The 70,676-nt window shown below is 40.9% G+C and overlaps 9 protein-coding genes across 13 annotated transcripts; 4 read left to right on the top strand and 5 right to left on the bottom strand.

Annotated features, from left to right (window-relative positions):
• Positions 1–5,897: 5,897 nt before the first annotated feature.
• RB195_017962 (uncharacterized protein) lies at positions 5,898–6,251 on the top strand (the record flags this gene model as incomplete). The annotated part of the gene is made up of 1 exon (XM_064185174.1): positions 5,898–6,251. One exon carries the CDS (start codon positions 5,898–5,900, stop codon positions 6,249–6,251), a length of 354 nt encoding a protein of 117 aa, XP_064041055.1.
• A 36-nt stretch (positions 6,252–6,287) lies between these two features.
• On the top strand, positions 6,288–6,614 carry RB195_017961 (uncharacterized protein; the record flags this gene model as incomplete). The annotated part of the gene is made up of 1 exon (XM_064185173.1): positions 6,288–6,614. One exon carries the CDS (start codon positions 6,288–6,290, stop codon positions 6,612–6,614), a length of 327 nt encoding a protein of 108 aa, XP_064041054.1.
• Positions 6,615–7,955: 1,341 nt separating this feature from the next.
• On the top strand, positions 7,956–9,236 carry RB195_017960 (uncharacterized protein; the record flags this gene model as incomplete). The annotated part of the gene is made up of 2 exons (XM_064185172.1): positions 7,956–8,052; positions 9,076–9,236. 2 exons carry the CDS (start codon positions 7,956–7,958, stop codon positions 9,234–9,236), a joined length of 258 nt encoding a protein of 85 aa, XP_064041053.1.
• Positions 9,237–12,805: 3,569 nt separating this feature from the next.
• On the bottom strand, positions 12,806–22,246 carry RB195_017959 (uncharacterized protein; the record flags this gene model as incomplete). The annotated part of the gene is made up of 9 exons (XM_064185171.1): positions 12,806–12,934; positions 13,004–13,146; positions 13,500–13,633; positions 13,708–13,834; positions 13,899–13,946; positions 21,054–21,138; positions 21,324–21,394; positions 21,874–21,952; positions 22,184–22,246. The coding sequence occupies 9 exons, from the start codon at positions 22,244–22,246 to the stop codon at positions 12,806–12,808; spliced, it is 879 nt and encodes a 292-aa protein (XP_064041052.1).
• Positions 22,247–29,418: 7,172 nt separating this feature from the next.
• On the bottom strand, positions 29,419–45,724 carry RB195_017958 (uncharacterized protein; the record flags this gene model as incomplete). Of its 3 annotated transcripts, XM_064185170.1 has the most annotated exons (20): positions 29,419–29,528; positions 30,115–30,247; positions 30,529–30,606; positions 30,772–30,872; positions 31,663–31,817; positions 32,807–32,901; positions 32,964–33,022; positions 33,111–33,244; positions 33,298–33,424; positions 34,083–34,142; positions 34,247–34,406; positions 34,717–34,883; positions 34,974–35,103; positions 35,466–35,543; positions 37,091–37,201; positions 37,269–37,367; positions 39,358–39,481; positions 44,395–44,409; positions 45,475–45,569; positions 45,629–45,724. In XM_064185170.1, 20 exons carry the CDS (start codon positions 45,722–45,724, stop codon positions 29,419–29,421), a joined length of 2,127 nt encoding a protein of 708 aa, XP_064041049.1. The 3 variants fall into 3 exon arrangements, with proteins under 3 accessions (XP_064041049.1, XP_064041050.1, XP_064041051.1); XM_064185169.1 differs by lacking the exon at positions 35,466–35,543; XM_064185168.1 differs by lacking the exons at positions 35,466–35,543; positions 44,395–44,409.
• A 4,183-nt stretch (positions 45,725–49,907) lies between these two features.
• On the top strand, positions 49,908–50,326 carry RB195_017957 (uncharacterized protein; the record flags this gene model as incomplete). The annotated part of the gene is made up of 3 exons (XM_064185167.1): positions 49,908–50,111; positions 50,225–50,251; positions 50,312–50,326. The coding sequence occupies 3 exons, from the start codon at positions 49,908–49,910 to the stop codon at positions 50,324–50,326; spliced, it is 246 nt and encodes an 81-aa protein (XP_064041048.1).
• A 602-nt stretch (positions 50,327–50,928) lies between these two features.
• On the bottom strand, positions 50,929–59,574 carry RB195_017956 (uncharacterized protein; the record flags this gene model as incomplete). 3 transcript variants are annotated; one of them, XM_064185164.1, is made up of 19 exons in its annotated part: positions 50,929–51,093; positions 51,366–51,467; positions 51,673–51,777; positions 51,833–51,998; positions 52,056–52,174; positions 53,226–53,326; positions 53,430–53,522; positions 54,635–54,778; positions 55,136–55,331; positions 55,426–55,524; positions 55,834–55,992; positions 56,125–56,197; positions 56,544–56,671; positions 56,769–56,849; positions 57,121–57,242; positions 57,293–57,399; positions 57,467–57,628; positions 57,690–57,864; positions 59,475–59,574. In XM_064185164.1, the coding sequence occupies 19 exons, from the start codon at positions 59,572–59,574 to the stop codon at positions 50,929–50,931; spliced, it is 2,397 nt and encodes a 798-aa protein (XP_064041045.1). The 3 variants fall into 3 exon arrangements, with proteins under 3 accessions (XP_064041045.1, XP_064041047.1, XP_064041046.1); XM_064185165.1 differs by lacking the exons at positions 50,929–51,093; positions 51,366–51,467; positions 51,673–51,777; positions 51,833–51,998; positions 52,056–52,174 and adding exons at positions 53,029–53,151; positions 53,879–53,985; positions 54,329–54,473 and having other exon boundaries at positions 59,475–59,550; XM_064185166.1 differs by lacking the exons at positions 53,226–53,326; positions 53,430–53,522; positions 54,635–54,778; ... (9 more) ...; positions 57,690–57,864; positions 59,475–59,574 and adding exons at positions 51,169–51,315; positions 52,899–52,979.
• A 1,375-nt stretch (positions 59,575–60,949) lies between these two features.
• RB195_017955 (uncharacterized protein) lies at positions 60,950–68,429 on the bottom strand (the record flags this gene model as incomplete). The annotated part of the gene is made up of 14 exons (XM_013448475.2): positions 60,950–61,054; positions 61,299–61,415; positions 61,520–61,906; positions 61,980–62,063; positions 62,477–62,606; positions 62,675–62,811; positions 62,864–63,100; positions 67,015–67,162; positions 67,286–67,369; positions 67,434–67,540; positions 67,624–67,707; positions 67,774–67,959; positions 68,210–68,323; positions 68,388–68,429. 14 exons carry the CDS (start codon positions 68,427–68,429, stop codon positions 60,950–60,952), a joined length of 1,962 nt encoding a protein of 653 aa, XP_013303929.2.
• Positions 68,430–68,731: 302 nt separating this feature from the next.
• RB195_017954 (uncharacterized protein) lies at positions 68,732–70,322 on the bottom strand (the record flags this gene model as incomplete). The annotated part of the gene is made up of 6 exons (XM_064185163.1): positions 68,732–68,792; positions 69,305–69,438; positions 69,529–69,639; positions 69,692–69,808; positions 70,048–70,150; positions 70,210–70,322. The coding sequence occupies 6 exons, from the start codon at positions 70,320–70,322 to the stop codon at positions 68,732–68,734; spliced, it is 639 nt and encodes a 212-aa protein (XP_064041044.1).
• Between the last annotated feature and the right edge of the window lie 354 nt (positions 70,323–70,676).

Below are 70,676 nucleotides of genomic sequence, written 5' to 3'. Positions count from 1 at the left end.
GGCTAGTAACAAAATGTTCTTGCAACTTTCTTTACGATACCACTTTACTCTAATAATGCCATTTGAGGCACTTATTTGTGTGTTCAGGTAAGAAAGCCATCCTTCTTTTGGGGTTTCTCGTGTGAGTCTTATATATTGCGATTGTTGGTTGAGTGTTCGGAAACACTCGTCCATTTCGGACTGTGTTGATGTTGTGATGCAACAGTCGTCAATATATCTGTAATACATTATTGGTCTACGCGAAAGCAGTGGTTCTTCGATTCTGCTCATGAAGCAGATCGCCAGTACTGGCGCTAATCGCTGACCCATTGCCAGTCCTCTCGGTTGTGCGAAATAATTTCCTGACCACCTGAAGAGATTACAATTTAGGCATTCCTTGATAAGTGTTATTATGAGAGGCTGACTAAGGCCATATGTTTCCAGGTTGTTACCATGTAAATATATCATCTCAGAGAGAGCCTGCAGCGCCTCACTGTTTTTTACATTTGTGTAGAGGTCACATCAAAGGACTCTATTACGCAGTTTTCAATTCAACTTTCGCATTGCGTAATCGTTCAAGGAAATGGTGCGTGTTCGACAAATGAGATGGTAGTTTAGGCAAAATTTGACTCACAATTTTATTAAGGAACCACGAAATTTGATCCGTTGGTCCTCTTACTCAACTTATTATTGGTCCGATTTCGAAAGTTGCCACTAATGTTGAGTTCATCTCATCGGGTTTTAGCTTATGCGTTTTGATGAGGCTATAGAACACAGGCCAGGTATGTTTGTCAAGCTTGAGGTGGCTTACAAATCGTTCGTCAAGACTAGCAGATTTACCAATGGACATCCATACACGATTCAAGCGTTTGCACTGCACAAGGGATTCTTCCTCTGTTACGCGGCGATAGATCGTTTCATCTTGGAAGTGAAGATTTGTTATTTCCCGATCAAGAGCCTGTGACATGACTACGAATCCCCACCCTTATCGGTAACTGAAAGGCGCATATTCCCTTTAGTAGTCATTTTGCGGATTTCTGTGAAACCCTGCCATTGTTCGCGCGTGAGATTGTTAAGGGTGAATCGCCTATGATAATTAGAAGCGAACAACACCCCAAACAGTAGAATCCAAAATTTTGGGACTGTTTCGCGAGATGGTTCGAGTTCTTCATAGAAGTTGCGCGAAAATGGTGTTGAGGGTAACGCTCTTCTGCTCATAATTGCAGCTTGTTGATGGTTACTTTCATTCCCTGCCCTGACTCGAAGCTGGTCCCGAAGCTTGTGGAGGCCTACTGTGACTTTACGGAATGTTGTCCCATCGATTCGATGTGAAATTGAAAATTATTGCCCAATTCTCAGAAAGTCAACTGCATTATCGGACAAATGAATGTTGTCAAGTACCGTAACTCTTGCCCCTTGATTATTAACAACATTTTGAGCTGTTGGGTTAGTTGCTCGGTAGAGTCTACGTGGACTACTTCCATTGTTGGGATGGTTTCCATTCTCCTTACCCAATAGTCTATCGTACTTTACACGCAGGGTCGAGCTGACACTAGACCAAATAGAATCACAGATCGCTCTGGGTCCACTCTCAATCCTCCTCCATACTTGTTCTGGTAGAAGACGACAACAGGCCTGTTCTTTCCAGATACATTTCAACAATGATGAGTACAGAACATGTTGTTTTTCCTCAATTACAATTCCCAAGATGAATCGATAAGTACTACGGATCTTAAGATGATTCTCAGGAAGATCGCACAAAGTGCCTATTTTCTTATTTGAAACGAACTTAGGAATCAACCTATTCGTCTTGCATCTCTTGAGAAAAATCACGGATTGACGTGTGGTTACTACTTTTGGCGTAGCCGTAATGCTTCGCGTACGAGAAAAAACATATTCGGCGGTACTTCACGTAGTAGCTCGAAGGCACACTATCACAAAACATAAACAGAATATGCCGAGGTTTCAAGACAAGAGAACATTCGAACTATTGAATTCTAAGATCTGTTCTGTGAAATCTTGCAAATCCAACTAAATTTCGTATCACAAGCTAAGTTATTGAACTTTGATCGAATTCACACACATTTTGACCCCGAGCCACGTATCCGAATTTCCGTTTTTTTCTTTGTTGTCCGACTTCGGCAGAGCGATTGAAAAACACGATGCCATATATTCATAGAGCATAGAAAACCATTGAATGCGAATTTTGATATCCGTAGGTGTTCTAATTCTTTCGAAAGGTAGTTGGGAAAAACTCAGAAATAGAAGGGATCACTCACATTTTTCTTGACTGGATTTCAAATAAGCTAGAGAAGTAAGAAACACCAAGAACTTTGCTACAATATGGACGAAATCTGCTTCTGCAACAGTTCACTGAAGCGGAACGCGCAGGCGCGTCCCAGAGAGACTTATCACGTCCTGTGTCGTTATTCTTGTTGGCAAGCCTTAATTTTCAACCCACTGTCATAAAACGTGGAGACGGTTCACATAATGTTTGACTCTGGAGCAGAGTAGCTTATCAGTGATAAACTGGCTCGTCGACTACGTCTGTCAGAAATGAGAATACTGATCTCATAATCAACAAATTTATTCTACAACACTTATGAAGAAGAAATGCAGTTTAACGACAATCATCGCAAAAGGGATCGCAAAAGAATTATATATAGCTACTCCGTTGCCTTAGTGGAGATCCTCATGGAACCAGTCTTTCAGAGGACTCCTACTTCTAAAGACTTGAAGTTTCTTTAAGACAAAAACATCACTCTCTCATTCAGTTCCAAGGACAACTGAAATTCGAACGGGTATGTGACTAGGAGTTGTGGGACTGTTTGCTTTACTAGAGAAAGACATCGAACAACAGCGATCGTAGTCTTCTATTCTGAAGGTTCTCCAATCCAAGTTAAGAAAACTCGTCACTGGAAGGAAAGGACCTGTACCAGGCCAGGATAAAGCTGGATTCAACCATGTAAGGAGGTCGAGCAACAAAGAATAAAAGACGGATTCAAACAACCCCCTTCTTCGCGTTGAACCAATCGGGCTCATTTTGATCTGGGCGACTGTTTGCGCGCTTGATTTGGAGCCGAATACATTTACTTCAAGAGGACAGATGGAAAGATTCACCAAAACTCCGTAATAGAAAAAATAAAATTGTCGTTTAGAAGCATTCAGGAAAATTATAATGACGAAGAGGAGAATTTTTCTCCGTAAGAAATCATACGCCGTCGCACATGTTGACAAACAGAGAAAACCTGACAGAGCAGCCGCAAACACACGAAACAATTCCGTGCAATGTTAACCGGGAGTATCTTACCAGTTTACGAAAAAAAAAAACATGAACCCAGTCCACGAAGTAGAAAAAGGAACAAACACACTTTTAAAGCTGGCGATGGTGTTTCACAGATGGATCAGTTTCTTACCCGGAGTCCGCGGAAGCTGGAACGTATTTAAAGCTAAGGGGCTCAAGCGATGGCGAAATCCGACAGGAAGAAGTCAAAATATTAAGCGGTGATCCAACGGAAAGCCCCAGACGGCTAAAGACAAAGGAAGAGTAGGGAACCCATGAGACGTAAGTTACGTTTCGATAGAAACAGAATATCAGAATTCGTCAAACCGCCGAATAAAGGATGATGCTACAATCGGCGTCCTAGAATTCACACCACCTCAGAAAATCAAACTTCTTGGGCTGATATTCAATCAATTTGCATATCACGCCCAATATTCGCACTCACTATTGCACTACCCACAGCGGAAAGAAAGATTCTGCATTTTTAGTCCTGAATGCTCACCTCAGTCAGCAACTGCCGTATCAGCAATCCTTCTGTACTTTCTGATATACCTAGTATTTACACTTTGTTACGTACCACTCACCGCAGGGAAGTCACGTCAGTTGTCGTTAATCAACTTGTGGACGGCTGCGTTCACGGTCATCCGACCACAAAAAATACAGCATAAGAACAATTATTTGAAGGGGACAGCGACTGAACACATGTCAGGACGTAGAAAGACTTCTGCAGATACCTACATATAAGCAGCTAAAACAATGACACCGACAATATTTACAACATTTACATTTATAGAAATATTTACAGGAAGCCAGAACGTCGACCTCTTCACACAACCGACAACAGTGTGCTCCCTTTCTCTTTTGAAGGAAAAAAAGATGCGAGTTTCAGAAACTACGGAAGCCTTGAATCAATAGTTACCACCGAGAAGCATGCATTTGTCTACTAAGTAATAACTTTGTTCTGAGGGAGTCCAGATCACCTGGAATGCTTTCCATATCATATACAAAAAGCAAGCCTGACTATTCACGAGAGACTCTAAAGAGAGAGTCAAAAATTGAAGAGGTGTTTGCATTTCGTCTCCGGCGCAGGTAGAAAGTACGAAGAGATCAATTCGACATTCTGATTCCCAGAGTTCGATGAAAGCAATCATTATTATTCAGGAATAAAACCGCTTATGCAAGTCTGATTGTTTCCTGCTCGTGATGGTCCTCCTTTTACTAAAGGCAATCACGCATTTGAGTATACCCTTTGAAGCATAGGAGCTATATAACTTGCAGTGTTACTTGGCGCAAGTTTCAACATTCAACAACAACAGTTTCAACAAATACTGCAAAGAGTGCTGCAGTCCAGCATACTGCCAGAGTCAATACTCTCACAGCTCAAATGCCCACAGAGGACATGGAATCTTTGAACGCAAATATCCGCGTCGAATCGCTGAACTGCCTATCGCTGCCAAGTAAACTCAAACAAGCCGCTCGGTTCAGACTGTTGTAAGCGCCCTTTGCTAGACTACAGGAAACGCGCATCGGAACACGTCCCATCATCAGCATAAAAAACTACGCCACATAGTGCGGAGCTATTGATGAGAAGAGAGTAGAAGCTGCACGTTAGATGCGAGGAACGACTACAAAAATCTGGAAGAGTTTGGCTCAACGTCGTCAAAAAGCGCATGTACGACTGCGGGATTGCAGGGAGCATAAACTATGGATCGTGAGTGGAAATAAACACTTGAAAACCGCTGGAGACTATCACAATGACCCTTTTAATGATGAATTCAATATATTGATATCCAAGACACCCAGCCAGCAAGCGATTATTGTCGGAATTGATGCGAACGCAAGGATTTACCTTGAACAACAGTCCGATGTGCTTACAAATTGGTATTCTCTTGCGAAGCAAACGTCGAACAGTAGTAGTCGTTTGTTAGACCTCTGTTGTTAGACCATCAGCTTATGCCAAGATCACCGCTTTAACAGCAGGACAACAGCGCAAGCGGAAAATGACAACTCTTGAAATATAGCTTGAATACGTATTAACAAAGAACATTTCTTTGTAGGATATCCGAAAATCTAGAGCAGTGCGGGACGCCACACTCCATTCCAACCACCGCTAAATTCTTGTCAGCTTGATTGAAATGAAATTCCAAAAAAGAAGTCAAAGAATCCAACCTCAACCGAAGATCGACATAGAAAGTCTTAAATACGAGGGATGCAGAAGGAAATTCCGCCAACGGGTGTCGATAAATATTGGAGTGCGAAACAAGAGGAACCTCAAAGGCATCACCCTACGAATCTGAGGTGGTGCAGATTTTAGGTGGGATATTCTTATAAGGGATAGTAGATTACGAAGAGGAGAGTGATTCCGTCCAGTTTTTCCTAATTCTCGTTTAAAAAAACGGCTCGGAAGATGCGGCGCCGCACAAGGCTGGCGCGCTCCAGTCGAACTCCTTGTAGAAAATAGTGCGCCAGAACGCCCAAAGCAGTATCTTGACTCTCCGTATCTTCAATGGCCGTTTTTTAAGTAAGTTTTTTAAGTTTAAGTATTTAGGAAGAAGCCTTTGCATCGGCGGAGACTAGCTTCAAGATATGGTTCCACAAGAGAAACCGAGGAGTTCTTCTTCAACCGAAAATCGACATGGCAGGTCTTAAAGACAAAGAATGCAGAACGAAATTCCGCCAACGTGTGCCTATTCACGTTGGAGTACGGACCACGAAGAAGTTTAGTGATGCGGATTCCTTCACAATGTGCATCCAGGACACTGCAAGGGAAACACTCCCGCTTCTATTGCCGCGGAAGAAGTTTGCCTTTGCATCTACGGAAGCAAAATCCACGTACAATTCTGTACGTGTCGCGCGCAACCCTGGTGAGTTCAACCAGGAAAAGCGTCTCAGAAGGAAGCTACGTCGTCAACTGCAAGAAGACCGCGAGAACGAACGGAAGTCAAGAGTGAAGGAGTTTGATAGAGTGTGCGAGGACAAGAATGCGTAGAAAACACTTGCTCCACTAAGACAGTATAGCGGCAAAATGAAGGGATGCTCATCTGCCCTCAACATTGCCAACATACGCAGTCGACGAAGCAACCGAACCCGTCTGGAGGAAACATTTCAACAGTTTCCTCAGCCGACAAGCCCCATCACTGAACCCGAGCATGCCCAAAGAACAATGAACACCGTGGTCAGCGAAAAACCACCGACCGAATCGGACATTCTGGCCTGTATTCAAAAAATTTTAAAAAATGGAAAACCTGATGGATATGATGGAATATGTGCAGGAACGCTAAAATCATTTCCTTCATCTGCGATCCGACAGATGGCAAAGATCATCCGTTATAACCGAGGAATACCTGACTAGTGGCGATACACAATCATAATTCCCCTCCACAAGAATTTATCAGTTACCGAACCCGAGAACTATCGCGGAATCTCATTTCTGCGTGTAATGTACAAGGCTTTGGAACGTATCATAACGGATCGGGCAATCAAAGATGGCAAAGAAACCACCAGTAGAGAAAAAGCTGGCTTTCGTCCTAGTCGATCTACGATTGGTCAAGTGTTAATTGTTAGGAGATTGATTGAAGTGTGGCACCGGCACTCGAAGGCTATGCACTTAGACTTTCTAGACTTCAAAGTCGCTTTCGCCTCGCCTCACCGAAGCCATATTTTTATTATTATTTTTAATTTTTATTTTTTAATTTTTATTCTTAAGGTGTTTCGCACCAATGGTATTCCAGGAGAGCTCATTCATCGTTCGAAGTGGAAATTGGAGTGGAGAGGGCAAGGGGTTATCGCGGAAACTTTCTTGTTCAACTTTACCGTTGATGATATCATGAGAAGAACAATTGAAAAATGTCCCACCTTTGTCGTTTTAGCGCCATCTACACGCCTCTTGGTTGATCTCGAGTACGCCGCTGATGTACTAATTTCGCTTCAATCAGCACGAAGTTGCAACACGTCGTCGACCTTTTAACCAAATAAGCTGCTGTCTTCTGTTGTTGTTTGTTTCCCTGATCAATGTAACCAAATGTGTGACCCTCGGTAGGAATCAGGGCGTGCGGACATTTAAATGAACTTGTAGACGAGTCCCGTTATTTGGGTTGCATGCAGAAAAACGATGAAAAAACATGACGGCAGCTAGGAGAGAGATATTAAGGAAAGATGCGCTAAATTCACTTCTGCATCCAACTCTTTAACCGAGTGCCTGTAGTTGACCACAATCGCCAACGAAGTCAGCCTGCGAGTCTACGTAATCCCAATTTCCCTATCACGATGTACGGATCAGAGACGAGGACAGCGCCGTCAACCGTTTACCGTCAAGCGCCGTTGTAGAAGCTGGAATGCGTCGGAACGAAGCTGTGTAGACGGATGTTTGGCTACTTTTGGTCAATGTACTATAACGAAAAACTTCACTCAGAAGTGAATATACTATCCCGGCGGATAACGTGAGGGAAACAACAACACCTTCCCCCGCCCTCTGAAGTATTCGCGGAAACTGTCTTCACTTTCTTGGCCACATTATAAGAAGACCATCGGATCGCTTTGTCCAAGCTGCCTTGAGATTATTCTCACACCCAGACTGGAGGAGGCCACTCGGACGTAAAAGAAAGTTTTGGACGGAAGAGGTGAAGGAAAACCTTGAGAAATTTGATATCGACAAGAGGTTCGTAAGGTTTCGCAGAGTATGGGACAGTGACAGATGGATATTGTCTCTGCGAGCTCTAGCAGAAGATCAAACAGAGTGGACTCAAGTGTGTTCAAGGACGGTTCACCTCATCGAAGATGGGATAAGCCCCGTAGGGCCATAATATCCGCCCGCCGTTGTAGTCACGTAAGTCAAATCAAGGAATAACGTATTGTATCGAGAGCGGTGGAGAACCTGGTTGTGAGTGCTTCTGAGTAGCGGTTGTGTTTTCTACAGAGACTAAAATGTGACGAAAAAGGATAAGGTATTTGAATTGTCCATTGAGGGATAAAGGAAGAAGGAGTATTAAGAAATAGCTCCGCTGCGATTGACAATTCGCATTATTACGCGAGTAAGAAACATGAAGATCACATTAAGCTCCATCACGATCTCTCCGATTCCTGGCTTGTTTTCCAAATTTGCTCCACAAAGATTTTTCACAAGTTTCTATAGCGCAACAATGTTTGGCAATAGAACGAAGGAGAAACGATTCCAACTCTTCGATTGGACTCACAACCGGCGGCACACTTTAACTCCTCAGTTGTAAACAGCGCCAATCTGCTGAAAACAACGTCAAATGCTGCTGTACAGACAACAGCATCATAGAAATCACAGAAATCTTCAAAAAATTAATTGAGGATTGATTTCCTATTCGAAAAAGGAATTGAGGGTTGATTTCCTATTTTTCCGTTGGCGACATTCACACAGGCAAAGAAGTATGCAACCTCAGTTACTGCTACAATCCGATGTGTCTACTGCTACAGAAATTCTGAATCATCTAATAGAAGAATCCGAAAGAACTGTCTTGCTGGTTTCTGAATACATCTGCAAAGTGGACCACTGGATCGCAACAGGATACATAACATTTGGTACCTCGTCAAGAAGAGAAAGCATGACTTCGTTAGAGACGACTCGCCCGTGACCGAAGATTATCGGCTCGACGAGTTCTCAGTGAAGATCAACGACGAATTCGACGCAGTAGAGATTCATGACGATTCACACCTACGATGTAGAAGATGAGCTGTGGATTTTTCGAGTAGTACCAGTATGAAAGTATGAACCTGGGTCATCTCAGTGATCGTTTTCGTGAAGCAACACCCCGCGATTGATTGGTGATGCCAAAGCGTTTATGCAGGAGATGATTGCCTTAGAGTACTAGAGGAAACATTCGAAGAAGACATCCGAGGAATCAACATGAACCGACAGCCGGAAGAATTGGACAAGAAACTAGGGTTGCCAGGGACACAGAAGTTTGCTTCTGCGCCTCTGGAATCCACTCTGGACGATGCCAGATAGCAGAGTAAGCGTGGGGACGGATCCACGATCATCAGGAAAATGATCGACGAGCGGATGAAGTAAAGAAAGTAGGAGAAGAAATCGCGGTACACTCGCAGACTATGGTCGCTTTTCATCACACCAAAAAAGCTTAGAGGAAAATCAACTCCAGTCTATCTGCAATCAGATGAGTCGATGAACTATCGAATATGAAGGAAAGAGTAGCGCCTAGTTTACATGGACAAATCCGATCTCTGTAGGAACCGGGGTCATCTCAATGATCAATTTCGTGAATGCTAAGAGCACAGCAGCGCTAGCGTCGGTCCCCGAAACCGAGCTCGTCTCAGTGCCAGCGCGAGGTACGGAGAACATAGCCTCTATTTTTTGATTGCAGTGGTCTCATTTTATCTCCAAGCAAATGATTTTCATGCTTTGGACTGGAAACGCTTACTATTCTGTGAAAAATGTTTTGAGGAGATACCTTTCTAATTTGATGAGAGAGCATATATAAAGCATGTAAAAAAGCCTCACTGCTTTCTTTTCTATCTATTTAATCCCCTTTTTGTTTTATGACTCAAGATCTAAGCTTAATTACTCAGGTTCGAAGTCGCTCCAATAAATCAGTGAAAGTCCTGCGTTGCTACTGCGAAGAACTCATAAGGTGCGTTGATCAATCATTTTGTGATGCACCTACTCGTTGGATTCTAATTCAGAATCGTTCGACGTTTACGAATGCGTCTCCAGCTTATACAACGTCTTACGATAGCCAGCCGACACATCAAGCCGGCTCTATTGTCCTCTTAGACAAGTCGGGTACCAATTTATCCGAACCCGAGGGATGCAGAAGTAGTTTGGCACGAGAGTGGTATCGAAACGCCGCTCGGGCAGAGCCTGTTACCAAAATGCGCTACATCCACACTTCGTTTCATGTGTCTGGTCATTAAGAGGGTTTCTTTCTACCGGAATCCAGAGTTATGCCTTTTGATCGAGAATCTATTTTATGAGGTACTGTGTTTTTCTTTGTTTCCTTGACAGTGTTCGTAAGTGCACCACAGAGTAAGTCTAACGGTGACTTTCGGCAGCTTAGGATCTGATACATCACGCTATCGATGTTCACGTAGTGCACAGCGCGAGTGTACGGCGAATCCCTAATGACTTCGTAAAATCCGTGAAGAACTTATATGAACAAAAAGAAGTAAACAAAATAATTTTACATCAGGGTAACTCCACATCAACGATGTCCTTCCAGGTACCACATGTCAAACGAACTGGAGCAATTAAAAAAATGAATACTTTGCCATAAACACCTTATTCCCTTCTTGTGTGTCGTTTGGGTAATAAAAGCTGCACAAATCCATCTGTAGGTGCATGACATTTCCTATAGATGTCTAGAAAGCAGCAGAATAGAAGGATAGAAGTCAAATAAAAGATGGATTGAATAATGTGTTTCTGCTGCTGCGTAGGACAAGCTCACGTGTCTAGGGTATTTAAAAACTCTTCTTTCTTCCGACTTCTGCTAATTTGAAGGTAGCTCATCAAAAAATGACAGAGATGAGAAACCTATGGGAAAATATAGAGTTCGAGATGCAGATTTCGAGTGTCAAGGTGGCCCCACTCAATTCCTTCTATCTTCCTGAAAAACGACGAAGAAACGGCGTTTGTTCCTGCCAGATAGATTAGAATGCGCCTCTTTGTACACGCTGCCCATTGGAAGCCTATTGGTTGGTTTTGATTGAAGGAGACCTCACTGATCTTCGACTCGTAGATGCGACGCGCGTGCACAAAAGTGGAGCAGGTTTTCCAACTACGTCAGTTTCGTGATACGCTGCCTTGAAAATGAACAACTCTAGTCAGTGACAAATGTGGAAGCTCACACAATATGTGTACTTTACTTCAGGCGTCACGTTTTGGAAGAAAGCAGTGGAGGGGGAAACAGAAAATTCACCAACATTAGGACATACTATCCTACTGTACTATACTACACTATACTACTACTACACTATACTATGTACTACTATACTACCACCATACTACTATACTATACTACTATAAATAAATAAATATGCTACAAGAAACTGGAAAACATTTGACTCTGTAGCTTTGTAGGGCGACAAAGACCGTTCAATTTAATGCGACCGTTCAATTTATTGCACTAAAAATGAATCCAAAGTTAAGATATATAGACATTCATTGAGTAAAAGGTAAAAGTGCGTTTCTTTGTGTGTGTGTGTGGTCCTGCATTCCTGCATGAGATGGGAGGTATGCCATGTCATCAATAATTTTTTTTGCGATACAGCTCCAGCTTTTCGTTGCCTCTCATTGAATGTTCCTGGAATCATTCTACCTATCGCATATCTGGTTCTGTCCAACGCGTACTATACGCAAACGCTTTTGAACCTATTTGGTGTTATGCAGTTGATATGGCGAGTTCCAACTCACATATGCACTTTCTTTGCTTCTTCTGTAGAAACTTTGATTCTCGTAGTTCCAGCGTAGCCAAAACCGTGATTTTTTCACGGAGATAGAAATCAACTACTACTGGAGCTTCGTTTACCCTTGGGTAGAAGTTTCGTCCTTTTGCAATATTCTCTCAACTTCAAGTGGCATTGCCGCGAAAGAGGTACACAATCTTCGTTTTGATGTCGTATTTACATTTCTTATCGTAAGAATGTCCTTTTGGTGATGAAATTAACTCTAAAGGCCAGATATTCTGCCGTTTGAGGCTAATTTCATCTATGGAGTGCCCGAAGGAGGCTTCTGCGGGTTGTACACAAAAGATTCGTCGAACGGTGCACCTCTAGAAGTGATCACCGTGTTCATGATGATTACCGATATTTTCGTCTATTCATTGTCACATATGTGTGTACGTGTTTCGAAAATCTTTTGATAAAGGCCCGTCGGAAAGTTTACAAGAACTGCCATTACTTTAGTGCAAGATGCACACATTCTATTTCTATTCCCAGTTTCAGTGAAAATCCACTTCTGCCTGCGTCGGACGGGGTTTTCTTGGAATAATTCCGGTATCGTTGTATGAATAAAACAGAAAACCCGGAAATTAGTTGAAGGGATAAGGTCGCTTAAAAACTTTTTTTTGTGAACAAGCAGCAAGATAAATCGATCGATGCTGATCTATCATACCAAAGCGCACTTAAAAACATAACAAGAAATACAGATGAAACCTTCCTAAATTGCTCATCTGCAACCATTAGTGGATCAGTTTTGCAGGAGACGAAAGAAAAGCCTTAGTATTTATTTCCGGTAATTCTCAACATTGAAAGAGCAACAAAGATGAGGTGAGAGTATGCATGCGGAAAGTGGAGACCTCAGTTAAGATCGATAATATAATAGCAATCTCACCCTTGTTCTCATTAGTACATATATACAAAAGATAGCGTTGTTTCCCGTCGTAGAGATCTAAGCTGTTTGACTAGTACAAACGATCGAGCAATTCGACAACACATCTGTTACAGTGAAATAATCTCCTCATTTCTCACGAATATATTGCAAATGGAAATCTAGCTTTTAGCGGATAACAATTAATGAGCTCAAGTATACGTTTTTTTGCATATATTCATATGGCAAAAATAAAATCACAAGCATTTTGAGTAGTTGGTCATGTTCGATCCGTAGATGGGAAAATTTCTTTGAAGCGCCGAGCTATTTCCACCCCCAAATCCGCCGTATCCCATCGTTGACGGATTGAAAAAGGCACCACTTGTCTGTAATCGCGGAGTTGTCAAGGAGAAATTCACCACTTCGAGCCTACAACTTCGTGTGAACTTCCTTACCTGTAAGCCGGTCGGGATCAACGATCTGTAGTTGGCGGACCACCCTCCCTGCATAAAATCCTGCTGCAACCGATTCACCGTTTGTGGAGACAGATAGTCAGAACTGGCACCTCCTGACTGCGGTTGCAATGCCTGAGCTATCCCTGAAATCCCCATTGTTTACTTTGTTAGCTTGCTCAAATATTTTTTAAATTCCCTCCTGAATGTGTTTTTCAGCAATAAATAAGGAGTTTGTGTGTGATTCTACTGTTTTTTATTTCTAATCCACAGCTCCATTTCTTCTAGTTCCGCTCTTCAGTGGAGCATTTTATATCCAAGTCATCTTAGTGGCAAGAAGTGTAGAGCAGTACACATATCCATCTGGACGGAAAGAACATGTCTTTTCTCTTTTCCGTTTGTTTTCGTTTATTAAGAGCCATGAAAAAGTTATCTTAAGCCTTTCTTTTCACATTGAAACCTCGAGAAATTCTAGAAATTCTATATGGAAACTAATCACCTTGGAAATCGAACTTGTATGCATATCTTTTGCCATGCACCTTGCACATAATATTCTTGTCGTAGTAGTAGCGAAGTGCACGTGACATCTTGTCGTAATTCATGTTCGGTTTCGATTTCCGTTCACCCCACTTCCTGAAAGAAATTTTAAAGTTTGATTATCAGCAGTAACCTTGGCTTTTTCAAGGGTATAATTTCACAGAGCCCACCTTGCCACTTCATCCGGGTCCACCAGTTTGAACTCTCCCTGAGTGCCCTCCCAAGTAATGACATCGTCATATCGTTTGTCAGCCAGCAACTCAAGCAGAAACTGCCACAGTTGGGTCTGCCCACTTCCTGAAAAGAAACCCACTCAGTAGAAATTTATAAACATTTTTGAAGTCAGTCGTCTCTGACTCACCAGAGTGCGCGAGGCGACTGCAAGTTGGACCAAGGATTTGGTATGGATCTGAAGTAATCGGCTTCTTTGTTTTTATTAGAAAATTACAAAAAAAAATTAGAGCAATGTTAACGGGTAGAATTGTTTATGTAGTCATTTTTTGACAATTAAATCTATAATTTTACCAACGATATCAGAGAGAACATCTTGAGTGAAAGAGCTAATGACATACATACTCTCTATCTTTCTTATATTTTCTTGCTACGCAAGAACGACGACGGCGGATTTTCAAACTGAAGCCCATGATAGTTTCGGAAAGTTTCTAAGAGGTAACTAAACTGCACAACTCTGGAACTTGGCAGCGAAGAGTGGGCCAGGGATAAGACGGCTACACGGACAACTATCTACCAGGACCTTGGTGATCCACTCTGTTAGAGCACAGGCAGAACTTCTAAAACACAGGTCGGCAAGCACGAAGTTGCTGAAGTTATTTTTTCTTGACAGAAAATCAAGGGAAAAATCCTACACTATGCTTTTGTAAATTCTCAAGGAGCAACAGCAGAAATTGAAGGAACAACATGATGAATACTCAGTGTTCTTTGACAAAAATGAGGTGAAAATGTTTCTGCCACATATTAAAAAGTCCTAAATCATGCTGTGACCGCAAGCTAGCCCGTGGCTTTAGTTTTAAAACAATCACTCCTGAGTTTCGCTCACTTCGCAAGGTTCCATTGAGGCATTTATTGTTTGGGTTTAAGCTACCCCACTCCACTAGCGGTTGCGCGAACTTAGATAAGGAATGTTCATCTAACGTTTGCAGCGATAACTATTTTCCTCTAGTTTATTGCATGACGATTAAGCAAGATCGGAGATCAGTAACATTTCTTTTCTGGCGACACAGTATTCAGCTCAGGATACAGTGCTTCTGTTTTATAGTTTTTGGTCATGAGGACGGGGTCAGGACGTCCGCCAACATATATGAAAGACAATCTTGATATAATTTCGAGTCGTGGTTACCACTGACATGGTAGTGACATGGTAGTGTTATGGTTGCGTCTGCATGTCTAAGAAATGTATGTTCTAAGGGTTCTGAAATGCCATGAAGCTTTTCACAGCTTCAATCACCTATTAACGGTCCATCAGCGAAAAGTTGCCATTTTCGTTGCCTCAAAAACGAAGAAAATGCTCTTGAATTACACACTAACTTTGGCTGGCTTTTTTGTCCTCAAAGGGGATCGCACATTAGATAAGTTTTGAACGCGTCATCTTTTTCCTTCGATGACGTATTCCGTCATCCAGATCTTTCACTCCCTCATAAGAAGCGAACCAAACGCATAAAACGAGCGAAAATTATCCGAGATACCGTAGTCCAAGCACTTTTATCTTAACGTCGCATCCTACCCCTACACAAGCTGAAACGAAGTGAGAGAATGTCATCTCATCAGCGAGCTCTTGTCTTGTGTCACGCGATTGGCCGTCCAACACTTAACTCTGCACTCTACTGCGGAATGTTTGTCTGCGTTACGCCATCTCGCACACTCTTCGCCAGCTAATTCTAATCGGGTGAATTGAATTCGGCTGGCGGGTGCCAATATTGATGCGCCACTGATTTCCCAGTCAAGAATCACGCTAATTGGCATACATAAGAGTTGAAGCTACTGTAGAGTTAACTAAACGGATTAGCTTAATTACTAGTTGTTGTGTAACGTAATTTGTTCGATTGTGGCAGCAGTAAAGGTCGTTAAGGTCATCGCCTCCGTGTGCAGCAGCACAGCTGTGTCCAGTTACACTGTTAAATCACACAGGTGGAAGAACGAGACTATGGTAGGTGAACAATTAGCGAAAGAAAAGAACCAGCACCTGAGACATGAACGAGATTGCTCATGCGAGACAGCGATTAACACAAGCATATGGTCCGTACGACAAATGGTTTGTTGACCTTTCGAAGACAATCGAGAGTTTCGCTGTGTTTTCATGTGCTTCAGGCGCATAGGCTCCGGTACAAGAAACTTTGTGCAAATCAAGTGCCAAAGCGGAAAATTGCAAACCTTCTTCATCGGTCGGATTGGATAACAAATGAGCAGTTCGAGAAGATGAAAATAATCGGCATTGGCATCGGATTTGTTTGGTTTTCTGATAAGCATTGCGAGATTTTCTGCGGTAACAACTGAGAGCCTCATTGTAGCGCTAATAAACGGCCTAATTGTAAAAATTCGAATTTGGTCATCCAACTAATTTTATCACCTTTCGGCTGGATAAGGAATGTGATCATTTAGGAGAGGTTTAAAACAAGATATATGCCTATACAGCCGCCTATACTGCTCTTTGTGTAAGATTTATCTGAAACTAACATTCAACCGGTTTTTCGCTCTTTCTTGGATTTTCTAATCCCTTAAATTACACCCCGATCTTGTTGCGTCATGGAAGTCCCTCCTCTTTTCCAACTGCAATTTTCGATACTGTAAGAAATATTAAGGTAGCGAGTGTAGCAGGTTCAATTGCCCTAAGTACCTCTCTAATAATGCACGTTGCGCTGCAACCTTTCCGGATTGGTTGCATCCGGTGGCACTATTTGGTGGTACTATTCGGCTACAAATGCTGCGACAACTAGCAATGAAACAATTTATGTAGTCAGTGGATTCTCAATTATCGGCGGGATTTTTTGAAAAGCTTGCTACAGTCGGGAGCGCCAAGACTCTTTCTTTCTTTCTATCTACATATTTATTTATTTATTTATTTACGCAGAACATCCTAATATAGGAAAAAAAGCTATTTTCGTTAAGGACAGTCGTAAGCCGGGCAAAGAATTTTGTTTCAAGAGAAGGGGAATGAAGATATTTAGGATCGAAAAATTCAATTGTAGATAAATATCATTTTTTTAAGAAAGACAGTCCAGGTTAATGGTAATCTAGTGAAACGACACAAATGATAGCCCAGAAAAATCGAAGTGAATAAGTTTCGTCCTTTACGACTGTTTTTCCTTATGCCTTCTAGAAATCTGCTTCTGAGAATAAAAAACTCTCATCCGAAAGCACTGGTTGCCAAGAAGGAGTTCTAATGCTTAAAAATGCGTGAATTTCGGGGCAATTATGCTTATTCCACACTGATTTACCGCTGTTTCCTTCCCCTTATTTCACTACAAAACTTTCTTTCCGCAGTGCCAAATTCTCCAAGTGGCTGGGATCAGCTTCCGGTTCTCTCCCGCAATCAGAAAAGATCATTACGTTTCCTTCCTTTTAGGAACGATTCCTCATGAAGATAAAGGCGAAGGAGTTAACTTCTCTCTTGAACCTCCCCTACAATTTTAACTCCGCTCAAAGCCTGACCCTGTCTTCCACATCTCATATAAACGACTTCTAAGTGCTGCTTATGGATGCAGCCTATCATTACACCACCGCCCAATCGGCTTCGGACTATTGTTTTCGGCTATAATGCCCGGCTTAGAGTAGGTGTTAAGTGGTTGCGTGCGGCCACCTGGTTGTCGGCGTCTTCTTGCGGCCGCGCACAGTTGCATAAGAGAGTCAATTGACCTGCAGTGACCGCCGACGCTTCGATGCCAGCAGCACCCAGCGATGTCGTGCGGATAACATCGTTGCGGTCCGTTCGGCCAGTAATTGTCGTCACCGTCATACTCGTGCATGATTGCACTTGTTCTAGCACTTCGTTATGCGGCGAGCTTCGCGCTCGATGCATTGTCTGCTCGGCGGAAACGAAGTTTACCCGATTACCTCCTGTTCGCATTTGATTGAATGTCACCGCAGCGTCTGCGATAATCCAGAAATGTCTGTTATTTCAGTTCGGAATCTTCCACAAATGACAAGAGGGCCGAAAACCGACCGTGGTAAGTAAAGTATGTAGTGTTTCGCAGCGGAAATAAAGTCCGAAGGACTTTTTCTGCTATATTTCTGAAATAAATTCCAGCTTGGAAAGCAGGCTAGCAGCCGTAGGTCGTTGTATAGGGTAGATTCTGGAGTTTCAAGAGTCAAAGGATTTTGATTTGAAGTCGAACGCGTAGGCCTGTCAGCAAAAGGATTGGTCAATACTTTGCACTTTATCGTTTATTTTTTATACCCAGAATCCAAAACCCAGGGGGACCTATCGTCATTCGTTTATAATATTCTTCTCTGGAGAACTTTTTGCTAATCGTACATCCAATTTTGCGAACAAAACTCAGAATTTAGTGGGTAGTTCTAAAAACTTAATGAAATACAGAAAAAGACATACTAACATGTGGTAGCGACTCCATTTTTTTGACGTTTGTGTTTTCCAAGAATAAATATTAGCTGAAACCCCAATTTTGATCATGCTATCTACATATTTCACCACGCTTGTGACTGAAAAGACTTGTTTGGTCAATATTGCTACAAGAGTGACGAGAAAACCATGGAAAGATCCAGATCGGGTTAATTCTATGATGAAACATTTCAAGTCGAAAGGAAATTAAGAAAATTCCTTAGAAAATTGCTCAGTTTTCATTTTTTCCAACAAAAGAGAATATGCAGAGAAACACCATAAAACCTATACCAAACCGATTTTCAAGTACCCATCTCCATTCGGTGTGTTTCTTTAAGTAAGCGCAAGATTGACAAACGAGCATTTGTGGTTTACTAATTTTTTACTTAACTTCAGAATTTCCCGACGGTGAGGCTCACAAGAATTGTCAATATCTAATAAAAGAGAAGTTAACAAGACGACTATAATTTCTACGAACTCTCCAGTAAATCAAGAACCAAGATTTGAAACTAATGTAGGACAAAACTTATGACTCCAAAGAATATACAAGTAGAATATGAGCTTTTACTGTCTCTGAGTTTAGTGTTTAATAAATAAACCCACCATAGTTTTCAAAAAAATAGCCCTTAAGCTAAGACTGCAACGACAAGCACACTTTAGTGAGGTTACAGTAATTTCACATTTTCTATCAGAGAACTCTCTTTGGATTCTGTGAAATTGCACGTAAAGGACAAAACCGCCACGATGTCAATGTTTATCGAGGAGATTATCCTTCTTCATGATACAGTAATCCGGCAGCTGTACCTTGGTTCGCTTCTGGTTCGGCTGGATCTTGGAGCCGGCAGCAGCGAGCGGCCTCGGAGCCCTAAGAGTGCGCGAGCGTTTAGCGCGTAATAGACCAATTAAACTATCAATGTCGCCTACGGTACCCAGGTAATGGAGAGCTATCTGGCTGGCTGAAAGAGACGATTGATTGCTATAACAAGCGCCCTCATGGATGTATGAAAGCGAAGCTTGAGGAGTGAGCGCCTGGATTTTTGTGTGCCACATATCTGCAAGTTACATGAGCTAAGGTCATTAGCATGAAGAAATCTTCTCTGCACACTTTCTGCAATCTTACGCCAAAAATATGGAATCCCTTTTTCCAAAAATCATAAAGCCTTAGATACATCATGCTGTAGTTATTTGAGCAGGATGAGATAGGTCATCGTTCAAGAAATCTCTTGAATTTTTATTCGAGCAAACCTTTGGACTCTGAAATTTCTACCAAAAGCAGTAGAAAACCGTGTTATTACAAAATTTAAGAAGAAGAAATGTTTCAAGCAATCCGAAATGTGGGAATTCTTTCAAAGAATTTTCTGAAATATACGAAATTTCTTTTGGAAGAAATCATAGCAGATCATAGCTACTTTTTCCTTCTACAGTGTTATGAGTTCCAGTGCCGCAGAAAGAATGCACCACGAAGGTTTCAAAATATCCTTGGAAAATTTCCATTAGCCGGAAAGCTCAGCACATACGTGCATAATCCAGAGAAAATAGAAAATCAATGAAAAGAGACTCAAAGCATTGAGTCCCAAGTTAACTCTGGCAGCAACTCAGCTTGTTATTTTCTAATTTCTGTATTTCTTCCATGAAGTGTATCACTATCCTGCAAAAAAAGTAGGATCTACTGAAGAAATATAAGACTACTAGAGTATAAGACTAGAAAAGGCATGTGGAAGATTTCCAAATCCTAGTCTATTATACACTTTACACCACCTACTACAGCTAAGAAATTAGCCAAGCATGTATCAAAATGACTAGTCATTCTAGTGACTAGTGATCCATTTATAAAAATGCTCAGCTTTACTCTGCTCAGAGTTGAAAAACATAGGATTTTCTAAGCTAGTTTCCAAGTGACATGTCCACTGGAATGCCTCAGCTTCAACACAGCTTGGACATCTGCAAATTTTCAGTGAGAAGAAGGTCATCCAATATAAAAGTTAATTTATGCCGATTACGTAGAGCCTTAGAGAGCACGGAAATGTTGTTGTAGGGTGAAGCGCCGCGCGGGAATGCGTGTTTTCGTGTGAGCAGTTGGCGGTGCGCCAAAACAGGATGCGTATGGAGATTGGAGCTCGCGCTGAATTTGTTTGTCATGCCTACCGTACTCGTCGTCGTCATTGTCGTCGGCGCAATCGCGTAATCAATGTGCGATCTGTGAAACGTTATTTAAAGACAGTGGAAACAGTAAAAATCCAGTGTGAATGAGAACCGAACTACTAAAAACAGTAGGATAAGAAATGCGCCGAGATATGGATGATTCGATGCGCTGCTCATCAAAGGGCAGAAGTCCACAGAACGATGCCATAGTAGTTTTTAGTGATTCGAAAGTGAGAGGAACATGAGTTACATAGAATGCAGATAGTCCTCAAAATGTCGCAATAACAATGTCAAAGCGATGAAGACATCTCTGTATCGTTCTCTACGACTTTAAACGACGGAACCATGCGATCATTGAGCAGGGCATCCTAAGGAGCCCTCGAACAAAATCCGTTAAATCCGAAACACTGACCCAAGGTAGTGTGGCGCTTGACGGGATAAACGTAGCATTGCTCCAGTCATGCTTTATTTAGGCCTTTAAAGACGGCGAAAAAGCCGAAACGTCAAGCAAATAAAAGGTTCCAAATAAAAACCTCGCAGGGACACTATTACAAAACATGGATAGAATATGCCGAGGTATCAAGACAAGAGAACGTTTGAAGTATGGCCGAAAATCTATCCATATTGTCGTTCTCAAACTCGCTCATCAACAGTTAGTTTACAGGTTTCTTGAAATTCGTTGTAGTAGAGAGATTTAATTTAAAAGCTTCCACTACTCTTATGTGAACAACGTTAAATGAAGAAATAAAACAAAAGTGTAACGAGTTTACCGAAGTCCTCATAAGCAAAAAACGGTCTTACCCGGTTGAGAGAACGTTCCTGGATGACAGGCTGGAAGCTTGAGACTTGAATAGTTGAAACATGAGCTCATGTTGAATTGCGGCAGCTGGAAGTTAAGCGTGTGTTTTTGGAAATTTTCCACGGAATTAAGGAGCATTTTCCAGATCATAGAGAACTACTCCTGACTGTGAAGTTTTAAGACGGCCACGGTTCCTCATCCTCAGTTCTAAGTTCCAAGAATGCTAAGGGACTCATTGCAATATTCTTCATATAACGATCTTTAGCTCTAACCTGTTCTTCCTTCACCGGTGTAGCATTGGTGTTGAACGCTTGCATGGATAAATTCATACCCGAGAAAACGTCTGAAACAAAAACTTTACAAAGTTTAAGGCAAGAAATAATATCATAAATCAACAATTTTACTATTCATTACAAAGGTTTGTGGTAGTGACTGAGCAACGAAGGGATAAAAGCTGTTAGAATCAGAAGTCGGAATTTTCAAGCGAACGGAGTGACAGCAGCTGCGCCGTCGTTCACTAGCCTATCAGCCAGAATAACGAGAAGTGTTGACGTTCAAGGTGAGCCGTTTTTCGCCGTACTCAGTGAAGAATGGCGCTCAGGAAGACGCTCTTTTCATGGCGGCGGTAACGTCGTTAGCCTGCTCTGATGCGGGGAGCAACGCGGAGAATCTATGGAAATGCTGCCCGCTCCGGAAACATTAGATATAACTGCATCAAACATCGCTCTTCAGGTTCTTTTGTGCAATAATGCTCGAAAATGTAAACGATTTCTTAGCAACTGAATACAATAATTCTACTATGAGTTTCCATCGACTTCTTACCATTTGTTTGTTTCTGTGGTGCCACTGTATTCGTATCGTAGAATGGATTTCGTCCGAGCTGACCTCCATGCATGCCATTCTGAAATAATTGCAAAAATTAGGGTCCTTCAAAGAAGAAAAATGAGGTTATGAATCATGTAGCATTGCTAGGTGTTGAAAACAAAACCATTTTATTTTATGACTCAGATTTTACATGAAGAATAGGGCTAGGGGCTTCATAACCCGACGAGGCAACTCATTTTGCAACTCTAAGTCAAGGAAGATAGGAATCCATTCGATCGAAATGGTGGATTTAAATGAAATGACTCACCTGTAGGAATGGAAAGTGGACGGACTGCTCGGCCTTGACTGGGTTTTCCGGCTTGGCGTCCATTCCGGAACCGTTTCCTTCCCGTTTGCGAAAATCGGCCGTGCGTCGATGGGCGGGACATCAACGAGGCGGTGCCGTCGTGTCTCTGCCAATCACGTGTTCGATGCGCATTGTTCCCCATGAGTACCGTATCCGCTGAGTGTTGACGCATGTTTTGACTGGAAGCTGACGGATAACAGCGCACGTCGCACAGGAAGAAACACACGAAGCTTCAAAGAAGCTAGAATTATGAAGTAGGCCGTGAATACAGTAGTGACTATAAATTTGGGCAACAAAACTGCAGACCAGAAAAGGAAATAAAATTTTGTGAAGCTTCTGTGCGAAACATTATGTGAAGTCATATGTTCATAATAAAATCTATGCACTAATAATTTCTAAAGGAGTACACCCGTGTCATCGCGTGAAACAAAAGTTCGAAAGAATTTACAGCTATGTTTCAAGGATTTTTCAAAGATTGCTTTAGAAAAATGATCCCTGTAATTGTTAATCACATCTTACAAGGACATAGAATTCCTCCATCAACATGCTTGCTTAGTGGCGAACGTTTTTTTCTGTCAAATCTATGGTTTTCTTTTGGGTGGGACAGCTGGCTTTGATTTGACGTAATTGGCAGGCGAACGCGCTTGTCGAAACAATGACACATCATTAGAGAACCGCTTGTCTATTGAATAGAGGACACGATTCTGCTGTCTAATAAGGGAGTTCTGTTTCGAATCGTCTGAATAATTAAAACAACCGTTGCTGGAAAATTTTCGATAGGAAAATATTTTCTTTCAAAATGCTTCCTCAGAGAATCCCAAGTTAGTGATAGTTTGAATGATAGGTGGTCCTACTACTGGACCTTCACTTTTCCAGTATATTACACTCGTGAAGAAGTAGCTGGAATTTCTTTTTCTCCGTTTACAAAAACAAATGTTCTCAACACAAGATTGAATCTGAAAAGTGCGAATGTGGCTCACATGCTCTGAAGAACGTTTTAAGGAAACTATGGAAGTTTCGAAAGTGAAATGGTCTTATTTAAACCACAGCTGATTAGGCTTGGAAGTAAAAAAATTCTCCGTATTCTTTTTACAAAGAAATCGATTACCTCGTCCAAATTGAGATAGTTTAAAACGGTGATTCTCTTAAACATAAAACCGCACGGATGCGGACAAAAGCGTCATAGTAGTTGTTCAAAAGATATTTGAATAAAGAATGTGGGAACACGGAATTATAAAACAAAGAAACTATGTCTGGATGTTTTTCTCAAAACAATAAAAACCACGGGCACAGATCCTTATTCTGTTCGAATTTTGCAAGCTGTTCTGACGTATTCACGAAGAATCTACCAAGTTCTCGTATTTGTGCATGTATATATGTACTATATGCAGCTTTACGATCACTCATAAGTTGGTCTTACCCTACGTTTTTGCTTATTAGTATTTAACTAATAGTTTGAAAAATGAAAACTTTTGAGAGAAGCTCATTTTCTGATAGGAAACGAGTCGTTGAAGGCTGGCGAGGTTTCTAAAGTTTAACGGTCTTTTAAAGAACATTAATATATTTAAGGTAGGGGAAAGAAATACAGAAACTCAGAGAGAAATGCACGTCTCCTACAACAAAAGTTTTAAAGTTATAGGAAAGTTGTTCTGTCGGCAACATCCTGCTTTCCTAAAGTATTGGAAGCGTGCGTTTTTGTACGATTTATTCGTGAAAATCTTGTTTTCAATCAACCTGCTTCACTACGGATTCAATTTCTTCGAATTTCTTATCCATTCTTTCTTTCCTATTTTTTAGTTACTAAAAAATCTACCACTATCCGCAGCGGAAAGCGTGGTTCTGCCTCTGGAAACTGTGGAAGGGTAACCTGTAGAGCTCTCGAAGGAGGTGTTATTTACTCGTCGGCTGATGAAAGAAAAAAAGTTGGTGGGATGCTGTTCTGTTGACTAAAAGTTCCTTGTTAGATGAACTCATCAGGAAATTATTTTCAAGGAATTTTCTAGCACTTATTGCTTACACGAGGCTTAAATGAAGTTTCACCTTTTTCTTGTTATGTCACCTCATCAGATGCAAAAATTACAGGAAGAAAAAAGCGAGGCAATTATTTCAACAAACGATTTCAATTATAAACTTAATTCTACCGTAAGAAACGGTATAGGATGAGGATTCTGAGAAGAGAAGTGCAAAGACGTGAAGTGAACGCACAAACGCGTTGTTCGACGTCGTTTGTCGGCTCACAACCCTATGTACATAAGTAATTGCCCGGAGCAATTACGAGAGCATTGATTCAGTGTGGGATAGATGAGGAATCGGCCTTACTGCCCTTCGACGAGCTTTGTCGGCTCGTCTTACACGACTCACAACCAAATCCATCCTGAAATGCAAGTCTTTCTTGGCGATGGTCTTCACTCATTTCGAAGCACAGTGGAAGCATTTGAAGCTGTACTGGGACCCCTATGCATGACTCTGCTCGTTCAATACTTAAATTTGTAACCGCTAGCTAACAACTTCTTTAAGAAATATCTTCATTTGCAAGATTCCCCAAACTCAGCAAAAGCACCATGCTACAGTACCGAGAAACAAATAAAAAAACAACAGGATGTGAAACAAAAACTTTTTCTCTCAAATGATATTATAAGCTCCTATAAATTCCATTATAACAAGATTGCGATTACGTTGCTATTTGACAGTTCTCAACGTACTTAGACCATTTATTTTTCGTTCTCAAGTTCTAAAATCTTGACTCAAAAGTCTGCGTCTGGGCTCGTCCTTTCGATGTGCCTCGGCGAGGATAGTTCGCTAAGGAGGTCCAAGGCATTTAAAGACGTTGACTTAAAGCTAAATGCTGAAATGGGACTTCACAACATTCTCTTCTGCTCTCTCCTCTTATCACATTTTTTGAATCGCATTGCGCAATTTTCCTTAGGAGCTTCCTTGTTTTGTTCTTCACTAGCGCGATTAAACAAACTTATAGAAAAAGGCATTGTGCAATGGCCTTCTGATCTTCTTCGGTTGAAAAGAAGATTTGAGAACGCGGTACGATTCGCGAAAAAAAACTGCTCTGATATCACAAATTTTTCGCGAGAGAGAATGCCGAATAAATTTCTTTGGTAATTTCGTTTCTTTGGTTTGGTAACGTCTTCTTTCTTTTGCATGTATTTACGCTGCTCTACAGTCCTCATTCCTCCTGGAAATCTCTGCTCTACTACGAGAGATCAAATGCTTTCAGCTTCAAATTTGAAGACTTGCTGAAAGTTCCAAAGAAAAAAAAACAGACATGTGTAAACTTTGAATTAGTAAAGCAGCACACATTACATTTTTCGTCTCCTTGGATGTTTTGGAATTTCTCAGCAATCTTCACCGAGCTCAGAAAATCGTCATTATTCAACACGTGTAAAAATGCAAATCTCGGTGATATTGTATCCGTTACGAGAATTTTTCCCTGAAGAAAAACTTCTCTAGAACCCGGTTGCACTAAATGTACTATTTACTAGGAATCATTTACATGGAACATAATCCGCTGACGCTCACTGTGTTTGCGAAGACGTGCCAGAAGGGGAGCAATCTCATCTTTCCTATTTCGGCAAGCCGCTATGTTTGAGCAAGCTGTCAACATTAGTGAATGTTCTTCTCAAGAAAGGCACATTGTCGCGGATTACTGTCGCAGGATAAGAGAAATAGTGTTTAAAGAAAGCGAGTGATCCCCAGTATAGAAAAATATACTCTTCCTGATGATGTTAACTACGCACTCCCTTACGCAAGCGCATTGGAGCATTTCAGAAATATTGATCAATGCCAAGCACTTGATCGCTCTCTTCTCCATGCTTTTGATGCAGTTCACAGTAGTCCTTAAATCAGAACCTTGCCAACTTCGCACAAATCTAGATGATAAATGCTCGAATATCTCGAATAGAATGGATCTATCTCAGACGCGATATAACTGTCAGTTATGTGTCCCCAAGCATCTGGGAACCGCTGTCCGTGTTTTTTTGCCGATGAGAACAACGGCTCTCAATATCGCAGCGGTGGGTTCGCACAAAAGCGACACAATCGCGCACTCATTAACAATGCTAATCGACACTTAGACGTGGTCGGCTTCTCCGCTCTGCAAGGGTGGCGTGCACCAAGCTGCTGCTCGAGATGTGAGTCCGCATAATAGCTGCGGCTGCACGACGACGATTGCGGCCGTGTAAGCGAGCCGCCAAACGACACCGCCGCCGGGCGCAGACCACCCCGGCTACGATGCATCACAGCCGCTGTGGAGGAACAGATGAGTGCTCTTTGGAGTGAGTGGGTGATTTGAGAGGGAAGTGAATGGAGCGGTGAACGTCATTCGGTATTTTGATGGAGTCGTGACTATGGCCAACTTGACGTGGGTAACTGCCTTTGGACTCGAGTCAATTACTGACATACAGAGAAAAATTGGGTTCAAGGGCATCATTTCGGCTTAAGAGTGCTCTCAGTTACGTCCTAAGCAATTTTTATTCTTTTAAAATCCCCAAATTAAGTGACACTAACTCTCAAAATACAGCTAAATTTTGCAATATCATTAGAGCTCATGCTTCCGATTGCTTCCGGTTTGCGATGTTTTCGCTAAATTTCTTTTCATGGTTTTTAGAGATAGAATACCATCGAAGGATATTTGACTGGCAAGTATATCTTTCCTCTCTCCTGTTAAAAACGGCTTAATATTTTAAATAAAACATTTAAGGTAGGAGGAATCACTGTATCTATTTGAGCGCAGACCCTCTCCCACAGAACAACCTCCACCCGCTACAGTAAGTTTCTAATGAACATAGGCCGTGTCCTCAACTAACTGAGTTTGAACGAATTCTTGTTAAATCGTCTCTTATATTTCGCTACACCTCATATTCTTAGTGGAGTATTCTTTCCCTACATAAAGATTATTTTGCAGTACGTTTTCAGAGCAACGACAGGACCAGGAAGTTTGAGGAGATTGAAGTATCGTTATTGCTTTTAAGTAAATTTACCGGATGGCCCCAATGTTGAACACGCTTGAAACAACGCAGGAGAAGTCTAGTTCTTATTTTCATGCTTTTTCTGTGGAAAAAGTTCTGTTCCATGTCTGTCCTCAATGGTATATAGCAAATTTGGCGTCGTTGTGCTTGGCCAGTTCTCTATCCACTAAGGATCCAACAAGATTGAATGGAGGGCTAAATTTGAATCTGAACATATGAATGGAGTTAAAGTATCCAATTACCTGTAAGACCGGAGCTGGTGGGGAGTTCGTATACTCGAGAAGCAACTACAAATTTTAGTTTCTGATTTAGTTCAGAAATTTCGAGAAAGGACCTCCACTACAACTCCGATGTCCGACCCAAATTTCAAATTAAAAATCTTCATTTGGCGGTGATACTTTGACAAATAATCTTCATCAATATAGTGGGTCCTGTATGGAAATATATTTATACTTTCAATAAAGAAAACATTTTGCACAATATTTTTTATGAGGACATCTGTAACACTACGTCGAAAATGTTGGTTTTTTGTAGTCTGGCATTTTGTAAAGCGATAAATAGTTCCATTGATGCTTAAGCACGAGCTCAACAAAAATGACACAGAATGTGCTAGAAGAGCGTTTCTTTGGAAGTAAATTACGTTCATATAGTTAATTGTGGATTTTGCACTTGAGACAATTATTAAGATTCATGAATTCGGCTCTACCATCACCACCTGCATCATCCTTCTGGTCATCATGACTTTGAGGTACATTTTTGACCACAGTTTTTCCTTTTATCTCACCTCTTTCTGGACTTCTTACTCCAAACCCCGAAAAACTCTCTGGATTGATAATCTTGCAGCATCCACCGCGATATCTCTTACATTCATGTTCCATTTCAATAATTTTATATCCATATTTACATAAATCTAGAATCTGTTCCACTTCCAACCTCTCTCGTCGTATTCGCACACATGTCGGGCACACTTCAAAGGGAATTTTGGAAAAAATCAGCTCTCAAACGAACTTCACGAAAACTTTGATTCTTGAGAGGTCTATGTGGACCTAAGTCTATCCGAGATATCCTAACCGAACATTTTACTTCGCTGTACTCCTTCTTCTTTGCATCTTCTCTATAACATCCGGGAAACTTTTTGAATAGTACCGGAAAGCGGGCGAATGGTTGAGTTTCGTAACTACCGTAGTCACATCTCCTTGAACCACGGTGGACGCCGCTGTGGAAGTGTCAAAATAACGGATGCTGCATCCGGTTGCTTCATCACCTTTTTCTTTGATAAACCGCGTAGCACACGCTGCGTGATGAGTAAATAAAACCCATTAGGAGGCCACTCTTGGCGGTCGATGAGGACACCTGTGTTCTTACCGATTCCATTGGCACATTTTGAAGGTAAACAAACAACGTAGAGAGTTTGTTTCCTTCGACACAAATCCACGACGATTCCCCATGGAGGAATTTTCTTGTACAAGGGGAAAAAATCGGAATTTCGAAGAACCGGCAGGAATAAAGGAGGATGAAGAATAATTAAGTTGCATTAACTATGCACTAAACCAATCCTATTTTACATTTTATCATTACACTAACCTTTGAAATAATAATAAGCGCAACTTTTAGGACAAGTGCATAACTTGGAGTTTAAATCTTTTGTAATTTTCGAACCTTTTGGAGAACTCTGCATAAAAATTTGCTAAAAAGCAAGCAATAAAGATAAGAATGACCTTGTTTTTAGTAATTTTCGAAAAAAAAATGCTGAAAGTAAGGTTAGAAGCTGGGAATCCCAGAAGATCTCGGATCATCTCTCCTCACCTTAGCGATCTATTTTGTGCCCATGACCTAAGGCGGCAATGACCAAATCAAAGTGTAACAGCTGACGGATACGACGGAAATAGTCAAGGATCATGGTGTTTAATCGGCACAACCGATCCATTAGCCTGGTAAGGATCACATGGACGTATAGAAAGCGTTATCAGAGCCAGCTAAAAGAGATGTTTATGCGGCGGTCAGGAACAAGGGTTCTTGAGACGAATTATTGAGTGAGGGTTAACGGCAAGCAGTTCAGTTCAAGAATCTGATGAAGTAAAGCAAAAACGTTTATGTACAACAACAATGTCCAGTCCTGACGAAATCCTGCTTACAACGACATCCATTTCCTAGGAGGCAAGATCTTCAGAGTGGTCACTCGTTAGCCAAAAATTATCTGCATAAGGACGCATTGTATCAAACGGCAAATGAAGCGTAATCACGTTTGAGTAGAGCAGTTGTTTCGCTGTCCTCAGTTCTATCACAGATTGAATCCATTACTTCGATTGTTCGCGACTGTCCGACACCTAAATATCTAGCATTGAGAAAAAGACTTAAGTACCATAATATGGATCGTTATCGTCACTATAGAAACTCTCAGGAGTTTTTTCTCTCAAAGGCGAAGAAGTCGAACTTCCTCAGCCCTACTGGTCGAATTCAACGGATTTTTCTCGAAAAAATATGAGTGGACAAGTCAAAAATGCAGAAACTTAATTGTCAGCAAATTTTAAAGCAAATGCTTGCAGCTACCCATGCCCTTATACTTATCTCTTTCTGAATGGAACTAATGGTTAAAGTCTTCGTACATTTTTAGGCTTAGATACTCTATATTTTCAAGGTTTCATAAGGTTGTTTTCTAGAACTTGCACCTGCCGGAATTCACACTCGAAAACCAATACCTCGTTTCTCGTGTTATCTTTCTACCATTACTACAGAGCCTTGTTCAGTAAGTATGAGTAGTTAAGTGCGTATAAGTGAAAGTGAAGTATGAGCGGCTGGAATTAGCATCTTAACCCCACTCCGTCGAGGTTTACCCAGTCAGGGGATGTTGTTTATGGCCTACTACATGTGTTATCGTTATATGCTACTGCTTCTGTCGAACAACGAACTGACACTGCTTGTGAAACTCCAACTTATCCGTTTTGATAAAGAGAGCTCGCGATAGAGGTGAGCGCTGCCCGTCCTTGAACAATGCGGTGGCGCTGAACATGTAGAACCAATCATATCGAAGGTCCGGAAACACCACCTAAATCAGGAATTTCAATGATCATGCCAAGTTTTAAACTATGAATTCTGAGGGACGTGAAAAAGCCTAGTTCACAGTTATCTAAACCCTGTTCAAGACGAAAAATGGAATATAGTAACTGGAACCCGTAGAGGACTATCTATCACTACAACGTCAAGCTAAAAACAATGTCGCGGCAGTTTCGGAGCTCGCCTCGTCGCGCTTGGTTTCAGCTGAGGCTCTTTCATTTCCAGTTCTAGATCACTATTGATGCTTCGCGAAATATTCACAAGAACACTCACTCGTCGGCCATTCACAGGAATTTTCTCCCATTCCGAGAGGGATGCATTCGGATTCTCTGTGAAGTAGACAACATAGTTCTGGAACTCAGCTGATAAGGACGTTTACAGTGAAAAGACAAAAATTCTTTTTGTTCCCAATGTATGCAAGAGCAGAAACAACGTAATTAGTGGTCTCTTGTCGTTTTAGGAAGTCCTTAACTTTCTGAAAGCTGCTCTTAAATTTGCTTAAATTATTAAGCTAACCTTCACATCATGCGTTCTTTTGAATGGTGGTTCCCACGTCAACTCTATAGTATTAGCGTTTAGCTTGGTGGCCAATATATGTTGAGGACTGAGTTGTGGCTCTGAAAAAAGGTACGTGTTCAAACAAACGATTAGGTTTAGTCATAAGTAACTCCCGTTTTGTTTCCCATACATACATTTTTCAACAACATGAAAAACATTGAAAAATAGATTGTGATGTACTGAGCTTCGCCAACAACTCGCTCGTTGTTTGACGCGGATTTTATTCCGATATTTACATCAAAATATCGTCATCGAATTCTCAGCCCCCTACTCATGGTTAGTCTTTCATGGTAACATATCCAGAACGAATCGAAATCAATCTAACCGCCCCACAACCTTCAACATGCACACTGCAGACCTTTTTGAGCCGTGCTCGCAGCACTACCTCGTGTAAATTCCCGAAGTATCACATGGGGTAAGCGTATTTTTTTTTATTTTCCACTTCCAAAGTGAAAAAAAATAAAAATAACGTCCACAACACTAGGCTGCTGTCAGAAGACTAACTAGGGTTCTACCTGCGTAGCGATGATAAAAAAAAATTCCTTATTTGGGTCACCTATTGTATGCGTAAACAATAACAATAGATATCATGTCTCTAAGCGGAATTTATTTATGACTCAACCTAATGACGCGACCCAGCCAAGTCGAAAGCGGAAATCGGCGCTTCGAATAGCTTTCGTGTACGGCTGAACTGAACCGTTGATCTGCGACCGCGCCGGAATGGCTGAGCCAGTCTGTGCCTTCGACGACACAGACACATCACATTTGCCAAGTGGAATGCCGTGCTGCTTCAAAGCTTGACACAAATCCCCCAGAAACGACAAGAAATGACGAAAACGTTTCTCTCACCAGTGTATTGCACGAGATAAATCGGTTTGCTCTCGCCGTACTTGCTGACAGCTGTGATTCGGAACTCGTACAATGAGCATGAATCAACACTCATGATTTCCACAGCATTTCCCTTGATTCCTCGTAATTCGCGTATCTTACCGTCTTCGTTGTGTCTGAAAAGGTCGCAAGCATTAAAACCACACCATCACACCTCTTTTGAAGTGCACGCACAACTTTCTCAATATGATCGCGACAATTTTTTGCGGGAGATGGCGATCACAATCTTTTTTCTGTCAGTGCAGGTACCTTTGCAGAGTTAAAGGCAGGATACCACAAGTCTAACGTGGTGAGGGATGATTAAAGAATCATTTAAAAGCCAGAGATGTAGCTAGAGATGTACCCATCTCTAGCTTTTAAATGGTTCCTTTACCATGACAGATCCATCATATGCTGCTCTAGTAATGAAAGAGCGCAGAAAATGACCAGCCCAACTTCTGAGATCCATTTTATACAAGCCAAAATGAACCAATTCCAGATTGCAGTTGCAAATGAACTCCTGAAGAGCTGAGTGAATTAGATTTTCTCCACCATAACCTTATTAACAAAGCGGGAATCGAGAAATGGCTGAGCTCCTATAATAAACTGAGTGTTTCTAGCAGAGCATGCACTTTTCTACTTCTTTCTTCCTTTTTCTTTCTTTCTTTCCCTTCTTCTAATTTGCCTCATTCGAAAACATCGACGAGGCCATACGAGATCCAGATTTTGTAGTGCAGATGCGTCGCGTTTGCTGCTGGAAGATATTCTCTGCCTAACATACGGTGGCTACTACCTATCAGACACTCAAGCCACTTTACGCTTTAAGCAAACTTTGAAACTAGAGCTGCAGGAGAACGAAATAAAGTAGGCGCACTTTTCGCACTGTCTATTCGAAGTCTTCTTCCCAGGCTAACATTTCGTGTGAATTCCAGATCTTGCTAGGCATTGTTTCCAAGCTAAGTGCAAATGCTCTATTTCCCCCAAAGAACGGAGTGGATCCCTGACTTCAAAACAGAATAAGGACCAATTTTGAAAAATAACTGCAGGGAGAATCTGGGATAAAACTTGAGTTCTTGTGTTTGTTTCCAGATAAGTGATCCGTGGAAAACGGACTAGAATAACTAACTTCAGTCGGTAACGAATATTGTAAGTCAGATCGGATTCCGTGGAGAACGCTGGCGCCCACGCTATACGAACAGAGTACGCCGAAGTGCTTATTACCTGAAAACACACACTTCTGGGATTTTATTGGGTTTTTGTACTTATATAGCACTGAAATCCACCTGACAATCAGAAGGAGGGTCGGGTGGGAGGCGAGCGAACATGAATTTCTCGTTTGGTACTGCAAGGTCAAACGAATAACTATGAAGAAGGGCAAAACGTAGATGAATGATAAAGTCAAAGTGTTAGAATCCGAAACAAAAACACACAGACGTGACTTCCTCTTCGTTTCGCCCTCTTTTTCTTGGATTTTTTACGTGAGAGTTCATTATAATCCTTGTGGGCAAATATCATGCCTCTCGCTAGTTGAGCCAGCAAGGATGCCATAGCTGCTCGACGTCTCCTAAATATATCCACGGAAATATGAATGAATATCTTTTACAAAGGAGTGGTTACCGTGCTTTCGCCTCCCTAATTAGATAGAACGGATTGTTGCTCTTCAGCTTCCGCCCAAGGTAGTGGATTTCTTTCAAGTACATTCGTCCGACTACATCCATGCACATTGTGGTTAGAATCACACCACCTGGAAGCGGCTATTGTATTCTTAGATCTCCGTGATTCAGAATTGGAATTCTTCATGTTTGTTCTTGATTGAATTGACCACTTTTAGAACTCTTCAAAGGTTCTACAGCCCACTATACCTTCTTTCAGCAAAAGATCCGATTGAAAAAATGAATGAATGAGCCAACTGGTTCCATATGGTTTACATGGTTTAATGGCAGTGTATCACGAAAATGACAATGTTGGTGGCTCTGTTGGCAAATATAGGGTGTAGATTACGAGTTTGAGCGAGACTTCACTCAATTACCCTTAATAGTCCTGAAAAACGAAGGCGTTTGATCATAGGAAGTACGTGAAAACACGTCACCCTTGCGTACGCGACGGCTTCCTCGGCTGCCTTCACTTGAAGGCTGATGAGGAGACCACATTGATGTTCAACCACCACCCGCTCGTGTACGCGGCGCTTGTACAACAACGGAATGTTTTCACGTACTTCACGGGAACAAACGCGGTTTTTCAAACTGTACCGACCATGCTCATACTCCCATTCTTCACCTCAAACCTTACATTTCCCCAGATCTCAACTTCTACGATGCTCTTCTTTGAAACAAAAAAAGCAACATTTGTTCAAGGAAAGTTTAATATAATTACTACAAAACTGTCTGTTGAATTTCCTTCACCTAACACAACCGCTAAAGTTGTCCATATGTTGTGCGGCGATGGTCGGAAGTCGCCAAAACCTGGAAAATGAATAAATGAACAAATTGTAAGGTGAATGTTAGATATACTTTATCAAACTTCTAAGTTCCTGAAAAATATGAAGTTTTGGAAGAAAAATACTAACCGACTGTTAGTATACTGATGAAGGTGAAGTACATGCTTTCCACATAACTCCATTGCTCTTTTCTTTGAATGATGTAAGAGGCAAAAAGTCCGTAGAGAAATACGAAGAGGAAGACGACAATCGGTGGAAATCTGACAAGCTTCACACGATCCAGAATCTCCTAAACAAATCGAGGAAATCTTCCGATTCAAAATCTTCACAGCTAGTTCGATCACGGGTCGTTGACTCTTTCGTCTTCCCACAGTTTTTATCAGCTCCCAAATAACTTGCAATTTTACACGTTCAAAATATAGAAAAATCAGAATAAATCTACCATCGATTCTGACTATTTTCAACCGAGTGAACGCAACGTGTCTGCTGCAATGTACGCTCTTTCTCTACTTGGGACACACTCGCTGCACCTTCTACCGTGAAGAAACGCGATGTTGTGTCGCGTTCACGCGGTTGAACAAATATGGCTGCAACTTCACCTGTTCGTCTTCATCCTCTGCGAACAGTGGCTCATTCGTCAGCTCTTGCCCTTTTCTCTTAGCCTTCCACCTGCACCAGTACTTCCATAGTTCGTAATGAATCAAGAATATCGTCTCCGAAATGAACTTCGCCACATTTGCTACTGTCACCAGGGTGAGAGGAATTCCTAACGTTCAAAATTAGTGTGATGTAATCTTGATTCTTTTGGTAAACCTGTCATTTGATATACTACACAGTAAACAATTCCTATCAATACCTATAAGACAATAGATGACTCCAAACAATCGTCCGCCAAAAGTGTTCGGTGCGACGTAACCGTATCCTATCGATGTTAGCATTGTTGCAGTAAAGAAAACGGAGTTCGCAAAGTCCCAAGAAGGTGAATCCTTAACATCAATCATTAGTAGAAGAGCTTAAATGCCCACACCATTCAATCCAAGATAAGTTTTCGGAGGGTACACTTTTACTGCTAACAGTTAAACGAACACATAAAAAGGGAGGAAGGACAGGGGGATGAAGGCATCAGTTATCCCTTTCTGATGTGTCAACTTCAATTCACAACCATAGAGTTATGCATTCAATTATGCATCCTATGCAATGACTTGCGGAGCCAACCGATGTATCGAGTCAAATCCTTCTCCTCCCGGACAAATTTGGCGCAAGATCATCTACAAGTTGCAGTAGAGTGCGCTAGTACCGCACACGAATTCCAAGCGAATATGTCAAAAGGAAATGAAACTTTGTTAACCTTGACGACCCTGACAACTGAAAACGTGCCGTCGTAGCTTAATGTGAGCCTCCGCATATCCACTCCCCTAGATCTTCCCTTCATCAGGATATTCATATCTTCTCTTCAGAAACTGAACACATGCATACAAACGGTTGATCAAATAGTAACGAGGTGTTTAGGTGATCTGACGACACTTACGTTAATCAGGATGACAAAGATGACATATTGCATCATTTCATGTTAGCACATCGTTCAATGTGGATTGTTGTGGAAAAAAAGACGTGAAAATTAATATATCGAGTATTCCTTCGAAACTGTAACAATATCGCCGGAATATGGATGTGAAGTCAATTTCGAATACGGCATTGATTTTCCTAGAGTTTAGCAAAGAGTGGTACTGATCTTTATTGACAGCTAACGTTCCGGAATCATCGCCTTCGTCAAAGTCAGGAACTTAAAGCCATAATTGCCTCATCATCCTAAAAAAGCATTTTGACCACGCCGTACTCATAACTGGTGATCATAGTGGCTTTTGTAAGGGTCAACAGCCCCATCGCCTACCCCCGTAGATCACGACCCGCAGATGCCTTGATATGGATCTATTTCGTTTGTGATGGCAACGCACTCATCCTTTCTGTTCATTTTTGGACTTTGCGCATTTATTCAAAACACCTCTAGCGTAGTTTGTGCTATGATCTCGGACTCGTAGGATTAGATGCTATCTCTAACTTATTTTTCGGAGTTTTGATTACGTATTCTGCGGAGAACTCTGAGAAGGCTGGAAGGTTCATATTTAGCGATCCCATCTAGATTGTCCTTTACCCGAATGTAGGGTTCCCGAACAGTTTCTTCTTTATAATCGCCACCACACAACCTGTATGTGGTGCGACAACCCAATTCCGATAGACTCTCTCTGCCGAATGAACAAACCGCGCGGCTAAGACTAGTGCAGACCCGGTCATACGACCGATTTCGTGACAGGTAATCGTGACCAGAGATCAAGAGACCCTCTGGACGGTCTCCTGGATGGTCTCTTGGTCTAGGATGGTGAGGGGTTTAAGAGGATAAATCACTATGGCTTTGAATTTGTAGGGCTCTGACGAAGGCAAAAACATCGAAACGTTAGTTGTTTACAAAGATCAGTACCAGTTTGGGCTATAACTCAAGGAAAATCAATGGAAGCTATGGATTTAATGCACCAAAACTCAAGTACAGTCGAAAGTGGATCGAATAGCCCCGAAATATAGTAGCGAAGCTTCTAGCAAGAAGACCACGAAAATCCAATGCTTATATTTCGTTGAAAAGGGAGCCGAAAAAGTGTAGTTGAGGAGAACGTAGTTTCGATTCTGTGGCGTCCAGAAATCTACAGAAAGTGTTCGTATTCTAATTTTTTTTTGATCGATGGAGGCGAGCGAAGCGAGCACCACAAGAGCTCTGAAGTCCGACTTTAGCTGGACGTCTACACTTGAAGTAATTATGATAGATGTAATGTAATGAACTTTTGAGCTTTTAGGATAAAATGAGAAATGAAAAGAAAAAAAAAACGGTGCAAACGCAATTAGAGGAACCAGTGAACACTTGCATAAAGTGAAGTAAACACGAAGAATCACTACGAACAGAAAGAGTGGGTGAACTCTGTTTACCTCATCATAACCATGTCTTGATGCTCGGTGTGCGGTGAACACTGTATCCACATAATCGTGAAACTCTTCTTTAGAGATCGTCTTCACAACAGCTACTAGATCTTCAGTACTCTGGAAGAAGACGTGCGGGTGATTCTCCCCAGATTAGTAGGTGTCAAGATACGTACAACAACGTCACCTCGTACTTGTCTTTTTCCTGTTGCGTAAGCTCCCAGATCCGATCTATGTACAATTGGCCACTTCGTGCTATATTCTCCGTCTGCTCTCGTTTCACCTCCTTTAAAAAATATGCGGTTTCAACCACAAACAATGTTGCTAAAAAGCGACTTTCAATAGTCGATATGGTCAGCGAATCAATTTATTCAGATTTATCCAATTATCGAATTTATTCAATCATTCGTATTTGTGGTTATACATTGAGATCTAAGCTACTGAATCCAGAGTAATGCTGTCATTCTGCGGTCCCAATGCCGACTGTCAACACTTCAGCAGATCGCACGATCCAACGTTCCTTGGCAGAATACCTATACACCTCTTCCTGCTCATCGACGCCTCTCCTCGCCTCAATAACCTTCCAAAACCTTCCGGTTACTGATCAACAACCTTCGGTCATCTTTCAATAACCATCGGTATCGAGAGCATAGCTGTACATACTTTGTAACTAAGTATTTCTTTATTGAAACAGTTACCCGAAATTCCCGCCTGACACGTGGGAAACTATGGGAAACTTTAGAGGATTTGAGAAATAGAAAGAAAAACACATCATCATATTATTGTAACAACTTCTGTGCTTTCACCACAAAAAAAGTGTCGTGTTGACATAATTGTGGTTGTATAGAAGTGACTCACTACATTCCCTCTATAGTACAAAGAAAGGAGGAGCTGTCAGGGAACCCCCCTCTATAATCGGGTCAAGACGACATGAAGCATGGACAGTTGCGCAAGCGGCTGCGCTCTCGAAGCGCGGTGGAGGCAGCGGTTGGAACCGAGGTGGGACTATGACGAAATGCAGAGATGGACGGAGGGCGGTAGCGAGGATCCTTCCACGATTCCAACGGCCACGCTCAACCGCGTCGCTTCGAGCGCAGCCGCTTACGCAACTGTCTGTATTTCGTGTCGTTTTGACTCAACTATAGTTCACTCTGTCTTCTTCGCCTTGATGAGTCAAACGCCATAAATCCATTATGTCAAAATTGGTAATTGTTTTGATGGAAGACGTAAATTTCTGGGACCAAACCAATTCACGTAAACTCCGAAAAGCTATGAAGCCTAAAGCAAATGAACGTGGATCAGCTTGATGGAAATAACTCAAAAAGTAGGTTCTTCAGTTGCCACTCTATTCCGCAACTGTTGGCGATAGATAGGTAGGCAAGGCTACCGCACTGGTGGCTAAAAAACCGCGTGGTCTCAGTTGATCGTCATCGCTAGCCGCGGTAGAGTATAACCGCGACGTTAGCTGCTATGTATGGGATCATTAAGCAACTTTTAGATCATTTCTAATGTCAGTATAGTGGGTGCTACAAGCCTGCTTTTTATAAAATCAAATCTACGATAAGCTGCTTTTCTTGGATAAACCGCAAAGGATAAAGGATAAAGTGTCCGGCGTTAAAGGCAGCATACCACGAATCTGACGTAGGGAGTGAATCCACGACAAAAGCTAGAGATGGAGTTGTAAATTGCAGGATCAGAGGTGGTTCTGGTCATCTCTTCCTTATCGTCGTAAAAAAACCGCGTGGTAACCGCTTTGGTTCCTACGAGGAACCTTAGAACGCTTCTCTATGTGTACTCTATGGTCAGTTCAGCAACCTATTCATAGGTTTCACTTGAAGTCCAGGACTCACCGACTTTCGACCGCTGTATTTCACGCAGCTTTTCTAATAAGATTAGGGAGAGATGAGCGGAACCACCCCTAATCCCGCAATCTACGACTCCTTATAGAGTTTGTCCATCGGAAGTCCATACCACCTCAGATTCGTGGGGTAATGCCTTTAATCAATCCGCTTGAATGCGTAACCAGCATGTACAATGACTTCCGGGGACCAGCTGATTTATCAGTATTTTTGTCTTCCAGTAAAAGCATTGTACCAGTTCATCGACCGCGAAAGGATGAAAGGCTTGGCTGACGCTAGCACGGAATCGAACTTCCGATCGATCGTGCTGCAGCCACAGCAAAACCTCCTACCGACTGCGCGACACCCCGCCCCCTTTTTTGGAACTATCGGTTTTTTTAATTCTACGAATATCTGCCAAGATGTGATTGTTCTCACCTTCAGTCGCTCTCCCTCCAATCTTTGGAACATGAGGGCTCCGATGATGACGTAGAGCGCACAGCTTCCCACTAACATCAGATGAGGGGAGAAAAACCGAGTCATGATCAATTTGAGAGCAAGCCTGGAACAATGCCTGATCAAAATAAAACTTTGGAATCTGTGAAAAATAGGAAGTAGCGATTTCTTGTTTATTTTCCTTAAACGCGGTCTGTAACCAAAAACAGTACTTTCGTCTTCAAGGACAGGCCAGTATGTTCCAGCTTCTTCTAAGACTTCACTGCTATTGCTTCAGCTTATTACTGACAGTTAATTCAGTCGAGGATGGACTACCATGTGATGAGTATCCACAACTAGTTTACATTAGGCATGGCAATTATCCGCCAGAAAACGAAAAAAACACGCATCCGCTTTTTTTTCGTTCTTTTCTCCACAACTTGATTCATATTGCCCTGTGTTGTCACATGTGGGCATATTTCGAGCATTGAAAAACTTTTATGAAAACACTCATTTTCTAAATTACCAACGGCTGCAAATAATTGGATCAGACTCTAAGATAATTACACTTTGAGGATATAAGACATCTGGTGTAGACAAATGCGAGAAACGTAAATTTGTGGTTAGATATTCGTAAAATAGGCATCGTGGCTGAATATTTTGGTTCCCAATTCATATTTATATTAGAGTTCTAAAATTTCTGAACTTGGCGGAAGTGGCACATTCCAAGTTTAGTAAAAAGCTTGTTCTCCCAACTAGGAAAGTTTTGGTAAAGGATTTTATCGGAGGACTATTTATTTTCGAAAGGAAATCTGATTTCTATGGTTTTCTCCTGAAAAGTGCGTAGCTTTTTCGAGATCAAATACACAATTTTGCTCTTTTTTTAATTAATCACCCGGATTTTCAAGTAGTCCTCATCGAGTTATGCAATAATGTTTCAATTTTGAAGCTTCTTGATTCTTTAGAACTCTCTCTCTATTATCTCCAAGTTGCGATATCGGAATCTACAATTTATGAGAATTGAAGGCGGATTTCATCAAGCCAAAGCGTTCTTACTGTTCCAGGCAATCTTAGTGTTATTACACATGCCTGATTTCATGTGGATCTTAGAGAACATTTCCGCATTTGAAGTGGACAGTTTCACTGGAGAAGAAATAAACAGCGGAACTAACGATGAAATAATGCAAAACAAAATTGTTGAAAATACCTGGTCCTAGTCGTAGGCTATGCCACGGAAAAAGAACTCGCATTACTTTGCGAGTTCCCGAGCTTAAAGGCATCACCAATCGAGTCTGAGGTGGTACGGATTTCAGGTGGAGTACGGGATAGTAGATTATGGAGAGGGGGTGATTCCGTCCATTTCTTGCCAATTGGCGTAAAAAACGGTCCGGAACTTGCAACTCGTTGCAGAAAATAGCGCGCCGGAACGCTCGAAGCCGTATCTTCCGGGCCGTGTTTTAGGTCAATTAGGAAGAAATAGACGGAATCACCCACCTCTCCATAATCCATTATCCCGTATACGAATACTGCACCTGAAATCCGTACCACCTCAGATTCGTGGGGTGATACCTTTAAATCAGCGCGACAGGTCAGCTCGGTGCCTTTTATCTCCTTCAACGCTGAATCGGGAAGAATAAGCAATTTTCACAAATATTCCTGTTATGAAAACCATGGAATACAAAGGAGTATTTCTTAAAGGCATCACTCCACGAATCTGAGGTGGTACGGATTTCAGGTGGAGTATTCGTATACGGGATCGTTGCTTATGGAGAGAAGGGTGATTCCGTCCATTTCTTCCTAACTGCCGTAAAAAACAGTCCAGAAGATATGGCTTCGAGCGTTCTGGTGCGCTATATTCTACAACGAGTCCGATTGGAGCGCGCCAGTCTTGTGCACGCGCCGCATCTTCCGTGCGGTTTTTTACGGCAATTGGAAAGAAATGGACGGAATCACCGCCCTCTCCATAATCTACTATGCCGTATACGAATACTCCACCTCGAATCCGTACCACCTCAGATTCGTGGGGTGATGCCTTTAAATTTGACCTACTCTGTCGACTCAACATAGAGATTTAAAAAATCTTATGTGTAAAATCTTAAGTATCCAGATGCAGGGAGAGAGTGAAATCATGGAGTTTCCGTGGAGAGATGTAAATTTCTTAAAAATCACAGAAATCCCCCAAGTGGCAGTATCCCGCAAAGAAAAGCTTATTCATTAGCACGTACTGTACTTGCAAGAGTTTGTTTGAAGCTCGCATTGATTGAAGGAATGCTTGTCTTCATTCTTTCACATGGATGTTTTTCTTTCAATTATTGATTTTGAATAGCTCCGCTGGTAAATGAGCGTCGGTCTGTGGAACGATGATTTTTTTCTAAACATTAGCAGATATTCTCTTATTTGAATTTGGTGCGATCTGTTTACAGGAACGCACATTTTTCTACGATTAACTCATAGTCTCTTCCTTCTACTCTCCCACAAACGGCGCCGATAATGCGCTCGGTTCGGTTATAAACTGTGTGTCATTATAAACGTGGGAATGCATAGAAAAGATAGACTTTTTAGACCTTTTTAGATTGAAATTATCTAAAAATGGTTTCGTGTAAAAGTGAAGTAGTCTTTGAGAAGATTGTTGTTACGATGTTTTTCCCTAAAATTTCCATGAGCGTTTACTCAGACATCGAAAACAGCTGCTCATCTCTCTCTGGGTTTCGCATTTAGCAAGATAGCACATCCTTTGAAGAACAAGTTTACATAACCACAAAAACAAAACGTGGACAAAAACTTGATAAGTAGAAAGGGAGGAAGCCCCAGAGACATAACAGCCAAGCATTTAGCATCCAGGACAGGCGAGAAACTTCTTGGAAATCCCGTGATATCCGAGATAAAATTGGATTGTAGTATAGTGCGAGCATGTAATTTTATTGCCAAACAGAGAAATTCACTCTGACGTCTGAGTGAAGCGGATATTTGGGTGTTAAGTATGTAGGCATCGCATTTTAGTCGTTTTTTACGTTAATGGATGTGGAAAGATAGAGCCAGTCTTGCTCCTCTAGAAGTAAAAGTGTGTGAGAAGATAATTCTCTTGTATGAGTAAATTTCCTCAGAAGGCTGTAAAGGGCGAAACAAAAGGAGTGTGGGGGCAGTACCACATGTTTTCCACGAGATCAAGCATAGCATAAATATTCCTGGGGAACTTGCTGATTAATGAGTTTCGAAGTGTGCTGAGTTCCTCCATCCATAGAATGGCATTAAAAAGTGAAATGAAATTAAATGGAACCTTTGGAGAAATATTGATTTAATTTTAACGTAAGCGTTTAGTAGTGCCAACCTCATTGTGGAAGCGCATTGGAAGAGTGCGTTGAGCTATGTGAAATTTGAGCTCAACAGTGAACTCAGGCGCCAAAGTCGATCGAGAATTAGTTTCTGATTACATGTAATTTCGAGATATTACATCCCAAGATTTGAACTGGCGCCAAAAGAAATAAACAATGTTACCAGGACCTTTATGCGGAGTGAAAGAAGAAGAATAATGTTGAACATTCTCTTAGGCATGAGTCAGTGCGTTCGCTCTCAATTCAGGGCGGCTAAAATGTTTAGCTTCTCTCTAATATCTGTCCTCCTAGACACTTTGAGGAATATGTGGCCAGTTTCGATACGCTCAAAAACGTTTGATGTGACCTTAGAAGTATGAACTTCTGAATCTTCTCTGACGATTTTCACCTTAATGAAAGTAATGAAGTTGTGAACGCGTATGTGTTTTGATACTTCCGCAACCGATATTCAAGACAAACAAATTTGTACTTTCAACTCTAAAAAAATGTGCACACATTTGGATAGGTAAGCTTTATGGAAACGAATAAAGAGTGATTTGCGGGCTGTTTTCCTTGTTGTTTTCCTTTCCACTGAAAAATTTCTGTCAATGTGATGCCGAGAAAAATGTTCATGAACGCACTTTCACCGCTTGCGGTCTACATCCGCTCACTTTGTACATTTAGTCAAGTCCTAATTTTGCTCTCATAGAGTAGGAGAGGACGGTGGATCTATTTCAAAGAGTGACTCAACAACTACAACAGGCTTCTACTAAGATTATCGACGATCATAGCAGCCGTCAATCATCAGGAATCGCGACAGAACACCGCACGCATGCAGAAGGTACGAATTAGGCTAGTGACAGGAGTCGTAGTGGTTCCTTTGTTCTTCCTGAAGTATTTAATTCGTGCATTTCTCAATACTCAAGTCATTAGTTTGCTTGAAAGTCAAAGAACCAAGCAAACTATTTCAGTTGCAAGATTAGTTGTGTGCTCTACACGAGTACTCAAGGATTATCCAGGCGTGTTCATGAACATGATCGTTCTGAACAAGTAAAACATTCTCAACTTATTTGGAAAGAAACGAGTTGAAAGTCTAAAGTCTGATTTCGAGAGCACAGATTACTTGGCTTAGTTTACAACCACAGATAATTAATCTTCGAGCCTCCGAAAAGGAAGGAACGATTGCAAATTCACTTGGTCTCAAAATGAGTAAAGTTTGCTAACTCTTAAACACTGGTTATGGTGGTGCCAAAAGTACCAGAACTGGCAAGTTGTAATGATTTACTAGGAAAGTCGGAACAACAGAAGACAGAATTTTGATCTGCAATAGACTCTGGTGATGTTTGTGCAAAAATATCCACAATGCAAAAGGAACTGGGGAAGTTAACAAAAACCCAAGACGAGGAGAGCAAATAATTCCGAGAAATTTAGCTTGAAAACATCCGAAGAGGAAATAATTGTGTTGCAGCCTTGTGTTGTATGTAGTAGCAGAGGACGCTTGGAATACTCACTGGGACAATTTTTCAAGTCCCGACCCACGAACCTACCCGTCCGTCCATCACGCGCGTGACGACCAACAATATACACGCCACTACTACGCGAGACGAGAGACGAAGATCTACTCCTCGCTAATACTCACCGAGCGCTGGATATCTCAAGCGACAATCGCAGTAAAAAAATCGTGGGAAGAACACTCAATGGGAACGTAAACAAACGATGAGAAACTCACATTATCAGCAGCACACTTTAGAGCGTATCTCTGAAGTCGGGTGCACATGGAGGATGTGGAAGAATCCTCAATATGAGTGTCCCTGGGGAGCCATTCCGCACCAAAGTGTCAGTTTGAGAAGGCAGTGGTGTTGTGCTCTACGACTCCAGCTGCACTCTTTAACAAGAACAATTCTCGCCATTCAGAAAACATGTAGCCACTGCGTGCGCAGTGCAGATTAAGGTTGCTTGAAAATACATAGTGTCGTTTCTCTCGTCAACGGCAGCGTATCACAAAGTTGAAAATGTTCGGATCCCTCAGGGGCAATATAAGGTTCGTAGTGTAAATTACGTGAAGGAGTGTATTCAGGCTCAATTCCTCCCAACCGTCCTGAAAAAAAAATACCGCGGGAACTTCCACAAAACCTCAAAACGCGCCAATCTCATTTATATACGCTTTCTGTCCGGAAAACGCTTCTCACGTCGTTTTACAGGAAGAATAGGATAAACCGAGTGCGAATATCCACCCACTCGTAATCACACTCCGAATCCTATATTGTCTATGAGAAATACCAAAATTGTCAATTTTGTGATACGATAATGAAGTGGTTTCTGATTTTGAAGAAAAGTTGGAACCTGCATGATGACAATGATGATGATTGACATGCATAACAACGAAATTACCTCATGGAACTCCCAACTCGCAAATGAGACTTGAAACTCCTGAGAACACCAGCTCCTTTCCTGTATGGAAGAAAATGTTCTGAAACCTGTCTGCTCTACCTATCCAGAAGGTCCAGAACAAATTCACGTAATGAATGTTGCACGTAATGAAACTTTGTCACTGCTCGCTTTTTTGTTCAGCTACTCAATTTCATACATTTGCTGTCTTTGTTCAAGGCAAGACCAATACTGGAATTTAGGCGAATAGGCATCTCGTTCTGATCAGGATTCCTTCAAAACGCAGGGAGAGGAAGGGACCTCAAAAAACAATCCAGACAGGATCGAAAGGGTCAAATCATATAGATACGCAGAAAACGGCTATTCCTCTTAATATTGTGTCGTAGAACAATGTTTTAATTGGTTACGACTACATCCAAACCTGGTTCCAACAAAACTACTAATTAATACGCTAAAAGAATCAGGAGGGTCCCTTGAAGAAGCATAACCCATTGGGTTCCAGTCCGGTGGTTGTAACTGCAACACAAGTAGCCCTAATACTTGTAGCCTGTTAGCACAGTTCTATTCTTCGTTACCGTTTCGTTCCTCCTTCTTAAACGCAATCCCTCAGCCGAATCAAAACCAAAGAACTCATTTGCTATGGTATCCGCTTCCAGGGAGACGTAATTCATTCAGCCAATACAGGACGTTAGACGGCGACTAACACCGCGATACTTTGCTAATGATATCTCTTCTTTCATGCTCAAGCACGCAGTTGAAAAACAATCATTCCCAGAAAGATCCCCAAAAATCCCCCTCCACCTCTCTCCTCTCATTAACATAAATATCGTCGCTTATGCAATCAAAAAATAAATATAATAAGTGAACCTACGAGGTTTTTAGATGGAACCTTTATTTGCCTGACGTTTCAGCTTTTCGCCGTCTTCAGAGGCCTAAATAGAGGATGACTGGAACAATGCTACGTTTATCCCGTCAAGTGCCACACCATCCTGGGTCAGTGTTTCGATAATCGTTAAGGGTAGTGAAAACAGAAACCTAAAAACCTCGTAGGCACACTATAGCAAAACACAGACAGAATATGCCGGTTTCAAGACAAAAGAACATTCGAACTATAATAAGTGAAATCTAAAAATAAGTTTTTAAAATCCAACAAATAAATAATAAATGAATTGAAATAAAAATGAATTTATATAATAAACTTTTCAGAACGCGAGTTTTCACGCCAATTTTTAAGATTTCCGGGCAGCAAAAAATTGCGTTTCGCGATTAACTATCGATGAAGACCAGCATTCCAACATAAAAGACGGCAATCTTCACTCGTTCAAGGTTTTGTCCTGCTTGACTCAACTTTGTATTCTTCATTTTATTCTGTTGACTTCATTTCTATTCTGTTAGTTCTCCGTTCCATATCCTTACTGGTCGAGTTGTTGACTAGATATTTCCTGGGTTTAATTAGCCAAGTTTGAAGTCCATAGAAGATTAGTGTGTGACCGTGACGGTGTGTGTCCACAAACACTACATGCAATGAAAACTTATTTGCATGATATTTATTATCCACAGCTACACTCTTCTCTCCTCCAGACACACTCTTCTCAACAACACTTCGCCAGCGACTATGACAATAAACAGAGGGATCCTCTCCCCGTAGACGTAACCCAACTGCGAGTAGAAGTCGGTCGTTCAGATGCGCCCTTCGTCAAAGTTGTTGGATTTCGTCTCTACCGAAGTTTGTTGCATCGAAAGGAAAATGTGGTAGCCCGAAAGCACAAAGTCCGGACAGATGTGTCAGAACAGTCGAGCCCATTTTCTCAGTCTTCTCCTGCTAGCGTTACTCAGCTGATGGAACACTTATTTACCGCAACGACTATTCTTTTAAAACGAGTGGTGTTCGTAGGTGCCCGACCAAGAACATTCGGAAGGTGGAGCGAACGAGCTGGATCGGAGTCACCACTTCGGAATCGATTGAACCTGCGATAACACTGCTTCTCGGAATGGCTTCCCTCTCCGAACGCTTCACAAAACGCTTCACGTGCGATGAGAATCGGCCGTGTCTTCACCTTGCTTGAAGTCGTATAACATACAAGCGTGCACGACGTGTTTCTTGACCACTACTTTCTGAAGCTAAATTGTTAGTAAAAATGCAACACGGTAAGAAAAAAGAGATGAGAATAAACACAACAAAATGGTGCACAAAGAACACCATAAGCTATTGTGCGATCGTTTTCAACATTTCTTGTCGAGGGCAACTACAAAAGTTACTTTTATATCCGAACATTCAATATTTCCAAATTGAGTGAATTTTCATAAGGAATGAGCTGAGGCACTGGACTTTTTTTTGAAGTCACACAAATTTTGACGCGAGGCCAAAAATCTGAATTTTCGTATTCTCCTCGCTGTGCGACTGCGGTAGTAGTACTAAAAAATACATCGCCAACTTTTGGTAGAGGATCAAGGAAAAATCTTAAAAGCTAATTGTTATCGCCGTGGGAGTTCTGGTTCTCTCTAAAGCTAGTTGGAAAAAATTAAAAAATAGTAGGAAAATTGAATTTCTTTCCAAATAGGTTCCAAAATAACTAGGGTAGCTAGAAAAGCCTAGTTTCACAAAAATATAGATATAACTAGCTCTACAACTATGCAAAATTGTGCTGCATGAAAATGACTGAGAACGTCATTATTCAGCAACTCGTACACTCTAGTGTGCACTATTTTTACCCCTATTTTTTGGTTGTAAATGTCTTTTTTCGCATAGTAGTAACGTCAAAACTCCTTTTATCTTGAGTGATACTTTGGAAGTCATTATTGCTGGATGAGGACACCAGACGCCCACCTCTCATCAGAGTACGCGATGGAGAAGCGCCAAAACAACTATAAACCCTGTGTAAACTATGAAGGAGATGAAGTTTGCCTCGTAGTCCCTTAGTACCCAGTATGAAGTCACCTCTGGTGAGTTCCATTTCTTTCGTATAAAATGATTGTATGAGAATTCTACCACCTACATTTGATGATTGTGATAATGGCTTAATGTTTCAAACGGACCACAATTTTTAAATTTTCAATTTTCAGCTGCGTGCATTCTGAACAATTTATTTTCTATCTCAACAAGGGATAAAATGGATGCGCCCCCACGTTCACTTCAATTCAGAATCGTTTGAGGTTCACGAACGTGTAACTGGTCTATACAATGACTTGCGGTGGCTAGCCGATGTGTCAAGTCGGTGTTTTTATCCTCCCAGACAAGTCTGGTACTAATTTATCGACCCCGGAGGGATGAAAGGCTTGGTGAGCACTAGGGCGGATTCGAACCTCCGATCGATCATGCAGGAATCGGAACCTCTAACCGCTACACTACTCCCGTCCCTTATATCTCAATAACTTTACAAATCCTGCCATCTTAAGTCATTTATAATGCAACATAGTTACTAAAATATTCCATGGCTTCTCCTAATAATGACAGACAACTGTAAATACCGGGCTACGATTTATGGTTTCAGCCTGCGAAGCGAATCCAATCTCTTCAAGCACACTTTGAAACAACAAGAAGACGCCTACTCGTCTTAGTGAATATTGGCTCAAGTACATTTGTTCCACTAGCAAAAATAAAAAGAATAAAATATTTTTATCATTACGTCGGTTGTGTGATTATTCTCTCTCTCTCTCTTTTACGGGTCTCTTGAGTCGGTGTTATTTTGACGCGCAGGTGCTAGAAAGCGTTAGAACGGGGTGAAACAGGTCCCACAACGAAAAGCTGGGGCGACGGCTCCAGAAAGCAATGAAGACTTCATGAGTTTGAGATTGGTGCGACAGCGGAGAAAACGGAGAAAAATTATATTGGTACGGCAAAAGTTTTGGTCCAGCAGTACCACGCTACGGCTACAAGCGGATTTGTCTGGGAATAAATGAGACGTTCTGTTTTATGCTCGTGATGACTGCATATGTTGCGTATCACTCCTGCGTAAACCCTTGCGTCTACACTCCTCTGCACGTTCCCTTCAACAGGTCGGTCAGATTCCTTCTCGCACCAATGGCTGCTTAACCAGCAGCAGTAAACAGTTTGTGTGATCTGACATAGGTCATCTTTGCTTAGCAATGAGATCACGTTCACGCCATTTCATCTCAGCAGGAGTGTTAATTAATTGTGTTGTCTTGTTGGGGGAAAAAGGGAGAATACTCAAACTTAGGTTTTTTCCTAAATTGTAGCGGTATCGAATGAGTTCGGGTGTTCTCCAGATGTAGCACTATAGTCTTTAGAAAGAAAACTTTGAAACCTTTCACCAGCGTTTATATTTCTGAAAAAAAGGAAAAAAGCGTTCTTAGAAAGAAGACTAATTACGTAGCAGAAACCCAAAGAAATATCGTTTTTAGTTTTCATTCATCGGCGAAAGAAGCGAAACGATCACCAGAAGAAGTCCTAAATCCGGCATTACCCGGACGTTCGGACGGGTTAACAAATAAAAAGCTAAACTAACCACACTTACTCTCTGGTTCAAATTAATCTTGCACCAGAAAGCAGGTCAATTTGCTCACCGTCGATTCCCAGTATATAAGAGACGGATGTTTGAGGGGTAGTGATTATTCGAAAATAATTCCACAGGAAGAACACTGTGGAATTATTTTCGAATGTGCGTGGTGAGCTCCGCGTCAATGCTCACAGTCGACTCGGAACGAACCGTATTGTCCGAAGGGCTGACTTGAAAGAATTGCAAGAGCAGAACGAGCCATTTCCTTTGAAATGCTCTGTACAGTGTGATCAGAAATTCTTGCAGTTGTGGAGCACGAAATTTGACCGATACTGGAACGAAGGCAGCATACCACGAAAATGACGATGTTGGGATCTCTCCAGAAAATGGCAGGGTTATGGATTTGCATTACGAGTATGCGCGTGACTATGCTCAGTTCCCCATAATTTTCTTGGAAAACGGTCTTATTGGCAGTTCTTTTTTTTTTGAGGTCGCAGCCGCTTACGCAACTGTCCGTGCTTCATGTGGTTTGGCTCGACTACAGCTGATTATTGTGCGCCCGGTCGCGAACGTAGAGTGTGCATGGTTGGCGCGTTTCAGCGTACGTTGTGGAAGAAAACAACCAGTAGGGCCCTTTTTCAAGCCGTTTTTTCACGTCGATCAGGGAACACGCTTACAATCGTTATCTAAACCGCTAACACTATTCTTTCCTAGGAAGTTCTCAACATAGTCAATTTCGTGGTACGTTGCCTTTAAGTCATTCTTTTGATTCCCTATCGATGAATTTTCCGTTTAAATCAGAGCGTACGCACTTGAGATGGAATCTGCAGGTCTGCAATCGTTGCTGCACTTGAGACACATCGCTTACGCACAATTAGCTTGGATCGAGATTGCTACGTTTTCGGTTCACCAACAGAAGCAATGCTTTCTTCATGTTCTGTCCTGACGTGCATAAAGAAATATACCATTCTTTATTAAAGTAAGTAGCTTACGGAAAAGATCAGATGAAAGGGAAAATGAAAGGACGCAGCAAGTTGCAAAGAAAGCTGCCCTAAAGATCCATCTTGATAGTGTTAGGCGGTTATGCTAGCAATACACTGTATTCCACAAAGCGAAAAAGGAACGAAGATTGATTTCAAATACCGTAAGAAAGAATCTGAAAGTTGCCACTTGGACTCAGGCATCAGGATTCACAAGAAACCAGCAAACATTTACACGAAGAACAGTTTCACAAAAGTTATCGAAGAACTGAAGATCAAAATAAAGGAGAAGGTAAAAACAAAATTTGAGTTTATCACAGATTGGATATTATTATTAGCTTAGCATGTATCACATTGTATCAGAAGGTACTAAATTCATCGCTAAGCGCTATCACAAATATCTACATTCTATACAGTTGAAGTCTATCTATCTATGGTCTAAAGCAACTCGAAGCCATGTTCCAGAGCTTGCCTCTTTTCCTCTTCACTTGTCTCGCGAATGCAATCATATACTGATGTCTCTTGATACTGCACAGTAAATAGCGGATCTTTGGTTCGTTTGGAACCTTCTCCGGGCCCCAAATCTATGTCAACAACTTGGTTCTGAAGCAGTGCACTGACGCTACTTGACACAAGATACAAATATTTGACATTTGAAAAACCGAATAGAAGCAGCACCAAGTTCAAGGTCCGGAAAGTTTTGTCCATTTCCTCTTTCGTTTTGAACATAAATCCAACGACGCAGCTTGGATCCATATCTTTCATAGGCATCTTGGACAAGGACCGGCAATGATAGGAACTAAGCGGGTGTTTGTGGCTTTTTTCCTATAACACATCTTAGTATGCAGCTGCCAGAAACAAACAACATTTCTCACCTTCCTTTCATCAGTTTTTCCGGTAGGTAATAGAAAGAGCTCATCCCAAGATGACATTGGCACATATTCATGAGCAACATGTGGATCCAAAAAAATCACATTCTGGAAGTAAGCGTGGAGTCACTTTACAATTTCATCGGTCACTTCTTCACAGCCGTTACATCCGGAGCGAACTTCGAAAACTTTTGTTTATGACAAAATACGACTCGCGTACACCGTGAAAATTATGGATGAGATTAAAAAAAAGCCCGAGCTCTCGTCAACTAACTACTCGGACCAGAAACTTGAGTAAAAATGTAGAACGCACCCGACCGTAATAACCGATGAAGTACAGTGAATGATCAGGTTTCCCTCCAAGGACTCCAAGACACGTAGTCAGTGAGAGCAGTTGACGGATGTGATCATAGTACACCTTGACGTTGATTGAATATAAACCAGAAGTAAATGATAGTGTGCTCAGAACTGACTGGGTTTACACTGTTGGTGCCTAGTCGTAGAGGAACAAATAAAAGCAGTCGTTTGGTCCAAGCTCGACTTTCTTGCTCCGCGTCACCAACGATCACACGACCATCGACAGCCAACATTAGCGATAGATCACTAGTTAGAGGAGAAGCCGACTGCCGAAGAGCTTTCCTAAAAATTCTATCACTATTTCTGAGCCATTATCATACAAAATAAACAAAAACTCACTTCACCAGTGAGATAACTTCGGAAGGAGCAAACCAACGTCCAACAGCATTTTCCCAGGGGCGATCAGCATTGGATATTTCCACTAACCGATGAATCCCGAAAGGTGCTGTTGGGCAATCCTGTTAAGGAAAATTTACTTAGTTCTGCGAAAACGTTTTAATCACATTTTTTGCTCTCTTTCTTCTAAAACAAAAATCCAACTGCCAAGATTACTCATTAGAAGCTGCTGATGCTGCTATATATATATATATATATATATATATATATATATATATATATATATATATATATATATATATATATATATATATATATATATATATATATATATATATATATACATAAGGTTAAGCACTCTCATGCACAACAGCAGGTGTATCGGCAGCAGGTAAGGCTTACTTTGATATTCTACCATAGATGAACATACTTGAATATTCTAGCAGGTGAAGGTTCAATTAAAGGCATCACCCCATGAATCTGCGGTGGTACGGCTTTCAAGTGGATAATGCCTATACAGGGTCGTAGATTGTGGGGAAAAGGGTCATCTCTCTGTATCAGTGAACACCACGGCTTCTGTTGCAATGCGCAACCGTTGCCCCTGTCCTTGCGATTCGTCCGAATGGTTTTTCGACGAATCGCAAGCGGGAGGGCGCAGGGGTGGCGCGCTGCAATAGAGGATGTCGTCTGTTTACACTGATACGGAGAAGTGAAAAGAATCACCATCTTCCACACAATCTATAGCCCCGTATAGGTACTACCCGCCTGAAACCCGTACCACCCCAGGTTTGTGGGGCCTTTAAAAGAAGAAAACCAAGCGACGAAGCATAAACGTTAATTTGTTACCTCGAAGAGCTTCAGTATTTCCAGATGAGCATCGTAAAACGAATCCATTCTGCTCTGAAATCCACTTCCCTTCCGTTGCATTGACTGCCTCCTTCCGTAGTAACGCCAACCCAAAGATAAAGGTAACATTCTAAAGAGTAGAAGAACTAGTAATGTTGTAATTACCCCTGTTCGTTCGGTTCAGAAGTAGAGCTTGCGCTACAGCCATTTGTGTGGTCCGAATCATGCAACCCCAACCACAGTCGCTAGTAATCTGAAGAGGAACGATTACGGACAACGTAGGAACAAACTAGAAGAAAAATCGATGCCTCAATCACAAATTATTACTTGTGTTCCGGGTAACGGCGCCATACCCGTCCTGTAGGTGATCCATATTCTTGTGTTGTAATCACGGTAAAAATCAATAAAATCCATTCCACAATCGCATTCTGTAAATAAGTGAACATTAGTATATTTGAGTCGTGACAAAACAGTGAAGAAAACCAGGTGTGCTTAACCAAATCCATGCACCATAATACAAGCCGGACCTACCACTGTCTTCAGGACAGTAGCTTAATCCTAGCAAGACTATTCGTTTGAAACCATCGGAGGAGTAGTCATCGTTTGCAAATTGCATCCACTTTTCTATAAGAGAAAAGATCATTAATGAGCGTTGTAGTTAGAGAACGATGCTGTAATAAACAGAAATGTTTCAAAATAAACTGTTTTTCATATGTATGTTTGCTTGAATGTTTGCTGTTTATCACGTTCATCCTAACAGCGAGCAAAGGCGAATTTCGCTAAGGGTTGTTCTATTATGTTTAGCGTTTTATCAAAACACAGTTGACCACAAGCAGCAGAAAAAAGAAAAAAGCCTATCACCGACTCAAGAGGTTATTGAACACTTTTAGCCATCCTCGTAATACAAATATTGAAATGCTATCTTGGCGTGAAATCTACAATACTCTCCACCAGAACCAGAGAAGAAGCAGAGAAATCACCAGAATATTTGATGTTATTCCAAGCAGATGAAATCTTATTCTTCCAGGTTGACGAGTTGGAAACAACAGGTTCATTGGAGCGCCAATTAGACCAGACAGAGCTAGCCCTGGAAAAACAACATCGATTATCTATTTGAATGATTTGAACAAAGTTATTGTTGGTAAATTACATAGATGATAAAATTGATTTATTCTTCTAAACATGAGTCAGAACTTCAATCCTAGAGAAATTCTCTTCACAAACAGAGAATAGTAGGCAAGGACTAGAAAAAAGAGTAGTTAAATGTTTTTTTTCTATTTTCCACCCCTTTCTTTATTCGAGGTTGAATATACTTTTCACCCTTCGTTTCTAGCGCCTTTTACTGGCTCATATTATCACGATAGGAGTAAGTCAAAGGTTTAAACAAAGAATATCAGTGCTAATTATTTAACATTTGATGCTTAACACACTTTCTCAGCTTGTTTCTAAACCATCCTTCGGAAACAGCTTCTTCTCCGACGGGAGCGCTCGTTAAACATGGGAACTCGCCGAGATCAGAAATACTCGATCTTGGGGATGAGCAACACGGTTCCTCCAGGGAAGACATCGCCGAGTCTGAGTGCAAGCATAATTTTAGTAACCACTTTTTTCAGTGAAACTACTTTTACTGATACACATTTTTTAAACACATTTCTTGAGTTGTAGCCACGAAGACGTAGTAGGAATCCTACAACTTATCCAGTGTTACAACTTAATTAATTATTAATTGGTAATACCTGCTTCCGAGAACAAAACATTCCCGGGAGATTCCATATTGGTGCAACCATTTTGAAGGGAAGTAGGCCGAACGCTCATATCGAAGCTATAATGCTCTTTCCGTTTTTCGCATCGTTGTGACTCCAAAGCGTCACTGTAGCTTCCTAGAAATGTGTACCTCTCGAATAGAAAATTCAGAAACTACAGACTAACACCATCACTTGCAAAGCAACAAGAAAGGACTGAACGGAAAATACCGCATCATCAACGTAAAACATGAAATGCAAATATTTATTTCCCTTAGCGGCAGCTTGACTAAAGAGTTCTATAGAACAGATTTCCATGAATTCTCATTGAACAAGTCCCGTGAAAATTACAACTTAAAAATCAAGGCCACAAATTGAAAGTGACAGTTTGACCCAAGCAATATATAACGCAGAAATACGGAGGCAACGATGAAAAGCGTGTGCATAGTAGAGAACAAAAAAAAAGTTACCGGCATACGTCTTTACTAAAAACACCTTCTTTCATAGAAACAACACCTAAGGGTGCGAAAATGCGAGAATGGAGAAATTCTTCAAGCTGATGAGCCGGACAGAGTCCATTTTTAAGAATCATTTCGCAGAAGATCACGTTCTTGGTGACATCCACTCCGTTATAAATAAAACGGAGATGCAAAGCATCTTTCACTGACGGATTTCCAACATCTTCGTAGAACTGAAAATGGCCAAAAACTAGCTAACAAAAAGAGGCAACAAATGAGATTCTTCGAAAATTAACCTAACTGCCTATCTAACCGCATAAAACAAACCTCTACTATAAGATGTGATACATAATGTGGAGGATCTGTAAAGGGAACACCCATAACACGCAATAATGGTGCAAGCATAACATCATGCCCAGAAAAAATCTGCAAATATGATTTGCAAAAACGGAAGTCTCTTTATACTGTTGAACTGCGTAAAATGGGGTCAAAACCTCAAACGGGACCTGAATATGGTGCAGTTTCAAAAGTAGCTGCGCTCAAAGCGACGCGGTGGAGGTAGGTCTGTCGATCACAGCTGGTGCCTTCACCACGCGCCTTCAGCGCAGCCGCATATGCCACAGCACCATGAGCTGACCATGACCATGAAAAATTACTACATAGCGAGGATATAACTGCAACACAAAATGAAGGCAAACATAAAGCAAGGTGTTGTAATGAGAAAACAAAATGAACCTGTATGATATTCGTATGCGCAAATTTCCTCAGTTTTCTTACTGTCTCGGTAATGTGAAATAAAACACCATGAGCTTCCACAAGGTGCAGTTTTTGAGAAATATAACGCAGGCCTTCATCAAACATTATCTTTCCTCGGACAGATGTCTCGTTTAGAAGCTGGAAATGATTCTATTTCATCGACGTAAACAGAAAGCTGGTCCAAAAAAGAAAACTGGGCAACCCGGTGAGAAGAAACCCATAGCCTTACCGAAAATGGGCAATCAGAAACTATAAATGGTGAAAACACACCTGGTTTAAAAAGTCGTAGCTTAAGCAACTTTCCTTACCAAAACATGGCAAAGGACGACGGCGACAAATATATCTTAAAAATACAAATACAAATATATCTTAAAATATGATAAGATTCTCCTAAAAAAAACTACATTGCATGACCCTCTTTTAGTCATATCTAAAAAATTAGTAAGCTAGCAAAGATCAACAAAAGAGGGACTGTTTCGTTTGGGGATTGGCTTCATCAGCTGCACTTCAGCGGTAACAGTTCTGAAGAAATCGTTAAAAACAAGGAGAAGAGAGAGGAGAAAAGCACAGTACTTACAAAAATGAAGTTTGCTGCCACCAGGAAGTAATTTTTTCAGCTCGTTTAAATTTCATAAAATCATATATTATCAGTAAAATAGAAGCATACAACTTCAGAACGACATACATACTTTCCCAAAGCTACGTCCACCACTTGCAGTGGGTCGATTGCCCAACTAAAGTCAGGATGTTTTCTTAAAGATTCGGCGAAAATGCGCAGATGTTCTGGAGACCTCTTCAGAAAATAGTTAGCATGTTCCTAAAAAGGAAAAATAGCAATAAACAGGAACGGAACAATAACAATTCGAAAAGAGAAAAATGAAAGTCTTGCTGCACACTCAAAAATGCCCACAGACCTCCTCATACCGAAGACGCCACTGCTTCGCGAGATCGCACTGACAATTTACATTAGTGCACATGAATGTAAAATTTGATGCCTTAAAAACTTAGTTGAAGGTGTGGAAGTAGATTACGGAAAATCTTGAGCACTGAACATGAATGTGTAGCGGATGAGTAGTGTCTGGTATTTATTAGCAACTCTGCTTTATTACACGTCTTTGGAATGCATCTGGCAATGTTCACCCCTCTTATATCGTTGCTTTGCTTTTTGCTCAATTAATAGGACTGTCTATCAAGTGCCAATATCAATCCGGAACTTTTAGGAAGATGACGATTTCAAAATAATATTAACATTAATTCATTACGTACTCGAACAAATATTTGAGGAACAGAAGCTCTACTAGGATACAGAAAAGACGACGTAAACGCAATAGCTGACTGAAAAGTTCGGTTGAACTGAGATGACGTCACTGAGACATTCAGATGAGATTCTGAAAACGTTCTTCTATGACAAATCAATCCATGCGATGGAAAAGCCAACCTTGTGAAAATATATTAGATCCAGCATATTTACTCCTCATGTACTTCCCAAGCTTCACATGCTGTAAAGCTCCCTCAGCGGTCATTTGACCAGGGGAACACTCAGATCTAAATGCAACTTGATAATCTAAAGAAAAAGAAAGTGGAGATCAAAACGTCTTAGATCACAACGTACCCAGATGGTGCCCAGGGGAAAGTCTTGAACTTTGCATCATGACGTAAAAAGAACTGGAAATCTTCGTTACCAACTAGCAATCTATATTGTTCAAAGTCCCGGCGGTCATCTTCACGAAAAGGCGCACACGCGTTTTTATCGTTCGCGGACTTCATAGGTGACCTAAAATGAGATGTTATCCAATCAAAAGATTTGGAAAAATAAAAGATAAAGGAGTGCTCACCTCTCACCATGTCTGAATGCTATAGCTACTCCTCTTAACCGGTATCCTGTGTCATCAATTGGACCCTCATCACCCTGCCAACTCCTTTCCAGAAACTCGCACATTTCAATCCACTCCTGTGGAATTCGGCCAGTAAGTACCGGAGGGTCGCCAACGTTTATGGTGATTTCATCTCCTGAATTCAAGCTTGCGACAAAGATTAGTTAAGAACTCAATATTGAAGTTGATCATCCCAGAACTGAAATTTGATAATTGTAAAACTACTAAGTTGCGACTGGGATTTTGCCTAAGTATATTTTAACCTTTCGTGTCTAGGGTAAAGGACAGGTCATCTGCCTTGCGACTATCGAATTACCATTTCGGCTGACCAGTTGCAGAATATTTTCTGAGGACAACTCATTCAGATCGAAATCGTAAAGCCCTCGAAAAAAAACCTTGGGAGGTGAGAGCTACGGTAAAAGACACAACAATAGGTGGAGTCAAGGGTTCTAGGCAAGCACTGATCAACATTCATAAGCTACAGTTCTGCTCCAAGATTCGCTCAAATGAAACGCCCCTTCGACTGGTGCAACAGTAATCATATGATAATCAAAATCATGAAATTGTTGATAAATATTCCCTCAGCATTAGAAAGAACTATCATTCTATTATTATCTCTTGAGGGAACGATCGATCCTAAATCGATTAAATACAGAAGAAATGTAACTTATGCCTTTAATAACTCAAAAAAGACTGTACCTAGTTTTTTTGCGTTGTCACGCATTTGCACGTTGAATACGGTAGGAATAGCAGCGTAAAACAGGATCGTTGAGAATTTATCCATATCGGAGACCCAGTTAAGAACACGTTTGTAATTAAGGTCTATATGGAGTTTACATTTTAGAAGAAGTACAACAGAGATGTTTCTCAGCAAGATGAATCTTACGTGGAGGAAATTTTACAAAATTTTCCAAAAGCAAATTTCAAAGCAAAAAGTTTACTAAGTAATCGCTGATGTAACGCACTGGAAAACATTAATGTTAGTGCCCTCTTTCTATGGTGAAAAATATGCAACATATAAATGTAGAAAATAGATAAATAAGTAAATATAATGAATAACAAATAAAATAAATAATGATAAATAAACGTAATTAAAAGATAAATATATACAGAAAAGAACAAAACCAAACTTTCTGATGAAAGCCACTGCACATAATGCAGATCGATTATATTCGCGAGTCGAACAGAAAGAGAAATAAAAAAGAAGAACACATGAAGACAAATGTGATGTGGAACATTGTTTCTGACCATGCATTGTAAAGTTAAAAACACATGTGAGATAAATGGGATCTGTAGTTATGAATTAAAATCGACTCGTAATACACCAGAATACCATTTACCACAACAATTATAAAGGAGTTTTGGTGGGTTCACAAATACTTCACTGGCTATCGTTTCGCTAAGAACCTGATCACATCAGTTCGTCAATTGGAACTAATTGGTGACTGATATGGAAAGAAGGGCGAGCGTAATTTACGACACAGACTCAACGGGCGTTCACATTAACCAGCACTTCATATCCAATTAACGAATCCACACTCATAGGTGCGACAAGGAGAAGCCGGCTCCTCCTTGTCGCACCTATGCGTGTGGATTCGTTAATTGTCGCACCTATGCGGGGTCTAGCTCAAGGGGGTGCAGCTCAAGTGATGCGAATCTCTTCGTCAACCGTCCAAAAGAGAATGGGGTAAGAGCACCAGGTCCGACTATTTCTGTCCACACATCTTATTCAGAGAAGCAACTCACCGTAAAAAATCCAGTACATGCAGAGCATCATGGCAACGGCTAGTAGGGATAGTCGAATTCTACGCAACTGTCGCATCTTCCCTGGCGGGGAATGAGACATTGTTTTTGATTAGACTAATTGCTTACTACATTGATGATGACGATTAGATCTGAAGAGGAGAATTAACAACGTCCATAATCCGTCGGCAGTAATTATTAAAGGTGGGATGAACAAGGATATCTTCCAAACGAGTCAACTGAGGCAAAAAGAAGTGGGAGGGAAGCACTCAACACTGCTCTAGTCGAATTGCATGTTAGAGTTCAAAAACCGTTCTAAAGTGTCAAATGGGTTTCCCGTCTGAGAAGATGATATTTCTGACAGTTCACCACTGGAAATGAAGGAGTCAGCCCGGGATTTAAAACCTAAGCCATAGTCTTGGAGGATCTACGACTTGAAGTGTAAGGCTAATAAGAGGAAAGAAATGAAGATAGAACTGCAACCACTACTGCTTTAACTTCACCAAACCCTCCAAACCGGTTTACTAGAACTGAACAGCTATGTCATATCGTGCATTACTTTCAGCGACAAAAAAAAAGAACCAAAGTGGCTTGAGAGGTGTCATCTCAGTCAGTCATGTCAGAGTCAATCCGTAGTTGGCAGTCAAGAACGATTTTTGTGCTCTAGTAGCGACATTTGCACTCCAACTGCTGCTCGAGTGCAGGTCGATCACAGCAGTGTTACGTGTTCGGCAGTGTTAGCACCTTCCTCTAACTACCTTTCACCCGTGCAGTTGTGAAATTAAAATCAGAAAATCCAGCAGTTAAATCATAACAAAACTATTCCTTATAGAAGAACAAAATGACTGAAGTTAAAAAATTTTCATGAGAGAAAATTGAAGTGACATCATACAACAGTAACAACAGTACAATGAAATGTAATTTTCTGAAGATAAGTCATTTTAAAGGAAAACCAGTATTGGAATGCTGCAACCGACAGGTTTGCTTGTTTTGTAAGAATTATTTTCCAAAAGTTTATAAACGGTAGAAGAGCCTACAATAAGTATTTTAAAATTAAGAAATAATACAGCTAAGAAGTATGGCTAGATCAAGTGTAGTCATAAGAGATCATCCAAAGAGATCGATTTAAGATCATGAATGAACAACGAAGATATCATAACGAACAAAAGAACAAAGGCTCAAATTAAAGAAATTTGATAAATGCAACTTCACATATCATATACCATTAGGATAAAATGAGCGAGCCCTACGCACATTAATGTAACCAATAAACTAATGACAGAATAGGACTCAAATAAGAGATAAAGCATACAACGGATGAACAAGAATAAAAGTGAAATTCAAAAGTGATGTACTGACATATTAAGCTATTTCGATGAAGTTGCTCAAAAAGATAACTAAACTGAAAAAAAAAACACTGAAAATGCATAAATCTTGGAAGTAGAAAGCTTTACCGGTTGCGCAAACATTTGGAATTGCTACCACTCTATTTCGTCGTCCGAGTTCAAAGGCTTATCAACGTAGATCTCATCTATCTCAAACAAGACATCTCCAGAAGCTGAAGGGTCCTCTACTTTGAGTGACTGAAACCAGAAATATCGTTACTATATCGTTATATATCGTTATGCCGTTATATATCGTATATATATATATATATATATATATATATATATATATATATATATATATCGTTACTTGCATAACACCCTAACTTACATTGTCAGTTTTTTTCTGCATCTACGATTAGTAACGACAAGAAAATCTCTAAGCCATGAAAATGTAAAGTATAAAAACATCAAAATGCTTCAAAATCGCTAAATAACCTACAGATCTCTGTCCGATATGCTCTCCATCTTTGGTCGCAACAGCCATATATTTTTTTGTATCTGTACTGTCTACGTTAGATGAAGGGATGTTTTGTCGTAATACAGGTAGTTCTTCTTCCTGAATAAAATTTAGAACAGCTAAACAGAACAAGACATAAAGAAGCATGAAAAAACAAACAAGTTTGCGACAAAATAGAGACTATTGTGAAGCAATATAACGACCTCAAGGAACGACGAGAATTTTAATTTCCGACTAGCTTCACTGCGGGCCTTCAATTTCTCAGTAAAAGCAACATTGGCGTCGAGCAGATCAGGTGGAGTTTCTTTTACAACACGCACAGGTGTTATTGTTGTTGATTTCTCAGCCTCTACATTTGGAACCGGTACTTGATGTATTGTAGTGATTGCTTTGTAGGGTGAGCTGCTCGGAACTTCCGCTCTCGGTGTTTCATCATCCTTTGGGTCCTGTTCCATTTGTAGATGAGGAGTGAGTGGGTGGGTGAGACTTTGGTTCCTTTGAATCTTCTTGGTGGCTGTCTTCAACGGAGAGCTGTAGCTGGTGTTAGTAGTGTTTTTCAGAGAGCGACAGAAATCATCATAATTTTCACTCTGAAATTAATATAATTAATTTGCGGGAGAACAAGCAACTACTACCAAGCAAAACTGCAAATAAAATGCTCACAAGAGATAATATAGGAGAACCTCCAAGTTGGTCATGAGTCAATGAATGGGCAGCAGCAACACAGTTAACCGTTGTGTCGAGTGTCTGAATATTTTCTGTGGTGTAAACAAAGAATGTAGCTAATTCATTTCGTGCGTCGCCATGGGGACTACGAACAATTTCGGAAATTCCAATTTTTCTACAAAAACATACAAGAAAGAACGGCTCATTAGACGTTTTTAGGTACGTTTATGCTCAAATATTCAGTGCTCTGAAACCAACATTACCCCGCTCCTCGAATGGTCGCAACATTTCCACCAGTTTCCTCTATTTCCAAGTTCTTTGAACTAATTCTCACTTGAAAAATTACCCTGTTGCTTTTTATTCCATGCATGTTATTGACTTTTTTTTTGATAATGCCGTTTGTTTAGTTATATGTTCGAATTCAATGTATCCCTATAAACTTTAAAATCACTATTTTGAAGTAGTGAATACCAAACCAAACCAAATATTCTAACCTTTGCTAGGTTTTCTAAAGTTGAGAAACGTTCCTGTATAAGTCGAAGATCAGAAGCACATTCTGACAACGCAGAAGAAGACACAGAAGTGTCCTCACTGCTGTCTGTATCACGAAGAAGCTTACGAGATCTGAAGTTCTAACCATGTACAAACTATATAAGCATGACATTTTTAATACGGAATTACAAAAAACAAACCTCACGCTAGTGAAAACTCCTCCATTATGTTGTTCTTTGCCTCTGTTAACAGTATCGCGGAATACATCTTTGCGCGCACAGCGAAGCATTTCGCGAAGATAATCTCGTTCAGACGACAAAGATGTGATTTTTTCACTCTTAAAGACGCAAATACAATGGATAAGTGAAAAAGAATAAAATTAAACATACCATCATCCGTATGACAGTTTTGAGTTCAGTAATCTTCAACTGGTATACTTCTACCGAAGGCTTTGATAAACTATTCATAGTCTTCGGCTCAAGGAAAAATGCTCTCAGTTGCTCAATTTCCTCTTTCATTAATGCATTTTCTTCTCTCAGGCGCTCGGACTCATACTTGTATCGAGAGAGTTGATGATTTTCTTCCATCTCTTTACGCAACCTTTCGTTAGCGATTTGCAAATCTTTCTGAAGAAAAACAGATTGACAGAAGAACTCACAAACTCACAAATTTCCAAATGCAAAACTCGTAAATTGTGCGACGAATTGCTTTGGAAAAGTGTATATGATAGTGTTAAATGAATTATGAACACATGTATATAGAACATGCTTTACAATGATCTGGTTGCAGCCCATTTCAAATTTTCCGAGCATTATTTTACCTAGATAACACAGTTGGTGGTGCATCATCGCTAGCTACAACATGGCGAGTGATTTGAGTGACTATTCCACCCCGAGACTTCTAGGTGGAATTTAAATGTCAAGAATTGCAGAACCTTCGTGTTTAGAAACAAGATCAAGGGTTTAAAAAATTAGCACAATTGAACGACAAAGGACTCGTGACATAGCGATAAATAAAATAACTACATACAATAACTATTCAGGACTACGCGGTTACTGAGTGCCACAAAGCATATTCCCCATAGTGCACTGTTATAGTTTTTTTCTTAATACATTTTGGAATGTGAGAGTTCTGGAGCATAAAGTACTAAGAATTCAAACTGCGTGAAGGACTGAGTGCACATAAATAAAATTTGAATATGTCCACACCTTTCTTAATTTCTTAAAACCAGTGACTATTCGTGCTGAATTAATTCCAACATTGATTTCCGCAGTGGTATGTATTCTTAGTCAATATATGCTGTCATACATCAAAGCTCACATTTGGATGGTGAGTACTCAAACTCCACAAGTTATTTCAACTTAAAGATGAACAAGATGATTTTCTTCGAGTAGCCTCAAATAGTAAATTATAGTCAAAAACAAAATGTCAAGGAAAACGTCTCGCAAAACTTTTTAGATTCTTCCTTAAAGTCGCTCTATGAGACAGCTATCAGGTCTACCGGAAAGTTCTGCCCGATTCTGTTACAACGAGTGTAGACCTGTAAACACATATTTGGCGCATGTTCAGTTGTGTATCTTTGTAGCTTAAAGCAGCATAACACGAGTCTGGGGTGGCGCGGATTTCAGGTGGAGTATCGTAGACTAAGGAGATCGGAATGGTTCCGCTCATCTCTCCCTGAATCACCGCAAGCAGCAGACCCCTGAATGCTCTTTTGTACGATGACTTGCGCCACTCTTGCACGCGTAGCGTCCCTTACTCCCTATCGGACAGTCCGAATTGATTTTTGACGAATCGCAAGGCGGAGGCGGCGCAAGGGGTGGAGCGTTGCAATAGATGGCGTCGTACAAAACAGCATTCTGGAGGCGGCTGTTTGCAGTGATGCAGGAAGAAATGAGCGGGACCAACCTCGTCTCCATAATCAACGACCCCGTATACGGATACTCCACCTGAAATTCGCACCACATCAGATTCGTGGTATGCTGCCTTTAACACGTTGACGATGAGCCATTTTTTCACGACTGTCGTGTGGGACGACACATTTTTCTTTGTTGGAAGTTTGTCAACTTTCAAATAAATGAGTGATTATGATTAAAAATATTAAATAACCATTGAGATTAAAAGTTAAAAAATTAAAACCTAAAATATTAAAATTAAATAAATAATTAAATTAAAAATCGAAAACATAATTTTAAAAAAATTAATAAAAAACTAATAAACTAAACTAATAAAAGCTAATACAAATACACTAATAAATAATTAAAATTACATTACAAATAATTTGAAAAGTTTAAAGGCAGCATACCACGAGCCTGAGGTGCGGATTTCAGGTGAAGTATTCGTATGCGGGATAGTAGATTATGGAGAGGGGTGTGATTCTGTCCATTTTTTCCCAATTGCCGTAAAAAACGGCCCGGAAGATGCAGCGCCAAACCTTGCTGGCGCGCTCCAATCGAACTCCTTGTGGAAAATAGTGCGCCGGAACGCTCGAAGCCGTATCTTCCGGGCCGTTTTCTACGGCAATTAGGAAAAAATGAACGGAATCACCCTCCTCCCCATAATCTACAACCCAGTACACGAATATTCCACCGAAAATCCATACTACTCCACATTCGTGGGGTGATGCCTTTGAATAATATAAAATTAAAAAATATATTTAAATTTAAAAAATCTAAGAAAATGAAAAAACTGATTAAAATGGAAGGACAAGAAAGACATTCATATGTTATTTGCCAAACACGATGCCAGCTGTCGTCCAAACGACAACCCTTTGGATGTTGCTGAATATAACGTGATGAAGGAATTCGTTGACCTCAGCGACAAGATGGCTGCCTACAGTCCGTTTGTAAAAGGACAGTCAAGTGGCACATCCGACTGTTTTTTCACCTCGTAACCCAAACTGCCTTGGTCAACGCTTAGTTTTTGTATTGCGAGAAAGTCAAGAAAATCAGAATCAATGACTTCAAAGAGTTGATCGCTGACAACTTGCTGTACAAGAACTTAACAACATCTCGATCAGCAGTAAATTTGGTAACAAATGTTGCTGGTAATGGTTTGTAATTGTTGGTAAAAAAAAAATATAAATATAAATATAAAAAAAAGCCTTGAAATTGAATGGATAGTTAGTCGATGCCAACATAAGATTGGCTTACTTCTAAGCCTAAACCGGTTATTTGAACAGAAAACAAAACAACTGCGTACATTTTGATTAAAATAATACACCATCGTGCAGCATTGAGCGACGTCGTCCCACAAGACAGACTGGGCTCCATTGAGCGACAATATCGTCAACGTGTTAATATATCCAAACTAGCATAGCAGATTAAATAAAGCATAGTTGATTCACGTAAGTCTTAAGTGTGAAGCGATAGGGTACTGATAAAGTTCGCTTAAGCCACCGTATTCTATACGGATTTCAACAGGAAGAAATGCGACAAAAGCATGCAGAAATTTATTGAAAGTGTTTGGTGAAGGTAAAGTTTCTGATAGAATAGCTTTCTGATAGCCCTTCCGCCTCTAAGTCAAATTTGACTCTGAATAAGAGAATGTTGTGCATATGGTAGGACATTCGAGGAACCAGGCATTATTAGTTTTTAAAACCATATGGTACAAATGGAAGGACTGATTGTGTAATATCAGTAGTGGTGTATCGTATCACATGCAGGTCGCGTGACGACGATCACATACGCGAAACTGGACTCCCTTTCTTTCGAATCAAGAAACACCTATATGGACTCGCAAAATCTAAACTCTCTACCCCACTTGGAGCACACCGTATAACACGTCATCAAAACTCGAATTAAAGGTAGAACTTACTATACTATCGTTCGAGTCCAAGATCATAGCGCGCAGAACACTAGAGACATCCTCGATAATCGCAAAAAGTCCAAAAATGAACAGGAAATATAAGTGCATTGCGATCACAAACGAACTGGTCCCACATTAGTGGTTTTGATCTACGGGATGGGCCGTAAGCTCCCCATAAAAAACCTTTGTAATTCATAGCTAGAGTACGTGGTGGTCTGTTACGTTACTAAATTTCAACAAGTGATGTAAGCGCTAGCCGATATGTTGTGCTTTGAGTTTGCCAATCGTTTGAATGCTTTCTGTAGGCTGATGAAGTGCTTGAGATGATAGGTCACTGATTGCTGTGGTTTTTTTCAGGCTCCGATGAAGGCGATAACGTCGAAACGTTAGTTGTTAGTTAGTAAAGAAGACCAACGCCAATCTTGGCTACAGCTCATGCAAATCAATCAAAGCTACCTATTCAACATGCCAAGATTCAAGGACAGGCGAACATGGGCACTTGTAAAGGATATATGAGTCAATATTGACTACACTACTAATTTTCACAGAGGCATTTCACAACGCAGCTTTCGACTGCTTCGGCACTGATAATAGAAGACGTACATCAAGAGGAAAGTGAGGGGGAGCAGACGAAAAACAAAGAGGCAGATTCTAAATGTGATCGACACCAGACGGAAAAAACAGCAAAAAAAAACTAAAGGAGAAGTAGTGAAGAATTTACTAGAAGCATTACCTCTAGTACTGCGAGTTTGCTCAACTTTGAACGCATTTCAAAGAGCTCTGTTCCGCTATCGCTGATCTTCTTTTTCAACGTAGTGTTTTCTTCCTCCAGTTTCAATAACTCCTCCTTCAACTGGTGCAACTCGACCTCAAATTCTCGCCTGAATCAGTGATGCTAAAATGACGGCAAAAACAAAACTCTGGAGGAGAAACAAATAATACAGAATTGAAAATGAGGACCATAGTGATGACCATATATCGTTAAAATCATAACTGTCACTTACTGAAAAACAGCTCGCAGTTCACTCTTTTTTCCACTTAGTCTCTCCCATTCTCGGTTGAGCGTATCAATATCGGACGCATATTTTCTAAAGAAAACAATCAAAATGGAATTAGTTCCTCTGAAGTTAGAACTGGCTAATCGTCACGGACGCTTGAAAATCAGATTTGATTCTGTCCAAATGTTCTTTGGTTATGGTGAGCTCGGCAAGACGAGTTTCCAATGATTTTCGAGTAATTTCTAGTGCGCTTTCTTTTTCCTTAATTGATACATGAAATTAGTACAATAACAACAACCGAACAAGATAAAATTATGAATGCAAGCAGCAGTTGAGACACGTACTGCCAACTGCAGCTCAATTTTTTGCCGAAGACTTCGCTCCTTTTCTACAAATTCATCCTCGAGCCGTATCCTTTCTCGTTCCAGCTGAAAAGAGAAATCCTCTTAGGATTCTTCAAAGTGTGGGCTCTAAAACGACAACAGTCTCCTCACATCTCTACGTCTCACTTCCACTTGTTCAGAGTATTCATTGCGGATGTCGTTGAGCTTCCGATCAGTCTCAGCTCGGTCTCGCTCTCTTTGTTGAAGAAGTTTCTTCTCGTAGCGACGTTCAACACGTTTGCACAATTTTTCCGCCACTAAACGCAGCTGCAGTTGTGCATCAGTGGAAGGAACACTCTAAATTGTTGTTCGACACTTTCGGAAAGTAAAGGTTATGATATAACAAATCGCAAAAGTTTTCAAAACGCATTATTTCAGTGGTGAGATGAAGAAATAATAGAGAAATCTGTAAACCATCAGCTTAGAAAAGAGTGAATTTTATACTTTAGATGGATCTATGGTAAGATGGTTATCTTACAAAAGCAATTCGACATCGTTCCAGGTATAATCACACTATTCACTAAAATAAATAAAAGCAAACAGATACCTTATCGACGTTAATAGGAGAATTATCCAACACATGCGTGAACTGACAATTGTTGTTGAGAGCACGGTAAACGGCCCTAGTCAAAATAGTTTCCACATCCCATGTAGGTATACGCTTAATTTAAAGCCCTCAAGCAACACCTGTCGTAAAAGAATGAGTGAAAAACTGCTAGTGATACCTTTCCTTCGGCAGCTATTGATCTGAACACCTGATCTGCCATCACCAACGGAATTATTACGAGTGCATTAGGGGGCTAAGAAAGGTGCAAACGAATAAACAAATTTAAGAATTTTTTAAAGGGAGAGCAGCAAAACATCGAAGAGATATGCACATGTAGTTGCACATTTAACTATCAAAAATAACGAAGGATTGAAAACATCTTTAACTTTCGAATTCGACATGAAAACTAATTATGTCTAAATGCTATCATTAACGAAACATAATAATCTATAACGAAAAAATAATAATCAGCACTATTTAAACTAAAAATCTAAGAAATTAACGTCCGAAGATGCTGCTGCTCTACCAAGGTCTTTGAGTAGCACCGACATCCAAGTATGCAGTTCTCTTGTCGAACGTAGGACTAAAAAAAGCATTCGTAATAATAACTCCTGGGAAGAATTACTCATTGCGCCTTAGGTTTTTTTAAAAAGAATTACGGGAAGACCCTATGTTTAAGCACCGTACAAGGTAGCATAGGTGCGATAGGGAGGAGCAGGGCCCTCAACAGGTGAAGGGGGTCTAATTCGTGAGTGCAGCCCGAGTGATGAGGGTTCCTCCGCCAAAAGTGAAAGGGGTCCTTCCGCCAACCATCGAAAAATGTAGGGGAGCGGAGCACCTACTCCGACTATCGCATTTATGCAAAGTACATTGGTCTATTTGTGTTTGATGCACTATCGGAACGCTTTTCCCCACTTAGAAACTCTCAAAGTTAGAATAGAACGACCAATTATCAAGCTTTGCGTATCACGAAGATATTTCCTCAACATATTGGAACGAAAACATTAACATCAATTGGAAAAGGCACTGGGATGAACTGGAACAGAAAATTAGCTCTGCTAGAAGCCAGTGTACTCCGTAAGTAATCATACTCACGTGTAATAACCATGCTTGGCGGGGTCCACAAGTGCTTTCGCCTTCAATCCTGGGTATTTTTCTTCTATCTCTTTCTCATTCACAATCAGTTCTTTGAGAGGCATTGTTTCAACACCACGAAGATGTTGCCAGTCCTGAAGCAGATGAAATCCGATATAATGGAAATCATAGCAAAAAAAGAGAAGAACGAATGTGTTAGGAAAAAACCACAGGTATAGACTCGCCTTCACTTCATATTTCCAGTAGTAATAAATCGTTTCGAGAGCCACAAAAGCCATAAACAACTTTGGCACAGTTACACGGATAGCAGTCCCGTAGTACACTCCAAAGGTTGGCTAGAAACCAGTTGTTTAAGTAAAGTTGGACAAAACAATTAAGCAATTATACCTTAAGGTAGTGCATATAAAGCCAGTCCCATGGATACCTATAAAGAACTCGTATAGGATTCAGTTGACGATGGACAGCGTCAACAACAATAGGTTCATCGGGATGGAGATGCTGATCCTGGAAATAAAGAGCTGAGTTGCATTTAGAGGAGTCTCTTATCATCTCTAGGGTAGCCACTGAACCAACTCTAGAGCAAAAAAAAACTCTTTAGGACACTACGGATCGGCATTATTTATGGTATTAGGTGATCAGTTAGCTGTTTTTTTTTACTTCAGCGAAACCCCATGATGGTTAACCACTAATGATGTCGACTGCAAAAATTATGATATTTACCCTGAAGAGAGGAAGACACTTACTTTGACCCATTTCATTCGCCATTCTCTCTCCGCCGGGCTAAGACCAGCAGCTCGAACTCGCTCATCGGCCATGTGAAGTTCCAGGGACATTGGATCATTTATGCTGAACATTCACAGGATGATTTATATCCTTTAGAATTGAAAATGAGATAGAAATAATACCGATGACTTGGTTTATCAGAACCGGACTTCTTAAGAATGGGAGGTGGTGGTATACCAGATCGAGTATATGGCGAATTGCCCTCTCTTGGTGGTTTCACATACTGATTACCCATACCTGTTCCAGTATCTGTATCATAGCAAAAAAAAATCAGGTGGCAGTTTGAAAAAAAAAATCTATTACGATACCATGTAGCTAAGAAAACTCCATAGGAAAAGAAGACCAATCAGCCATAAGAAGTTTCTAAAGGGAAGAAAGCACAGCAGAGTCTAATGACTGCTTCCAGAAAAACGTGAAAAAAAGAAAAAGTGCTGATCAATAAACAAGCACAAACACCGAGACACAACACAACCCTTTCCATGGTATCGTCGCCAAACGTCAAATTGCGACAAGCAGTGAGATTACGTCCAATCTAACACTACCGGAATGGAAATTTACTGGGATTCCTACGCTGGAGCGAATAGGGTAT

The sequence above is a fragment of the Necator americanus genome, chromosome II (genome assembly GCF_031761385.1).
Source record: "Necator americanus strain Aroian chromosome II, whole genome shotgun sequence".
In the NCBI taxonomy this organism is placed as follows: domain Eukaryota; kingdom Metazoa; phylum Nematoda; class Chromadorea; order Rhabditida; family Ancylostomatidae; genus Necator; species Necator americanus.
This window is presented reverse-complemented; position numbering and strand designations above follow the sequence as displayed.